General features: G+C 40.2%; 5 protein-coding genes across 6 annotated transcripts; all 5 read left to right on the top strand.

Moving 5' to 3' along the window:
- The first annotated feature begins 2,525 nt into the window (after positions 1-2,525).
- Positions 2,526-3,176, top strand: LOC127411305 (histone H1-like). The gene has a single exon (XM_051646787.1). It carries the CDS (start codon positions 2,577-2,579, stop codon positions 3,174-3,176), a length of 600 nt encoding a protein of 199 aa, XP_051502747.1. The 5' UTR covers positions 2,526-2,576.
- A 3,677-nt stretch (positions 3,177-6,853) lies between these two features.
- Positions 6,854-7,306, top strand: LOC127410987 (histone H2A-like). The gene has a single exon (XM_051646295.1). It carries the CDS (start codon positions 6,861-6,863, stop codon positions 7,242-7,244), a length of 384 nt encoding a protein of 127 aa, XP_051502255.1. The 5' UTR covers positions 6,854-6,860; the 3' UTR covers positions 7,245-7,306.
- A 2,163-nt stretch (positions 7,307-9,469) lies between these two features.
- LOC127411243 (histone H4) lies at positions 9,470-9,859 on the top strand. The gene has a single exon (XM_051646663.1). The coding sequence runs from the start codon at positions 9,490-9,492 to the stop codon at positions 9,799-9,801; it is 312 nt and encodes a 103-aa protein (XP_051502623.1). The 5' UTR covers positions 9,470-9,489; the 3' UTR covers positions 9,802-9,859.
- Positions 9,860-10,648: 789 nt separating this feature from the next.
- LOC127411067 (histone H2B-like) lies at positions 10,649-11,402 on the top strand. The gene has a single exon (XM_051646424.1). It carries the CDS (start codon positions 10,662-10,664, stop codon positions 11,034-11,036), a length of 375 nt encoding a protein of 124 aa, XP_051502384.1. The 5' UTR covers positions 10,649-10,661; the 3' UTR covers positions 11,037-11,402.
- Positions 11,403-29,181: 17,779 nt separating this feature from the next.
- LOC127410684 (uncharacterized) lies at positions 29,182-51,421 on the top strand. Of its 2 annotated transcripts, XM_051645844.1 has the most exons (9): positions 29,182-29,283; positions 36,530-36,568; positions 37,333-37,588; positions 37,689-37,834; positions 40,014-40,293; positions 42,625-42,764; positions 50,012-50,103; positions 50,720-50,813; positions 50,902-51,421. In XM_051645844.1, exons 1-9 carry the CDS (start codon positions 29,250-29,252, stop codon positions 50,922-50,924), a joined length of 1,104 nt encoding a protein of 367 aa, XP_051501804.1. In that variant the 5' UTR covers positions 29,182-29,249; the 3' UTR covers positions 50,925-51,421. The 2 variants fall into 2 exon arrangements, with proteins under 2 accessions (XP_051501804.1, XP_051501813.1); XM_051645853.1 differs by lacking the exon at positions 36,530-36,568 and having other exon boundaries at positions 29,203-29,283.
- The last annotated feature ends 20,668 nt before the right edge of the window (positions 51,422-72,089 follow it).

Here is a 72,089-nt window from a genome sequence, read left to right as displayed (position 1 = left end):
GACCGTCCCAGAGCCAGTAGCCTCGACCATCCCAGAGCCAGCTCTCCCAAGTTAATAGACTTGCTCCCCACCCTGACTACCCTTCATCCTCCGCTGGTTCCAGCCAGCATAATGGACACCCTGGTTCCGTCCAGTACCCTGGTCCTACCTCCTCCACTGGCTCCACTCAGGACACTTCCACCTCCTCCTGGTCAGCCGGCTCGTCCCACGTTACCGGCTCGACCTTCGCCCCTTGCGAAACCATGGTCAAGGGGAACCTCAAACCCTCCGACTCTGCCTAGACCCTCCGAGCCCTGGACTCTGCCTTGGCCCTTCGTTCCCTCTGTCCCACCTCGGCTCTATGTCCCTTTGGCTCCACCATGGTCCTTCAGCCAATCGGCTTCTTCGGGGTCCCTTGTCCCTTCAGCTCTGCCTTGATTAATTATAATTAATAATTAATAATATTTATCTTTATTTATCACACATTATACATTTGCACATATACAGTGAAATTCTTTTTTTCACATATCCCAGCTAAGCTGGGGTCAGAGTGCAGGGTCAGCCATGATACGGTGCCCCTGGAGCAGATAGGGCCAAGGGCCTTGCTCAAGGGCCCCAACAGTGGCATCTTGGCGGTGCTTGAACCCCTAACCTTCTGATCAGTAACCCAGAGCCTTAACCGCTGAGCCACCACATGAAATGTCACAGTCTGTCTCCCACATGTTTACCTAGGACTCTTATTTTGAATTGTTCCCTTGGACTACATCTCCCATAGTGCACTGCCCTCATCACTTCCATCTGTTCCTCATCCTCACCTGTCTACCATTTCATCATTAGTTCTTTTTGTATAAATACCCTCCTGTTTTGTTCATTCCTTGTGAGTTCTTGTATTGCAATGTCTTATCGATTCCTTGTTTGATATCATCCACTCCAGTGTCAATTATTACATATTTAAGTTACTCCTGTGACTCCTCTCCCAGTACCCAACATTACAGGAAGTGGGTGCTATTTTATTTTTTTGTGTGTGGCCAGTGAGGGAGGTCAGACTTTATTGATTATTTCATTTTTGTTTTAAATACAGGTAAGAGTTTCCCATTCAGTCTGTTTATTTTGGCCTTTTTATTTTTCTGAAGTTTCTTTGCTCCCATTTTCCTTTGTGTAAATAAACAAATGATTTCTTTGATCACTGTCTTAGTCGTTTGTGTAAAGAGCGTGAGACGGGACTCCAGGGTTCTTTATTTTCTTAAGGAACTCTTCTTTTGGTAACGTTTCCCAAGACTGTCAATGAATAGCACAGTATTTTGTATTCAGAACCTTAAATACAGTGTATCATGTAGTTTTATCGATTGAGACACAACTAATGAACACTGGTAACATTCTCAGCCCATTAAATCAGTCTTCTTGGACAGAAATGCAAATAACCCAGAATCAAAACACATTCAATCAAATATATATATATAAATATATATATGTACCATCTTTTTCATTTCTCAATTGCCTTTGATCTCATCTGATAAAAAGGACAGGTTATAGTCCAAGAGACCCGATTTCAGTTGTAATTCAATTGTTGATTTCAGGAATGTACATTTGTACTAGTAACTTTGTAATTCATTGAAAATATTAGCAATGAACTTCTTAATAGTAAAAAAAAAAAAAGAAAAACAGATTCCTGTAATTGTGTTTTTAATATGGGTGAATGAATGACAGATCATTGTGATATTCAATTGTTATGAATCAGCGTTTTTATTTCAAGAATGGATATTTCCTTATATAGGCCTAATAATGTCATCTTTGACATCAAATATGAGCATTTTCATTAGTAATCAATTTCTTACATCAATATTTGCATTTTTAACTAGTATGTATTGCTCATATCTATCATACATATTTTTCACATGATTAAAAGTAAATTCGGTTTGTCATTCACCAGCAGGAATTAAAAACATTACATATTCAGCCATCTCCAACTTAAACTGTTATTTCATTATATTTGATTGAGCACTGAACAATGATTGTTAATAATTATCTCATTTAGATGTGGATGATATTATCAGCACAATGATTTGATCTTTTGTCTCTGATTTGAGTGTGTGCTTCAAGATGCCCAAAACAACTACTGTATGAAACAGTCCACAAGTCCCTCAATGATGATCATTTCATTAAAGTTATTGTCAAAGTGTGTGTTGAATACTCAGAGGACACGTTCAACTTTTATTAAACATTTCTACATAAAAATCACAACAAATTCACACGCAGCTGTTACCGGTGACTGATGCTCGCCGTGGATTTGATGTGATTGTGCTAAACTAAACGTTTCCTTGTCGCGTGTTTTTGTCTTCAAATAAAGCACAGTAGTCCTGCTCAGTGTTCACAATGTTTTTACTCCATTAAACTATTTCACCACTCCAGTTTTTCTCTAAATGTGAGAGGAGAAAACACAATCTGGAGCGTCTCTCGGAGACACACAAGCACTGAGTCGAGCGGGTTGAGTCTATATGGTTCTCATGTGTGTTTCAAGAGCGCAGCGCCGCTCAGCAGCTGTTCATTACTGAACTCAGACAGTGTTTGTGTGTGAGGTTACAGATCCGATCAGAGAGATGGCAGAAACCGCTCCAGCTGTCAAATCGCCCAAGAAGAAATCTGCAGCTAAACCCAAGAAAACGGGTCCAAGCGTCGGTGATCTCATCGTCAAAGCTGTGTCCGCATCCAAGGAGAGGAGCGGCGTGTCTCTCGCCGCCCTGAAGAAAGCTCTCGCCGCCGGTGGATACGATGTGGAGAAGAAGAACTCCCGCGTCAAACTCGCCATCAAGAGTCTGGTGACTAAAGGGACTCTGATCCAGACCAAAGGAACCGGCGCCTCCGGCTCATTCAAGATCAACAAGAATCAAGCCGAGAGCAAGAAGAAACCCGTGAAGAAAGCCGCTCCTAAAGTCAAGAAACCCGCTGCTGCCAAGAAGCCCAAGAGTGCCGCGACAAAGAAACCCGCCGCTAAGAAATCCCCCAAGAAGGTGAAGAAACCCGCAGCCGCTAAGAAGGCACCGAAGAGCCCCAAGAAGGCATCGAAGAGCCCCAAGAAGACAAAGTCAGCAACCCCCAAGAAAGCAGCAAAGAGTCCCAAAAAGACCAAAGCTGCCAAACTCAAAATGGCAAAGACTAAAGCAGCCAAACCTAAAAAGGCAGCCCCCAAAAAGAAGTAAATAGACTCATTACAGAGTTTCTTCCCTAAAACGGCTCTTTTAAGAGCCACACACTAATTCATATAAAAGAGCAATACTTTATTTATTGTTCGGATTTATTGTTTTTCATAAATACTATCCTGCATTGTTGTGAGAATAGTCGATCACTTCTCTGTTTGTTTATTATAATATAAAAAGAAGTTTAAAATCAAGGTCAGTGCAATTAATTGACAACATTTTATACAAATGATTCAATTATGATGAATTGATTATGTCTTTAAGTCTTTATACCAATGAGGAATATCTAATATATACTTACATTTGTGTCCTTCTTATCACATATACTATTATTGTTGAACTTCCTAATATTCATCAATATTTTTAAGCTAACAAATTATCTCTCAATATTAGCCCATTCTTGGAATATTTATTGATTATATATATATATATATATATTTTTTTTTTTTCCTATTGAGCTGATTTAATCGAAAATGTCTTAGAATATTAGTGCCAGAATAATTAAGTCATTGTTACTTTGAACATTCAAATAAAATCATATTTTAACATTGTGACTCTCTCCAGAAGAAGACAGGAGGTAATGGTCCAGTTCAAAAGCACCCAACGGGCAGTATTTATTGCCTATAATGTGTACAACCTAAAACATGGGTATCAGGAGGTGTCCTAACTTCCTGAAAAACAGTAAACTTTGCAAGCTTTCTGACTCTCAGCCATATTCAACTCAAAACTGAACCCCACTTTTTCTTTCCTCCAACCCAACTGTCTCCCCGTCCAATTCTTAACGCTGTCCTATAATAATCGAGAGGCTTCTCACTGCAGAGCCAAAGGGTGGAGCTTCATTTAGTCCAGCTCCTCCTCTAGGTCCAGCCGCTAGGGACGGGCGATACCACTTATTTTCTTTTCGATCCGATACCAATACCGATACCTTTATTAAATTGAATTCACCATCGATATTCTTGATAGCACATCAGTATCGGAAGTATCAATACTTTAGTATCGATCCACCCATCTCTGCCGGCCACACCCCTATTCAACTTGGTAGCACTAGTTCAGCGAGCAATACTGTTGAAGTTGGTGGACAGAAGATTTGACGTATTGGCAGTACATAAAACTGAACTTTAAAGATAGACTGAACTTTGAGACGTGTGTACAATGTTTCCATAGACATATTTCGCTATCTTGACATGAATGTTAATGTTAGTTATTTTTGAGTCCATGAAATGATAATTTGTGTTTCGGCAAAACATTTTAAGTTTAGTCTCAGCTAAGGTTAACACTGTCTATAACAACCGATTCATACTATTGATAGCTCATTAAATGAGCTAGCTAGCATCCATCCCATTCCCTATCAAACAGTGCGCTACACAGGTGGACGTTGCCTATGGCAACCATTAACAAGTGTAGTCAGTGTGTGTGTATTATGCGAAATCATCATAGCTTTTATTTATTGATTGATTGATTTTTTATTTATTTGCTGACAGATGTTTAAATGGTGTGTGTTTGTTTGTTTAACCTGGACAGATGCATCAGACAATACTGAAGCAAAGACATGATCCCCTTCTCTCTATAGAGACATGCACAGTGTGCTGCAAAGAGTACCACTTTGAATACTGTAAAATGGCGTATAACCATTTACATGAGGTACAAAATCATGTTGCAAATCACAAACGGATTGCAGTTCAACTGGAAGGTATGTGTGTAAATTATTTTAAGTCCTTTATACAGTTCAATTATTCTGTGTGTGTGTGTGTGTGTGTGTGTGTGTGTGTGTGTGTGTGTCACACACAATGATGTTTGAAAGTTTATGAACCCTTCTGTTTTTCACATGTTTTGGCCCTGGTCATTTCTCCCTAGAATATGAAAATAAAAAAATATAAGTCATTTACATTTCCTCGTATTGTGAAACCTTTGGGAACTCCGAATCCCAAAGGTTCACATACTTCTGCACACAAGGATATTTAATGTATTAAGTAAATAATCCAAATATATTCAAACTATGTGTCTTTTTTTGTTAATCATGTCTTGTTTTATCAGAAAATGTAGCATAAATGAAGATATAATAATAAAGTAAATGAAAAACAGATTTCCAAATGGGGTTCACAAACTTTGAATCACTATATACTGTATGCAGTTTGCCAATATGTAGATTGCTCAACAAATGATTCATATTCCCTAGCACCACAGTTATATGCTAATTATCTGAAGAACATTTATTTTATCTTGTATGTTGCTTTTTTCCCTTTCTCTCTTTTATCTCGATCTCTGTCTTATTATATGTCAGTTAGTTTTGATCATTGTTAAATTCATAAACAAGGACAACTATATAAATACTCATTAGACCGGGGTAGGCAATCACCCTGCGAGGGCTGGTGTAGGGTTCAGGCATCTGTTCCAGCCGAGTAGTAACGCACCTAATTTGACTGATCAGCTAAAAGTCTCTGATCAGGGCTTTAATTAGTAGAATCAGGTGTGTTACTGCTTGGAAATAACAAAACCTTCCCTCACACTGGCCCTAGTGATCGGTGGGTGTCTGGTAATAAATCCAAGATGGATTTTAATGTTGTTGTGCTTTTGAGCAAGGCACATCACCCCAAGACCTCTACAGGGGCACTGCACTGTATAAAACAGTATTGTAAACAAGACAAGACATTTTAGATGTTGTCATCATCAAGTGCAGTCTAGGCTGCAGACAAACACCACATTTTCACTTCTGCTATTGCACGTCAAAAATAATCAGAAGGGATGCTCTGATTAAACATTTGACAACCTGTAAAAATACACCATCCAGACAGCCTCCACCCACAGCACCAGCAGCGCCAGCACCTCCATACCCAACAGCACCACTGTCAGCAGTAAGATTATGTGCACAGACTAGGTCAAGCTCCACACATTTGACTCTGCAGTGAGCACCACTTGTAATAATCCCTAATTACTCCCATCCTGACACCTCCCCCCAATCAACAGGTAACCAAAGAATGACTGACATCACAAGAAAAAAATAAGGGAAAGGAGAAAAGCACACACACATAGTGAGGAACAACTGGCCTCTGCGCCACACTATTTTAAAATACCTTTATTTGTCATACTGTAATATCATTTGTGTTTGCACATATAAAAATAAAATCTCCCGTTTGTACCTTTTCCAAACCTGATTTTCTAGAATAGTTTGATTTTATTTTCAAACAAGCTCTCGTCCACTTTTTCAGAAGATTCAGATTCGTAATGTGTATGAAATTAACCACCTTCAAGGATCTACATTTATTTAAATATAATAATAATAATAATAATAATAATAATAATAATTTCATTGTTTAATTCAAACCTTGATTTGTGCTAAAGTCATTTATATAAAACCTCATGGGCTTTTTTTCCCCCACTAATATTTTTTCCTTTAATTTTTGTGCTCAGATATATACAAAATAATAATAATTATACAACAGTTGTTTGTTTCTGTCTTTTACATTATTTTTCTAAACTTTTAAAAGAGTTGAAACTCCCTCTTGAACACATTCATCAACAGAGAGAGAGGGAGTGGTTTGGAGTTTGGAGGGAAGAGCAGTGATTGGTTAGAATGTTTTCAGACTCTAGCCAATAGGCGTCTGCCAGACTCTTATAAATACTGTAAACGGGAACATGACGACACATTATTTCTCTCTGTACAATTGCAGGTTGAACTACATATTGAAAATGAGCGGCAGAGGTAAAACCGGCGGTAAAGCTCGTGCAAAGGCTAAAACTCGTTCATCCAGGGCAGGACTGCAGTTCCCCGTCGGTCGTGTACACAGACTGCTCCGCAAAGGAAACTACGCAGAGCGCGTTGGTGCCGGTGCTCCTGTTTATCTGGCCGCTGTGCTCGAGTATCTCACCGCTGAAATCCTGGAGTTGGCCGGAAACGCCGCTCGGGACAACAAGAAGACTCGTATCATTCCCCGTCACCTGCAGCTGGCAGTGCGGAACGATGAAGAGTTGAACAAACTCTTGGGTGGAGTGACCATCGCTCAGGGTGGTGTGCTGCCCAACATCCAGGCTGTGCTGCTGCCCAAGAAGACCGAGAAACCCGCCAAGAAATAAACGGACTAAAGTCTGATTCACTGAAACACAAAGGCTCTTTTAAGAGCCACACACTTCAACTATAAGAGAGTGATCTTTTTCTTAAATGTGAAAAATATTGAGTAAGGGTAGACTGCAGACCTGGAGCACAGGCACTTTTACGCCCCTGCTGTTCCTGATGCGTCCTATAGGGGGAGGATATACGGCGAAATAATGTAAAATCGACGCTCGAAACTTTTACATTAATAACCGTCCAGTCCATAGACGTTGATTAATTGAGTGGTTTTGTGAATTTAAATATAGACGTTACATTAAGATATCAGACACCGTAATGATCTGGATTAAAATATCTGTAAATATTCACTGTTGGTCTTCATACATAGCCTACAGGAGACAGTGCAACTGAGTGATATATGTTATTGTGACTTTAGATATAGTTACATTCAGATATTAACCATATTTAGCCCATCAGACATACAGTGTAATCATATACACCATCGATGAAATATCTGCTGTAGTACTCACTATTGGTTGTCATACCGCTACAGAACAGTATCCTACATAGCATTTTATGAAGACAAACACTATTCACCCCTTTCTCAAATTCCAAGGGCCATTTAGCCAACAATTTATTTATTAACACCCTTTATTAACAACATGAACTGCAGAAGTGTTGTCCTCTTGCCAGACGCTAGATGCTGAGGTGCAAAGTCATGAAAGTCAAACCACCAGACGCTAGGATGACTCCAGTTGATGATTCCCATATGGCTCGCCACTCTTCTTTATCTGTTGTTCAATCTGCCTGTCAAAATGCTCCCGCTCACTGATAAAAAAAAAGCAAAAGTTGGATAGTTGTAGAGAAAATGGTTATTTGTAAATAATGGCAGGATGTCATGTTTGACCATTTATAGGATCCTTACAGTACCTTATGTCAATGACAGGTCCTTACGGAAATTTCTCCTCTTTCCGCAAAAGCAAGAGCACAGATGATGGACTACCAGAGAAAGAACTGAGACTGATCACACCCCAAATAAGCCAAGTGTCATTTTGCATGCTTAGATTTCCAACAAAATCAAAAGTGTCTTTTCTATATTAACCACAAAGACAATTGTTTTTAGAGCAATGATCTCACATTATGGATAAACTATTTGACTTATTAAAAACAATGTGAATCTGACACCATGCAGAGCACAGCTAACCCATGAGACCTACCTCTGGAAAAAGGACATCCGTAATTAATTTGATCTTGTCACTGTGCTGTCCAGAATTGAAGTCAGGTGAGAGTGAATTGCATCAATTTGCTCCTGATCTTCTCTGCACAGGTACTGTCTTGGTGGAACGCTTGGAAAAAGTGTCAAGCCACTTTGATATCTGTTGGTCTCTGATGATGGACTGTGTGCAGAGAAAATTGAGAATGACATTGAAAACATTTCCATGTATGTCTCTGTAACTAGTTTATTTACTAGACAAGCTATTGGTATGAAATGCAGTAAAAAAGAAACAAAATTTAAAACGCATTCTTGATGTATGAATGTGGCTATCTGTTCCTCTTGTTGCCACAATGAAGTCCACCAGCATCTGGTTGGACGACATTCAGTTCCTCTAGGCAAAAACATGTTGCGTCAAGTCATGAGTTAGTCCTGGAAAACCCCTGTAAAGAGGTCGTAGTGTCCCTTTGGTCAGGCATCTTGCCTCCTCGGTCCAGTGGGTGAACCTTTTCCCATGCCTTTCAAAAGAAAGAAAAAATGTCATTTGTTGGCCCCCAATAGGACAACTCTTGTTACTGACAATCAACAACAGGCTGGTTACAGCATTAGTATTCAATTAGTATTGTTAGAATTCAATGACCAGCAATAAAGTACAACTTCAGAGCAACCTTATGAAAATAGAAAAGCTCGCCTGAGTGAAACTGAATGGAGTGTTCAATTACACTACACGAGAACATTTCTAGTTTTTATTATTACTGGTTTTATGATGAGATTTGCTGTTTTGTTCTTTTATGGTTTCTATCAGGTTCTGTTAGGCAGCTGTAAAATATAATGATTTATACAATAAAATATAATAATTAAACTAAGAGGTAATATTTAGAAATATCATTTTATATTTCTAATATATTCGAGTGAATCTGTGATCTTTGGTACGTCAGCGCTGACGTGCTTTAGGCTCCTCCTTCAGTGCTGTGTTTCTATTAGGTCCTGTAAGCATCTTTAAATATCCTCTCCAGCAGCTTCATTCCTCACATTCAGTTGATAGTTGAACTCTTATCATGTCTGGAAGAGGTAAAGGCGGTAAAGGACTCGGAAAAGGAGGCGCCAAGCGTCACCGCAAAGTGTTGCGTGATAACATCCAGGGAATCACCAAACCCGCAATCCGTCGTCTCGCTCGCCGTGGCGGTGTCAAGCGTATCTCCGGTCTGATCTACGAGGAGACTCGCGGTGTGTTGAAGGTGTTTCTGGAGAACGTTATCCGTGATGCCGTCACCTACACTGAACACGCCAAGAGAAAGACCGTCACTGCCATGGACGTTGTGTACGCGCTGAAACGACAGGGACGAACTCTGTACGGATTCGGAGGATAAACGACTTTATTCAGGAGAAACCCGACAAACCCAACGGCTCTTTTAAGAGCCACACACAATCTCACATAAAGAGTTAAATGTTTTTACTGTAATGACTTGTAGTTTTAATCAATTACTGAGTAAGTTGTACTTTTCTGTAAATGTCTAAGTTTTTGGAAAAATGAAATGTCTCTTTTCCTTGAACAAACATGAACTATCCTTAATTTGTTCCGTTAGATCATATATTATTTTGCTGTTGGACACAAACGTGGTTTCACATTATTTTAAACACATAATTATATTGTTTGTAATGAAGTGTGTCCCTGATAATACAGTTCATATAAATGTATTTCTCACCAAAGCGATTCAAGAGATGAAAAATACAAATAGATCAGAATATTATCAAATGCAGGACAGTATAAAAGATATAAAATTAGATTAAAACAAAGTGTTAAAACGGTTTATGGTGTTTAATGGTTTAAAGTGTGTTTATGGTTATAAACCACAGTATTACTCGCAGAAAAAATATTGAAATACTTTATAAACAATTATTTCTTAAGAACTGTTTATTTTCTCATATTACTACAAAATAAAATAAAAATGAGCGGGAGAACTAAAGAAAGGAAATGTAATCGTGTGGGGGATGGAAACTTTCAAACATGAGGCGAGAGGCGGGACTTTCATTTGGAAGTCTTTGATTGGCTCTTTCCGACCCGTCAAACTTACAACTGTCCAATGAAATCATTTAATGGGTTTGACCAATGAAAATACGCAATCAGAGGACACGGATCATCTCCTCACAGAATTAGCATAGAGGAGGGAATAAATACTTGTATGAGCGGTTGAAGAATCATTATTGTGAGTTTGTTCTTCAGATCATCATGCCTGAACCAGCTAAATCCGCACCGAAGAAAGGATCCAAGAAGGCCGTCACAAAGACCGCCGGTAAGGGAGGAAAGAAGCGCAGGAAGTCCAGGAAGGAGAGTTACGCTATCTACGTGTATAAAGTCCTGAAACAGGTTCATCCTGACACCGGGATCTCTTCCAAGGCGATGGGAATCATGAACTCTTTCGTCAACGACATCTTCGAGCGCATCGGCGGTGAAGCGTCTCGTCTCGCTCACTACAACAAGCGCTCCACCATCACATCGAGAGAGATCCAGACCGCCGTGCGTCTGCTGCTGCCCGGTGAACTGGCCAAACACGCCGTGTCTGAGGGCACAAAGGCCGTCACCAAATACACCAGCTCCAAGTAAAATAACGTCCTGTTTCTCAACCAACCCAAAGGCTCTTTTAAGAGCCACACATGTTCTCGTTTAAAGAGTTTCTTGTTTCTGTGCAGATTAGGAAGAGGCTATAAACCAAGTTTGTTTTCAGCCGGATATGATTAATCCGATGAACTGTCACAATAAAAGTGTGCTTTAGATTTACACCAACTCGTGGTGAAAAATATATATGTATTGATTGCAACTGTAAGTGTACTTCCAAGAAAAAAATTCCACTTGCAGGCGCCAATAGACCACTTGTAGTAACTCTGTAAACCAATGCTCAAAGTGGTTCAAAACACACAATTTGTTTATATTTCAATGTAAGAAATAACCACACAAACCAAAATGTACATGAAGATATTTTTTATTTGGGAATATATTATAATGCATTCCACATATATTTATGCATTTTATAAACAATGTGGAAAGAACATTATAATTTGAAATGTTGAAATGGAAATAAACTTTCACTTACAATAAAGATGCTTCTGTTAAATTTTTCCCCATACACATGTAAATTGACTTAGTCATTTTTCAGATCTTTTGCTCTGCCGTTCACCCAGGGTCTTTAGCCACTGCCTCAAGCCGGGATGCCTCGCTCTCCCTGGCTTCAATCACCGTCAGTGAAGCCTGGAACACACCTACATTGGGAGCACGTATGCTCCAGGGTCTAACTCTCGGTGAGTGAAGTTAGGGAGTGTGGCTCATCTCGGCTTGAATGACATGTCTGTGCCCCCTGGATGTGCAGTTGAACAAGGGGTTTGATGAAAAAATGCAATCGGGAGGAGCGGTTCCTCCAGGCCCTCGGTGATGGTGACTGAAGCCGAGGAGGATGGTGCCTCTCGGCTTGAGGCAGAAGGCCCTGGGTGAACGGCAAAGAAAAATCTGTGAAAAAATGACTGTCAATGTATTGGGAGTGCGTGTGCTCCAGGGTCTAACTTACGGTGAGTGAAGCCGGGGAGGGTGGCTCATCTCGGCTTGAAAAACATGTCCGAGCCCCCCGGATGTGCCGTTGAACAGGGTTTGATGAAAAAATGCAGTCGGGAGCATGTGTTCTCCATACCCTCAGTGATGGTGACTGAAGCAGAGAGGTGTGGATCAGTTCGTGGGTCCAAAAGCCGAGTTCTTTGTCAACAGTATGGCAGTAACACGCTATAACTGCACACCGTGTGTAAGTGTAAACTCAAATAAACACAGTCCACGGTTTTCCACTCTGAACCTTCGCGAATTGGCATCAGGGATATATATACAACCCTCATTTCGTTGTTTTCAACTTTTCATTATCTACACGACCCATCAGTGAATGATCTAGCTTTTCATTGGTCGGCTTTATCCAGAGACAAACATGGATGACACAAATCTTTACATCACTCGTGTCGACTGCCCTGTTAGGCTATTTTGAGTGATTACCCAATCACAACCACACAGAAGATTTTGTTCTTAAGACCCTCCCAAATATCATGTTTTGATTTTCACTCTTGACACGTTTAAAAAAATCGTATTGTTATAGCTTTGCAATCATCAAAATCTCTTTAAAATATTAAATCTTGAGACCCAGATCTTTCAAATGATATATTGGATGTCACAATTTCACAGTTTAAACATGCATTAAACATAAATTAAACGTAAACAAATACGCAAGTGGGTCATTTTTGAACCACCCGTCATTAAGAGGTTAAAATGAAATACATAGAAAATAAATGTACTGTCAACTAAAAACTTTAACAGCTGAATATCGAAGATCACGACATCTATGTGCAGTATCGCAATCAACACAGGATGAACTCTTATAGACCTTACAGGAATTGTTCAGCTAAAAATTAAAATTATCTCATTATTTACTCACCCTGATGCCATGCACGATGTGTGACTTTCTTTCATTTGCTGAACACAAAGATTTTTAGAAGAATTTCCATACAATGTAAGTGAATGGGTGGCAAAAATTTGAAGCTACAAAAAGCACATAAGGGCAGCATAAAAGTAATCCATAAAACTTCAGTGGTTAAATCCGTATCTTCAGAAGTGATATGATAGGTGTGGATGAGAAAATATCAATATTTAAGTCCCTTTTTTATTATTAATTCTCCTTCCTGCTCCGTTAATTTCCACTTTCACTTTCACACTCACCTTCTGTTTTTGGTGATTCACATTCTTCATGCATATCGACCTCTAATTGACAGGGAGTATGGCATGAGTGTAAGTAAAGGATGAGAAGATTTTCATTTTTGTGTGAACTATCCCTTTAATCGTTAATCTTGTGTCCCAATCAGTATCTATAGTCTTAAAGTTTGCACAACAAAAACATACTCAGTTTAGCAATTTATGTATAAAATATGTTACACGTAGCCAATTGACCCCTAAACCATTACAAAATAATTTTCTGTAAAGCTGTTTGGAAATTATGAACGTTGTAAAAAGCGCTATACAAATACAATTGACTTGACTTGAAGTCCAAGATCACTTTCATATCAGGCAAAAAAAAAAAAAAAAAATGTAATTTTTAATTGGAGCTTTTTTATTTATTTATTAAATTATTGTTTATTTATGTTTTAGCTAGAACAGACATGATTACAATCCAGGCCAAGGAACCGGCACAAAATTGAGAAGCTTTCTAAATTGCTGTCCCGAAAATAAATTAAGGTATTTTTCTAAAACTGCTCTTTTTTTAAAAAAACAAAGTAAAGTCCGTAGTTTTTTTTCAGTATTAAAATAATTTCCCCTATCCCAGCCTAGTAGGCTAGTGGTAGAGCAGAAACTCTGCAAATATGCTCAGTTAGTTTATTGTAAAATTGATTTTATTACTGTCCACTTTCCACTCTATCTGTGTATGTTTCTGAAAAGGGTAATTCATCTATGCATCTGTCATTATTCTCTACATTCAGTTCTTAATAAATGCTACTTTTGTTATTCCTTAGACAAAAGTAAAAATTCAGGAGGGGTCATCAAATCTTGATGGACTTACGACAGATTTGGCAGTAACTGACAACACTCTTCAAGACTGGATGAATGATATCAAGGAGTGGGCTGATAATGGTAAGCACATTTTAGATTGTTTATTACCTTAGCAATATACAATGGTTATTGTTTTAACCTTTTCAAAAACATAAGATCGCCTCACTTTAGTGTCATTTACACTTTTTCATTATTTGTTCTGCTTGTGAGTTGAAATGTATTGACTTGATTTTATGCTTGATTGTTGTACCTCTGATGTAGTCATAGATGTAAGTTTTAATGAACTTGAATTGTAAAGTCATATCCCTTTAATAATTTAGCAACAACTGAGAACGCAGGCAATCAACAGGTGCTGCAGAGGAAGATCGAGACACTGTATGTGAGCATCAGACAGAGGAAGCACAATCTTTACCATCAGACAGGTTTGATACGTTTTAAACTGTAAACATCTAAAACATTTTCAAGCTTTAAGCAAATGTACAAACTTGGTTGCATTTTATTATTTTATACATATTTTCAGGATCCTGTGTATCTCTGACAGCTAAAGAGTTCATACATTTGGAAAACAATAATGTGCTACAGTTTTTCCTCAATCGCTAACAAACTAAAACTGATTTAATTGGCCCAATTCTCCAAACAATTCCTTTAAATCTTGAAACAAAGACACATTTTTGACCAGTCTCTTTAAACTAATTGTAACATGTTTTAACAGGTGTTAATGTTTTCTCCAAAACTGGACAAAATTTTTCCCTGTTTGTCATAGGTAAAAAAAAAAAAGAAAAAAAGCACAATCACTCAAAATATTTCACACAAGGAGTCACACCTTGAACCCAGCTAACACAAGTCACCATGAGTAAACACAAAGTAGCTAAATAGTTCACAAACCAGTCAGAATTTCAATATGAATAAAAAGAGTTACAGGTAACGACGGGCTTTGCAAAAATGTATTTTCACAATGTTTGAAGAGCTTGAAGGCAGAGAGATGGGAGACAAAGAGGAAGAGGAAGATGAAGGGACAGAAGAACAGATCTCCCTGATTAGACTAGCTCTATTCTGGTTACTATGTTCTTAATTACAGTACTGTAATGTAGGCTACACCATGGAAATACACTTTTTGAAAATTACCTTACTTACCTGCATAAAATTTATATTTGTGCTTTAAGATGGAAACAAGAGAAGACATATACTTCGGAGAAAAATTTTGGAAGATAAAACCAAATTAAGTGCAGCCATAGATGACTACAACAGGTCAGCACATGAAAAACATGAAAGGGTTATGCTTGGCCATGGGAACTGGATGAGCATGGTATGTCATGTAACTCATTTAAATTCAGAAAGATATACAGGTGCATCTCAATAAATTAGAATGTCGTGGAAAAGTTCATTTTTTTCAGTAATTCAACTCAAATTGTGAAACTCGTGTATTAAATAAATTCAATGCACACAGACTGAAGTAGTTTAAGTCTTTGGTTCTTTTAATTGTGATGATTTTGGCTCACATTTAACAAAAACCAAATCCAAATCCTGCTGGAAAATGAAATCAGCATCTTTAAAAAGCTGGTCAGCAGAAGGAAGCATGAAGTGCTCCAAAATTTCTTGGTAAACGGGTGCAGTGACTTTGGTTTTCAAAAAACACAATGGACCAACACCAGCAGATGACATTGCACCCCAAATCATCACAGACTGTGGAAACTTAACACTGGACTTCAAGCAACTTGGGCTATGAGCTTCTCCACCCTTCCTCCAGACTCTAGGACCTTGGTTTCCAAATGAAATACAAAACTTGCTCTCATCTGAAAAGAGGACTTTGGAACACTGGGCAACAGTCCAGTTCTTCTTCTCCTTAGCCCAGGTAAGACGCCTCTGACATTGTCTGTGGTTCAGGAGTGGCATAACAAGAGGAATACGACAACTGTAGCCAAATTCCTTGACATGTCTGTGTGTGGTGGCTCTTGATGCCTTGACCCCAGCCTCAGTCCATTCCTTGTGAAGTTCACCCAAATTCTTGAATCGATTTTGCTTGACAATCCTCATAAGGCTGCGGTTCTCTCGGTTGGTTGTGCATCTTTTTCTTCCACACTTTTTCCTTCCACTCAACTTTCTGTTAACATGCTTGGATACAGCACTCTGTGAACAGCCAGCTTCTTTGGCAATGAATGTTTGTGGCTTACCCTCCTTGTGAAGGGTGTCAATGATTGTCTTCTGGACAACTGTCAGATCAGCAGTCTTCCCCATGATTGTGTAGCCTAGTGAACCAAACTGAGAGACCATTTTGAAGGCTCAGGAAACCTTTGCAGGTGTTTTGAGTTGATTAGCTGATTGGCATGTCACCATATTCTAATTTTTTGAGATAGTGAATTGGTGGGTTTTTGTTAAATGTGAGCCAAAATCATCACAATTAAAAGAACCAATGACTTAAACTACTTCAGTCTGTGTGCACTGAATTTATTTAATACACGAGTTTCACAATTTGAGTTGAATTACTGAAATAAATGAACTTTTCCACGACATTCTAATTTATTGAGATGCACCTGTACTGTGTGTGTGCGTGTGTGTGTGTGCGTGCGTGCATGTTAACCATTGTATTCTTAATATTTACAGATGATCTTATCACTAAAAAAAAAAGGGCATTTGACCAACTGATGCTCTTGAACCGACAAAAGGAAGAGGAGTGCATTGTCTTGAGAGAAATCAAGCAACACTGGGAAAGCCTCAAAACATGTTGCTCTTGATATGAAAAACAACAGTAAGTACTACACACTTTTCGCTTCATCTTGTGCACAACAATAATTACATTAATATGTGAATATTATCATGCTCTTGAACTGAACCTCTGAAAATAAAACATGACAACATTAAAGCAGAACTGCACTTCGTTTAGATGACTGACTCATTTATTTTGAGTTTGTTTTGTGTTACTTACAGACCAGGACTGGGGACTGTCTGAAAGGGGACTTCTAGGACTTCAATCACTGGTTGAGAAAAGACACTCCATCAGAAGTCACATGTCCTCTGCTCGTCAGCTGTTTTGTCTAAATAAAAGTGGTGAACTGGCGACATTGAAGAGGAAGATTATCTTAGGGAAGTGGACATGGAAGAGGGCATTATCCAGTATATTTCAGATGATTATGATGATGGTGATGAGCCATTTGCCCTGTAAAACTCAAAAGTGTCCACTTTTGGCACTTTTCCACTGTGCGTTACAGATCAACTCGACTCTGCTCACTTTACTTTTCTGAGCTTGCTTTTCCACTGCAGTTTAGTGCAGCCTCAACATGGGTGGGATTATAGGCTCTCGTTGGATCCTCTCCTCGGCTACTAACGAGAGGAACGTCTGCACCTCGTTTATTGACCACGGCTTGGTTCTGCGCACAGCTATTTATTTTTACAATTCGAAAGTCGCGTGAACAAATGATACTGCTATAGTTGTTGCTAACTTTAAAACTAGTGGGTTGATGTCCCTTGTCGCAAATCCAGTGACGCTGGTAGTGATGATTCTCTCTGATCACTCAGTGATCTGCAGGGTTTTGACGTGACATTTAGTATCGGCTGGGCTCGCTTGGAACCTCAACCAAGGTGGTACTAAAAAAAGAACCAGGTACTAGCCACAGTGGAAATCCCCCAAAAAGCGAGCAGAGTCGAGTCATACCGTACAGTGGAAAAGCCCCGTTTGTCAATCTTTTCCCCATTCTTTCAGTAGCTGCCTTAGTATTCAAAAAATCCAAGTGTGTGTGTGTGTGTGTGTGCAAAAACATTTTTTGAATGACAAAGACCTTTAGTTTTGTTTGTTTCCTCATATATAAAAAGTAACCCTGTTTCACCTAATGTCCAGCTTTACTTGATTTCACCTTATGTCATTTTTGTGATTAGGTTTGCAAAGGAAACTGAAAGGGTCAGTATTTTTGACATTAGTTTATACCATCTTGTTGAACATTGTCCCTTTATATTTTATTGTCTTACAAGTACCAATAGGTTAATGCTGCTATTGCTATATATGAAAATTGTGATAAATGTATTTTGTTTAGTCAAATTATGTCCTGCATTACATGATGAAAATGACTATTTTAAAACTAGTTTTCTCTTATAATGTTTTTTTACGGAATATGGCTCACACACTACGGACATCAAGTCTACTGTGTCTCGTGTTTGTTTTGATATAATCTATATTGTTTTTATGCTACTTTTCCACACATCCTCTGTAAACTGTAGACAAGTGTGGTGTGTATGTGTAAATTCACTATTCTAAGCTTACTTAAGTTTGTGTATACAGTTTCATAATTGACAAAGTATGTTTCATCCAAGGGTTTTTTGCGACAGAAAGTGTAGCGCATCAAAAACCGGTATAGTATTATAGTATTAGCCCACAAGATGCGCGGATTGATGGTCTCAGATGCTGAGGCAACTGAGATTCGTCTTCTACCACCCGGATTGAGGTGAGTCACTATGCCACCACAAGGACTTAGAGCACATTGGGAGCTGGGCATTCCAAATTGGTGAGAAAAGGGGAGAAAAAACAATCTATTAGAAAACCGATTGAACAATTAAACTATCAACATTACGAAGGAGAATTTTTTTTACCATTACCATTTTTAATTTGTCTTCTTTTCCTCTGTGTTGGCATCCCAGAATATCATTAGTAAATTAATCAAACAACCAATTAAAATAATAATACCATAGTGCCAACCATTATCTTAATTTAAAAATGTGTTTACTGAGGGTACATGCATGAGTGCTGAACCTAGACGCTGGTGTGCTCGTGTTTATTTGCTCTAGTTCTTGTTTATTTTTATTTTTATTTTTTATTTTTATTTTTTGCATTGAGTTTTAAGCTCAACATGTTTCTTATGCTTATAGTCGTGATTTGGATTTTAAAATGTGCTACCGACTTTGCTGTGCGCTCGGAGCAGAGTCAGGAGGCCTGGGGAACAAAGAACTAAAGGACAGTGTTAGCAATATTACTTATAACATTCTTTCTCAGCCCTGGAACTCAAACCATTTTCTGATGCCCCCCAAAATATATATATTTAAGTAATTAAATTAATATCATAAACGTGTGACAACTACTCGACTAATGGCTTAAACTAACACATACTAGTCGACAAACGTGTTCGCGTCTTTTTAGAGATGTCGTTCCGTAAGTGGTCCTTGTGCTAGAGGCACATCCCGCCGTCAGGTCAGCATGACAGCTGCATTCACTGTCTGGACAGTGCTCATGCAGAGTCAGCTCTCATGGAGACAGGCTGCCCTCACTGTGAGGGCATGAGTCTCAAGACGCTGCACTCGCAAATCGCCTCGTCCTGAGGGACGGTTCAGCCTCACGCGCACTCCCACCCACCTCTTCTGTGATACCTGAGGGGTCACACGAGGAGGCACGGCAGTGCCGCGAGACGGCCATGCAACGTGTCTATGCCGATAGCAAACGGCCTCGTCTCGTTCGGCGGTTCTGACGCTGGGGATGATGACGATGTTATGTCTCTCGCAGCATCAGGCGAGTGGTTAGTGGATGATTCTATAGCCCTCCCCCCAGCGAGGGCAAGGATCGTGTACGCGCAACTGACAAGGAGATGCTTCGCATCCTTTCATGTCCTTTCACGGTCAAAGAGCTCGATATCGAGTGGTCTTCTCCAGAGGAACCTACACAATCTCACCTTGATGAATGGTTCCTGCAGTCCGGATGCCGTCAGGCGACAGCATCTTGAAGATCTGCCCCGTTCTTCCCTGAAGTTTATAACGAACTGTCAAAATCCTGGCACGTGCCCTCTTCAGCTCACCCTGGCAGCGATTACATCCTCTCTAATGTGGATCATGGGTAAGAAAACTGTTATGTCCAACTACTGTTATCTCCGCCATCAATAAATCATTGGTCACCCTAAGAAGGGCAATTTCTATACTGTGGTTTTCTCTAAATATTTATGGAAATTTCTCAAAAATATTGTTGTCCTGCACTACCTTAGTACAACCTTTTATGGCAGATAAATAATTATTACATATTTATTCAGCATAGCTTAAACTTCAAGTGTAGCTGGTAGTACATTGACATTAGTGCTAATGCAAATAAACAAATAAATAAATGTTACTGTAGTTTCTCTGAGGATGGCTCTTATAGTCAAATGAGCCTTGTCTGGAGTTTATTAAAAAGAAACTATCTGAGCTTATGTGTTCTATCGTGTAGTAATCTATTAGTACTATAAATTATTGTTGTGTTGAATATATAGCCTTATTATCATTAGATTCCAAGATATATTCTTGATTGTGATTGGTCAAGGACAGCATCCTGTGGTCCAATTTTTTTTTTTTTTTTTTTTTTTTTTTTGCATGAACAGCACTGAAGTCTTATCCATAAGAAACAGATTTTCTGCAGAGCTGTGCTATATTAATATCTGTCATATCGCTCTATGTTCTCTTTTTCAGTGGTGATACCAGGAAAATGTAAATTAGAACAGTAAAGATATAAGCTTTATTTGCTCAATCTTAAGAGTATGCAATTGTGCAGCTGCAGATTTGTTCATAAGCAGATTCTCTGAGATCTATTAAGATACAGTGATTATATCGAGAAAGGTCAAAACTAGTGGTGTATAATTTACCACTTACTGTTTACTGTTTGATTTTGAATGAAGAAACAGGCCTTTATGTTACATATAAAAAGATTAGATGTGTTTTACACTGAAGCACCTGCAGAAATTTGTATTAGAATGACTCTCAGTAGGTACTGCAACAAATGGTACCATTAATGCAGTCATAAATAATTGAATAAATGAAAACATCATCACTTTTGGACAATTAAACAAATAAAAACATAAAACTCAGTTGATGTTTAGTGTTTACATAGTTATTTTCAACCAGTGCCACATGGGAGACCGTCTATATGGGCAGATAGGGCAGAGCCTCACCTAAATATTTATCCACTTGAAAACATAGATCCATACTATAAACTGCCAACAATGTAATTTGTTTGTCCGTAAATATGTTCAAAATGCTGATAATTATATTTAAAAGCAGACCTGGTATAAGTGTTATCCTATTTTTAAGTCGTAATGTAGCTGAAAGCTCCATTATACAGTGTTTGATTTAGATTTACAAGCATGCTGCCCTTCTGAACTCCACAGCGCCCCTCAGTTTTCCCAAAGGAAATCTGTGGTCAAATATGGTACTGCAATGAGCCCTTATTGAGACCCATTTGGGCAGAAATAAATCTGCCTATAAACATAGTGCCAAACAAAAGTTAGCTTCTGTATTAATGCGTGCCAGCAGTGTGACAGATTGTGAACATGGCGAGCGCTATCGATGAAAGCGTTTGTGTAACAGTGTGTCATTTCTATTGCAAATTCAAGACAAACAGGCCATCAAAAAACTTGGCCCTGAAGAGCCAGATATAGAAAATAGTTTGGCAATCAAAAGATAAGGTTAGGTGATAAGACACTGTAGCCTTGGCTCTTGAAACTTTCTGTCTTAAATTTTCTGTTATTTAAAATATTATTGTCATTATAAAACATTTAGTTTTAGTACTGTGGAAATGTGTAAATGGCATGTAGATAGTTCTGTTTCTCTCCCTCTCCTCCCTATGTATACATATATACACACATACACACACTGATGGCCAAAAGTTTGAAATAATTTACAAATTTTGCTGTTTCGGAAGGAAATTGGTACTTTTATTCACCAAAGTGGCATTCAACTGATCACAAAGTATAGTCAGGACATTACTGATGTAAAAAACAGCACCATCTAGACAGGCCCCATTTCCTGCAGCCATCACTCCAACACCTTATCCTTGAGTAATCATGCTAAATTGCTAATTTGGTACTAGAAAATCACTTGCCATTATATCAAACACAGTTGAAAGCTATTTGGTTCATTAAATGAAGCTTAACATTGTTTTGGTGTTTGTTTTTGAGTTGCCACAGTATGCAACAGACTGGCATGTCTTAAGGTCAATATTAGGTCAAAAATAGCATGAAAGAAACAGCTTTCTCTAGAAACTCGTCAGTCAATCATTGTTTTGAGGAATGAAGGCTATACAATGCTTGAAACTGCCACAAACACTGAAGATTTCATACAAAGGTGTACACTACAGTCTTCAAAGACAAAGGACAACTGGCTCTAACAAGGACAGAAAGAGATGTGGAAGACCAGATGTACAACTAAACAAGAGGATAAGTACATCAGAGTCTCTAGTTTGAGAAATAGACGCCTCACATGTCCTCAGCTGACAGCTTCATTGAATTCTACCCGCTCAACACCAGTTTCATGTACAACAGTAAAGAGAAGACTCAGGGGTGCAGGCCTTATGGGAAGAATTGCAAAGAAAAAGCCACTTTTGAAACAGAAAAACAAAAAGAAAAGGTTAGAGTGGGCAAAGAAACACAGACATTGGACAACAGATAATTGGAAAAGAGTGTTATGGATCTTAACCCCATTGAGCTTTTGTGGGATCAGCTAGACTGTAAGGTGCGTGAGAAGTGCCCGACAAGACAGTCACATCAATGGCAAGTGCTACAGGAAGTGTGGGGTGAAATGTCACCTGAGTATCTGGACAAACTGACAGCTAGAATGCCAAGGATCTGCAAAGCTGTCATTGCTGCATGTAAAAGAGTTTTTGATGAGAACTCTTTGAAATAGTTTAACATTTTTTTTTTTTTTCTTCAAATTGTAATAGTAATTTTTCACGTTATTAATGTCCTGACTATACAGGTGCATCTCAATAAATTAGAATGTCGTGGAAAAGTTCATTTATTTCAGTAATTCAACTCAAATTGTGAAACTCGTGTATTAAATAAATTCAATGCACACAGACTGAAGTAGTTTAAGTCTTTGGTTCTTTTAATTGTGATGATTTTGGCTCACATTTAACAAAAACCCACCAATTCACTGTCTCAAAAAATTAGAATATGGTGACATGCCAATCAGCTAATCAACTCAAAACACCTGCAAAGGTTTCCTGAGCCTTCAAAATGGTCTCTCAGTTTGGTTCACTAGGCTACACAATCATGGGGAAGACTGCTGATCTGACAGTTGTCCAGAAGACAATCATTGACACCCTTCACAAGGAGGGTAAGCCACAAACATTCATTGCCAAAGAAGCTGGCTGTTCACAGAGTGCTGTATCCAAGCATGTTAACAGAAAGTTGAGTGGAAGGAAAAAGTGTGGAAGAAAAAGATGCAAAACCAACCGAGAGAACCGCAGCCTTATGAGGATTGTCAAGCAAAATCGATTCAAGAATTTGGGTGAACTTTACAAGGAATGGACTGAGGCTGGGGTCAAGGCATCAAGAGCCACCACACACAGACGTGTCAAGGAATTTGGCTACAGTTGTCGTATTCCTCTTGTTATGCCACTCCTGGCGTCTTACCTGGGCTAAGGAGAAGAAGAACTGGACTGTTGCCCAGTGGTCCAAAGTCCTCTTTTCAGATGAGAGCAAGTTTTGTATTTCATTTGGAAACCAAGGTCCTAGAGTCTGGAGGAAGGGTGGAGAAGCTCATAGCCCAAGTTGCTTGAAGTCCAGTGTTAAGTTTCCACAGTCTGTGATGATTTGGGGTGCAGTGTCATCTGCTGGTGTTGGTCCATTGTGTTTTTTGAAAACCAAAGTCACTGCACCCGTTTACCAAGAAATTTTGGAGCACTTCATGCTTCCTTCTGCTGACCAGCTTTTTAAAGATGCTGATTTCATTTTCCAGCAGGATTTGGCACCTGCCCACACTGCCAAAAGCACCAAAAGTTGGTTAAATGACCATGGTGTTGGTGTGCTTGACTGGCCAGCAAACTCACCAGACCTGAACCCCATAGAGAATCTATGGGGTATTGTCAAGAGGAAAATGAGAAACAAGAGACCAAAAAATGCAGATGAGCTGAAGGCCACTGTCAAAGAAACCTGGGCTTCCATACCACCTCAGCAGTGCCACAAACTGATCACCTCCATGCCACGCCAAATTGAGGCAGTAATTAAAGCAAAAGGAGCCCCTACCAAGTATTGAGTACATATACAGTAAATGAACATAATTTCCAGAAGGCCAACAATTCACTAAAAATGTTTTTTTTATTGGTCTTATGATGTAATCTAATTTTTTGAGATAGTGAATTGGTGGGTTTTTGTTAAATGTGAGCCAAAATCATCACAATTAAAAGAACCAAAGACTTAAACTACTTCAGTCTGTGTGCATTGAATTTATTTAATACACAAGTTTAACAATTTGAGTTGAATTACTGAAATAAATGAACTTTTCCACGACATTCTAATTTATTGAGATGCACCTGTACATTGTGATCAGTTGAATGCCACTTTGGTGAATAAAAGTTCAAATATTTTCCATAAGAGCAAAATCAGTACATTATTCCAAACTTTTGGCTGCCAGTGTATGTATGTATATATATATATATATATATATATATATATATATATATATATATATATATATTGGCTTCCTTTGGCAAGATGGCGCCAGTGTGGTTGTTGGCATGCCGTCACCCCCTGTCCCGCGTTGCCTGTCCTGAGTCTGTTTGTGTTATTTGTGTGTGTGTATGCACAACGAATTAGTACCTTACTGTCCTATGATCGCCAGGCCTTTCTTAATATACAATCCTCTGTCATGGACTTGTGTGTTTGATGCCACAGAAAGAGAAGAAAACAAGGCTGTCTCTTGGTTAGGATTAAGAGATATCTGCACACATCTATTGTGATTGTTGGTTCTGCGACTGGCGATCTTCGTGGAGATTATGGCTGGCACAAATACATCACCCCTTGGCGTACTTTGGAGCCCTGCTACACCTTTCTACTGCCCATCCTACCAGATTCGGCATCATCTGCATGCGCTCCAGTGCGACCGTGAATCCTCAGAAGAGGCACCAATCTCATAAATCTCCGATCACAAGAATACTCAAAGCCGTCAAAAGCATCATCGGATGCTGCTTCACTACAAGCTGGAAATTCCTATCTTGCTAAGAGGGCTTTGTAAACACACAATATTTTTTCCATTAAAATATTAATCTTAAATCACTTCTTCAAATCTTATGAACTGGATTTCCTATTTGTAACAGAGACTTGGTTTCACATTGGTGAGTTGGATCCTTTATCTGAACTCTCTCCAAGTGACTGTGACTTTTTTAGATCCCCTAGGACTATGAGGCAAGGTGGGGGGTTGGCTTCAGATTTAAAAAATAGTTTTAAGTGCCGATTATTGCCCTCAGAACATTATAATGGTTTTGAAGTGCAATTACTCAGCTGTCTAGTCCAGTTCACTGTGCTCTCATTTATAGGCCTCCTAAATATAATAAGGACTTCATTCAGGAATTTGCTGATTTTTTTATCTAGCTTTGTGCCTACTATGGACAATCTTATCATTCTTGGTGATTTTAATATTCATATTTGCTGCCCTTCCAAACCTTTGGTTAGGGAGTTTGTTCAACTTATTGACTCATTTAATCTCACACAGCATGTTACTGGCTCTACACATGATCATGGTCATACTCTTGTTCTTGTTTCATCTTTTGGTCTTCCCATCTACAGTGCTGAAATTACTGAGTTTTGTCTGTCTGGTCATAAGCCTGTTGTTTTTAATGTTACAATACCATGTTCAATTCCAAAATCACATTTCTCTGGGTCATTCTCTGGGGCTCTGTAACCTCTGCTACAGCCAGACATTTCTCTGAGGCGTTCTCTGCTTCTCCTGTACTGTGCACTATGAAGCTACTTCATCCAAGTCTAGGCACAGAGGAGATGTTCACTCTTTTTAACAATACCTGTATTTGCATTTTAGTCTCTGTTGCTCTTTTTAAAACTAGAAAACCTAAACTTAGGACCCAGCCTTGGTTAATCAATAACACGTGTTCTCAGACAGGAATGTAAGAAAGCAGAGCGTAAATGGAAAAAAGACAGACTCCAAGTGTCTTATGAAATCTGTAAGAATTTTCTGTCTGCATACTAGCACTCTGTACTGGGAGCATAAAACAAATATCTTTCTGATATAATCTCTAAAAATCATCATAATCCAAAAATTCTGTTTAACATGATTAATACAGTGCTTACTCCGCTGCTACCTCTTGTCTTGATGCTACGCCTGAGACTTGTGTAGCGTTTTTAGATTTCTTTATTGGTAAGGTTGATGCTTTACGATCTTGCATTACCACTAGTAGTCATGACCTCTCTGAACCAGTCACTTTTCTGTTTAGTTTGATCAGTTTTTACCTATATATCTCTCACTGATTTGATAGATATAGTGCAACAGATAAAGCCTACCACGTCTTCTGTTGATGTTATTCCTGCTCGGCTCCTCAGAGAGGTGCTGGAGACTGTTGGTTCTAGTGTGTTGACTATTATGAATAGCTCCTTATATAATGGCATTGTTCCATCCTGCTCAGCAAGCAGTGATCCAGTCACTTCTTAAGAAGCCAAATTGGGATCCTACCAACCTTAATAATTTCCGGCCAGTTTCTAAACTGCCATTTTTATCAGAAATCCATGAGAAAATAGTTTTTTTTTTTCATTCTTATCTGAAAACAACATTTTAGATTAATTTCCTTCTGGTTTTAGAGCTCGTCACAGCACGGAGTCTGCACTACTCAAGGTGATGAATTATTTACTGCTCACTTTGGATTCTTGTAGATCTGCAGTTTTAATGTTGCTGGATCTTAATGCTGCTTTCGATACAGTTGATCACACTATCCTCCTAGACTGTCTTAGGTGTGAAGTCGGTATTAATGGCACATCCTTAGATTGGTTTACATCTTACCTTATAGATAGAAAGGATTGGGAACTCTTCCTCTCCCTCTGCACCTTTCACTTGTGGGGTACCTCAAGGTTCCATATTGGGGACCTATTTTCTTTTCTTTATATATGCTTCCCCTAGGTTCAGTTTTTAGGAAATACAATATTTCACATCATTGTTACGCAAATGATACACAACTGTATGTCCCACTTAGTTCTGATGATTCATATTCTGACATTTTTAAATGCTTTGAGGATATTAAATGCTGGACAGCAAGAAACTTTCTCCAGCTAAATGAGAGCAAGACTGAATTTGTTGTGTTTGGCCTCCATAGCACTGTCTCTGATATCACTAGCAATCTAGCGACCCCATCATTAAATGTTCACCCCTTTGCTAAAAACCTGGGTGTGATCTTTGACACGGCTCAAAATTCTGAAAAACAAATAAGGGCAGCTTTTTCCAACTCAGGCTGATTGCTAAATTAAAACCATTGCTATCATTTAAGGATATGGAGATAGTTATTCATGCCTTTATCTCATCCAGACTTGACTATTGTAATGCACTGTACATGGGTCTTGGTCATTCATCACTGTATAACTTGCAGTTAGTCCAAAATGCAGCTGCTAAGTTGCTGACTGGAACAAGGGAGCGGGAAAGTTTTACACTTGTTCTAGCATCTCTTCACTGGTTACCAGTCCAATACAGGATTCATTTTTAGATTATTTTTTTTTATTATTATTATTATTATTTTTTTAAAGCTATAAATGTTTTTCTTATCTCTCTGAACTCCTTAGACATCAACAATCCTCCAGTACGCTCAGATCCTCTGATAAACTTCTACTGCATACACCACGCTCACGCTTGAAATTTAAAGGGGATCGTGCCTTCTCCGTAGTCAGCCCTAGACTATGGAATAACATACCTCTTGACATTAGATCCACTCCTACGCTTCACATTTTTAAATAATGTCTGAAGACGTATCTATATTCTTTGGGTTTGTATGAATGTATATTGTGTTGTTTATTATATTTAATGTTAATCTTTTTTTTTTTTTTTAATTATTATTATTATTTTTTCCCCTTAATTCATTGTTTATTTGCCCATGCACTGCACTTTGGTATACTCTTGTTGTTTTTAAATGTGCTCTATAAATATACTGACCCTGACCATTTGAATATTAGAATCAACATTATGTTCTAAGAGTGCCGCCTTGTGGTGGAATAATGCAGGGACACCACATATTGTGTCAGCATGTTTGTGTTTGAAAAATCAGTTGAAGGAGTTGAACAAAGTTAAAAAAAAAAAAAAGAACAAGATCTGCCCCACCTATATCTGTGGTCACGAGAGGCTACTGGGTTTGAGTCAAAAGTCCAATTACTCAAACTTGTGTTTTCTCTAGTAGTGGTTTTGTGTGTTGGTTTCAAACACCACTAAAATCATTTTATTTGATGCCTCACACACAGCCTTGTTTTCATTTCCAGAAAATAAATATGTCACTACTCTGAATAAGGTCTATTGGAGCATTTCATGAGAAAATCAACTGAATTCTATCAACTTAATAAAATGAGTATTATTTGTTTTTTATTTATTTATTTTGTATTTTTATTTTTTTGTCAATGAAGTATTCATGAAAATACAAGTTCTTTGTAATGAATGGCGTTTTCCAGTAATTCGGCAAAGTAAAATAGCATAATGTTTTTTTGGGTGATCTGAGGTCAAAACTTAAGCATTGCAGAGGGAACAACACGGATTATTAAATGTCAGACATGGCTAATTCATTCTGTCTATCTATCAATAAGGGGAAATAAGGTTTTGCTTTAAACTCCTTTGTTAAGAAGATAAATTCAAAATAAGGATGCACCCTTTTTTGTGCATGAATAAAAAAAGAAAGAAAATACATTGTGATGAACATTATTTATCATTATTTTTTTTTTTTAAATGTATATTTTTATTATTATCATCATTATTTATTAAAATTATTAAATAAAAAGAGTATTTTAACTCTACAAATCAAACACATGTTCCTCTTTAATTGGTGCTAGCTTAATAGTTCATTAAGTGGATTGGAACACAAAGATTAAAATAGAAATGTCATGGAATATTAATATTGTCATTACTTGTAATGTGTGATTTATGTGACAAGGCACACATAAACGAGTAATTCTTCCAGATTATTCACACATTGATTCAGAGTACAGTTTCAAATCATCATCCGTCATAAATCACAAAACAGTGTATTGAGAACTAACACAGTTGGTTATGAGAACTGATTTAAACACCATAAATGCCTCTCAGTTTAAAAATAAAAATGTTTCCACAAACACCCCAAAGTTTTACAAAAAAGGATCTTTCTTCTATCTCACCTTTGATCACACTCTTTGAATGTTATTTGCAATGTAAAATATGCAGATGTGCCATCTTAGATGCGTCACTATCACTTACCAAATAATGTGTGACACATTCGAATGCAACAGACAAAGTGGAAAAGATCTGTGGACGACATTTCTTGTCTCTGTTGAGAGTATTTTATTTGTGTGTCTGTGTCTCATCATGAGGAGTGATTTGTTCTTTGTGCTGTTATCAGGTCAGTTTGATTTTGTTTCGAATTGTTTGTTTTTTATCAAATGTAAAAAAAAAAAAAAAAAAAGAAAGGAAAAGACAAAAGTGTACTTTGATCTGCTAGTGTATAGAAACGTAATATTATTATGTTTTATGTGTTATGTTGAAATGCTAAAATATTCTTCTGTTCGTTTAGTAAAAAACAGGGTGTAAGATATTTCAGAGCAAATACAAAAATATCAAGATTTATGTTGAATATCATCAAAAGGCTGAAAAATAGGGATACAGTTGTTTTAGATTTGTGACTTAATTTAAAGCAGATACTGTAATATAACCAAACAAAATCTATTTTTTTTAGTGTATTACTAACTTAGACCACAAACATGTTTTAGAATAGGTGTTTTAATAACACTAATGTTTACATTTCTTTGATTTACATTTGATTTGACTGTTCTGAATGGTACTTGATGATTTATTAAATGGCATCACACAAGATGAGCTAATTGCTTCAATGTTGGGCTTCATGTTCCAAACCTCTGACTTTTTTATTCACTGAAAAGCATTTAAATAATTTTGCTTCTAGTTCAATTTTCTTAATAAAAAATGAGCTAATGCAACACATTTGTGTGACAAATTGATAGTGTTCAATCCTTTTGCATGTGTAAAATGGAAGTTTACTTAATCCATTTGAGTTGGGACTACAATAATAATTTGTGTGGTGTTTTTGCAGCATTGTTGAAACTGAGCAGGGGATTTCCAGTTGCCAGTGATTTTGCATGAGGGTTTGGAAAGTAAATGTTTGAAATTTAAGTTGAAATTAAGGGCTTTCATACCTGCATTAGGCACAGCAAGTTACTGTGCACTTACATCAATTTTTGTGAAAGCTCTAATTCTAAGTGCAATTTTTGGCTGGGAGTGTTCGCAGAAACAAGTCTCTAATAGTACATGTACATCAGCCAGACGTCTATTTAATGTGTGTGTTTACATCTGAAATACAGATTATTATTTTTTTTATATATATTATTTGCTCCTCTGCATTATGTCTAAAAGACCTATGTCAATAAGTGTGTCTCGGATGTCAATAAGACATTCAGCAGGTGTCTTTGAGACGTTTATGATTTAGAATGTTTGTAAATCGTTTTAAGATGTTTAGCAGATGTTAATTAGATTATGATGCTTTCTAGATGAAAATATCTAAAATAGACATCCCGGAGATGTACGTGTGCTGTCTAGGGTGGGCGTAATGTAAATGGGAAGAATCGCAATGGTGGAAATCAAAACTGTTCTCAGAACAGCGCTGATGTTCTGAACACTGATTGGTGTGGGACTTTCCAATTTGTTGGGTCGCTCAGCTGTTTGTCATCATGAGGTAATCTATATTGAGCAAACCATCTGGACAAAAAAATTGTTATGTGAGGAGGGGAGATGCTTTTTTATTCGACTTATTTGCTCTACAAATGCAGGGTTTGGATTTTCAGAACGACCAGAGCAACATTTGAGATGTGATGGTCGGCTGGTTAGTCCAGTTATGAACAAATTATTGGTAACACTTTCCAATAAGGTTGCATTAATTAACATTAACTAGCAATGAACAACACCTGTATATAATGTTAGTTAATCATATACTAATGTGCTTATTAACATTTAATAGGTTTATTAGTTGACATTAGTTAATGCATTAGTTAACAATAACTAACAATGAAATACCTGTATATAATGTTAGTTAATCACATACTAATGTGCTTATTAACATTTAATAGGTTTATTAGTTGACATTGGTTAATGTGTTACTTAACATGAACAATACCTGTATATAATATTAGTTAATCCTTCTTAATGGTAATTTATACATATACTAATGCATTTCTTATCATTTCTTATGTTTATTAGTTAACATTAGTTAATGTATTAGTTAACATCTGACTGAATCTGTTCATGAATCTGAATTCAAATACTAACCGTAAACTCAACATCAATATTTTAAGCTTATTTTAACTTTCGCAACTAAGAAAAAAACAACTGTCAACATAAATGTAAAAAAAAAAAACACCTCTATATGTTATGATTCGTATCCTGCTGAACAAACTTCAAAGTGGTTTCAGAATGAATATGCTTTATTATATGAATATGCTTCTATTTACTATATGCTTTTTTCAATTTAGTTTAGTTTCATCTAAAATGATCCCTATCTAAAGAAATAAAATATACTGAGATTTCTGTTTAGTCTCTAACTGCCAACTGGTTTGGTCAACACAGTAGTAATTAACACTCACTGAGAAGTTACATCTCACGACTTGACTGCAGATGCTACATCCAAAAACACTGGAAAAGCCCACTGATAATATTAGGGCCATTTAACACGGACATGATTGTTAATTCGTGGAAAACGTGGGGCAGTTCTACGCACTGCTTGTGCACCTAAAACCCTGATATGTCCATGTGTTATAAGAGTGTTTATAAGATCCTTCTTATAAAATAAGAGGGATCATAAAAATCTATTTAGCACTACCTTGAAGAAGCTATTTGACAACAGATACTTTCATATACATGTACATATATACACGGTTATATGCAGGTACAAAACTGCCATTCCATAATGGTTGAAATGTTGTTAATTTCTGGCAATCATAGCAATTTTTTTTATTTACACTATATTGCCAAAAGTATTCGCTCACCCATCCAAATAATTGAATTCAGGTGTTCCAATCATTTCCATGGCCACAGGTGTATAAAATGAAGCACCTAGGCATGCAGACTGCTTCTACAAACATTTGTGAAAGAATGGGCTGCTCTCAGGAGCTCAGTGAATTCCAGCGTGGTACTGTGATAGGATGCCACCTGTGCAACAAGTCCAGTCGTGAAATTTCCTCGCTACTAAATATTCCACAGTCAACTGTCAGTGGTATTATAACAAAGTGGAAGCGATTGGGAATGACAGCAACTCAGCCATGAAGTGGTAGGCCACGTAAAATGACAGAGCGGGGTCAGCGGATGCTGAGGCGCATAGTGCGCAGAGGTCACCAACTTTCTGCAGAGTCAATCGCTACAGACCTCCAAAGTTCATGTGGCCTTCAGATTAGCTCAAGAACAGTGCGTAGAGAGCTTCATGGAATGGGTTTCCATGGCCGAGCAGCTGCATCCAAGCCATACATCACCAAGTGCAATGCAAAGCGTCGGATGCAGTGGTGTAAAGCACGCCGCCACTGGACTCTAGAGCAGTGGAGACGCGTTCTCTGGAGTGATGAATCACGCTTCTCCATCTGGCAATCTGATGGATGAGTCTGGGTTTGGCGGTTGCCAGGAGAACGGTACTTGTCTGACTGCATTGTGCCAACTGTGAAGTTTGGTGGAGGGGGATTATGGTGTGGGGTTGTTTTTCAGGAGCTGGGCTTGGCCCCTTAGTTCCAGTGAAAGGAACTCTGAATGCTTCAGCATACCAAGAGATTTTGGACAATTCCATGCTCCCAACTTTGTGGGAACAGTTTGGGGATGGCCCCTTCCTGTTCCAACATGACTGCGCACCAGTGCACAAAGCAAGGTCCATAAAGACATGGATGAGCGAGTTTGGTGTGGAAGAACTTGACTGGCCTGCACAGAGTCCTGACCTCAACCCGATAGAGCACCTTTGGGATGAATTAGAGCGAAGACTGCGAGCCAGGCCTTCTCGTCCAACATCAGTGTCTGACCACACAAATGCGCTTCTGGAAGAATGGTCAAAAATTCCCATAAACACACTCCTAAACCTTGTGGAAAGCCTTCCCAGAAGAGTTGAAGCTGTTATAGCTGCAAAGGGTGGGCCAACGTCATATTAAACCCTATGGATTAAGAATGGGATGTCACTTAAGTTCATATGCGTCTAAAGGTAGATGAGCGAATACTTTTGGCAATATAGTGTATATATATATATATATATATATATACACATTTAAAAATGTTTGTGTGTGTGTTAATCTTAACACTGGTATTATTGTTTTTACATGTATCTCAGATTTACGCTGGTTTTGAAACAAACCTAAATGTTGGTCTGTTGGGTTTTCATGTTGCTTATAATGAAAATGTTATTATTTTAAGCACTCATTGTGTTTTTCATGGTTTGCATTGCCCTGTTTTTCAGAGAGTATTGTGCAAAAGTTTTAGGCAGTTAAAATTAAATAAATAAATAAATAAATAAATAACAATCAATATTTGGTGTTAACACCCTTTGCCTACGTATACTTACGCACAGTTTTTTTATTTTATTTTTTTAAGGCTGTTGGCAGGAGGGTTTTTCCAAGCATCTTGAGAACTAGCCACAGTTCTTCTATGTATATAGGCTGTCTCTGTTTCATCTGTCTCTTCATGTAATCCCAGACTGACTCAATGATGTTGAGCTCTATGAGAGTCATACCATCTGTTGCAGGACATCCTTGTCCTGCTTCTGTTAAAAATAAATGTTTGCAAATGCTAAATTCATATTTTCTACTGACACACAAAAGCAGAAGATATGTATATATATATACAGGTGCAGGTCATATAATTAGAATATCATCAAAAAGTTGATTTATTTCACTAATTCCATTCAAAAAGTGAAACTTGTATATTATATTTATTCATTACACACAGACTGATATATTTCAAATGTTTATTTCTTTTAATTTTGATGATTATAACTGACAACTAAGGAAAATCCCAAATTCAGTATCTCACAAAATTAGAATATTACTTAAGACCAATACAAAGAAAGGATTTTTAGAAATCTTGGCCAACTGAAAAGTATGAACATGAAAAGTATGAGCATGTACAGTACTCAATACTTAGTTGGGGCTCCTTTTGCCTGAATTACTGCAGCAATGCGGCGTGGCATGGAGTCGATCAGTCTGTTGCACTGCTCAGGTGTTATGAGAGCCCAGGTTGCTCTGATAGTAGCCTTCAGCTCTTCTGCATTGTTGGGTCTGGCATATCGCATCTTCCTCTTCACAATACCCCATAGATTTTCTATGGGGTTAAGGTCAGGCGAGTTTGCTGGCCAATTAAGAACAGGGATACCATGGTCCTTAAACCAGATACAGGTTGCTTTGGCACTGTGTGCAGGTGCCAAGTCCTGTTGGAAAATGAAATCTGCATCTCCATAAAGTTGGTCAGCAGCAGGAAGCATGAAGTGCTCTAAAACTTCCTGGTATACGGCTGCGTTGACCTTGGACCTCAGAAAACACAGTGGACCAACACCAGCAGATGACATGGCACCCCAAACCATCACTGACTGTGGAAACTTTACACTGGACCTCAAGCAATGTGGATTGTGTGCCTCTCCTCTCTTCCTCCAGACTCTGGGACCCTGATTTCCAAAGGAAATGCAAAATTTACTTTCATCAGAGAACATAACTTTGGACCACTCAGCAGCAGTCCAGTCCTTTTTGTCTTTAGCCCAGGCGAGACGCTTCAGACGCTGTCTGTTGTTCAAGAGTGGCTTGACACAAGGAATGCGACAGCTGAAACCCATGTCTTGCATACGTCTGTGCGTAGTGGTTCTCCCCCACATTTTTGAATGGGTTTTGTTTCACAATCCTCTCCAGGGTGCGGTTATCCCTATTGCTTGTACACTTTTTTCTACCACATCTTTTCCTTCCCTTCGCCTCTCTATTAATGTGCTTGGACACAGAGCTCTGCGAACAGCCAGCCTCTTTTGCAATGACCTTTTGTGTCTTGCCCTCCTTGTGCAACGTATCAATGGTCGTCTTTTGGACAACTGTCAAGTCAGCAGTCTTCCCCATGATTGTGTAGCGTACAGAACTAGACTGAGAGACCATTTAAAGGCCTTTGCAGGTGTTTTGAGTTAATTAGCTGATTAGAGTGTGGCACCAGGTGTCTTCAATATTGAACCTTTTCACAATATTCTAATTTTGTGAGATACTGAATTTGGGATTTTCCTTAGTTGTCAGTTATAATCATCAAAATTAAAAGAAATAAACATTTGAAATATATCAGTCTGTGTGTAATGAATGAATATAATATACAAGTTTCACTTTTTGAATGGAATTAGTGAAATAAATCAACTTTTTGATGATATTCTAATTATATGACCAGCACCTGTATATATATATATATATATACATACATACACACAGCATTGCACAGTACTGTAGATTATTGTCACTGGATCTCTATAGTTTTTCTTAATCTGTTTTTCAGATCTGCTTTACAAGTCTAATGTGAAACCAAAGCTCATTTGTGTATGTAAAAATGTCGATGACTTTGTTTTAGAGTGTCAACAAGGTCTGGGAAAGATTCCAGCTTTACCAGTTTAGATTTAAATGTTTCTGTTTATTGCAAGGTTAGTATATTGATTGTATTTATATATTATTAATGTGTCAGTATTTTCCTAAGATTCTCCAAGACTATTTCTAATAGATCGTGGTAAACCTTTTCACACATGAGTTTCTCCTGTACTGACGGACTCCCCAGCATGGGTTCTTTAATGTGCGCTTTAAAAAAATAAAATAATAATAATAATCTTACCTTACACTTCACAACAGATGCACTGAAGGACAGATTATATCACAGCAGGTGCACAGAAGGTCATGCCGTCATTCATAGTGTATTTCTTTTCTTCCGTATTTTGTTTCCCACTTGAATACGTGATATGTCAGTGTAACGAATATCCAACTCTCAGAGGTATGAACTTTCCAGGACCACTTGAAGGCAGCAATAGCCCTTCCACTTTCCCAGCACCAGAAATGGTTACAATTAGTGATGGACAGAATGGAAGAAGGCTGGAGTGGACTAATTAGTTTGTATATTCTTTATTTGACATCAGAAAACATGTCCACATCACTGCATAAAACAGTCAGCTTATTTAGTGATTGTTTGAATGTTTGTAACATATAAAGATAAATATATTGTGATGTTGAAAAGAATATTTGAGCAGCTGATTCATTATGACAGCCGCTTCAGTCTCTCTTTTGCTGATAAACAGCAGCACGAATGCAGATCACACCGGTTTGATCACACATGCAGAGGATTAATGGCAGTGCTTCTCAACTGATTTTGCTTCAGGACCAAGATGTTATATTGTTGCCAACAGAGTAAAAGTACCAAAATTGTACACCACTTTTCATTAGGCTAAATGAATTAAACGAAAAATAGTTTTATGTAAGGTAATTCAACTTAAACAACTTAAAGTACCAAGTGATCTCCGTGGAACTATTACTTAAGTGTGTTTGTTCAAATTAAAGTTACGTTTAAGCACCTCTGAAACTCATTTGAAACTTGTGTACATCCTTTATTTTACACAGGGTTTCTATCAGTTCAAGAAATGGCAAATGGAGCAGAAGGTAATAATCTTTTAGTTTAATAACGCCTTTGTCTTGCCCTGTTTATTTGAACTGGCAACTATACAAGTTTTTTTTTTAATTTTTTTTTAAATTATTATTATTATTATTATTATTTTTTTATTTTATTTAGTATATTTATTTGTTTATGTATTTATTTTGTGCGGCATATCCAACACATATCCATTCAGTTGTTGTTTTTTGAACAGCAAAATAGCACATAAAATGCGATTTTTACTATTTTAATCCAAACCACATCTATATGTGGTTTCAATTGCTGTCTAAATGGTCTGATTTTCAGATAACATTAGTATTAGTGCACAATAATACTATGTTTGCTTTACCCAAACACACTCATTTTTGCTCACTCTTTCCTCATGACACTGTCACTATTAAGTGAATAATGAATGAGTAAATGGGGTTTCAGTGGTTTTGGACATAATCGCTTCTGATGCTCTTGCACCTCATGAGTACCGTGACAAAACGATTAGACGGACATGAGCAGAGGCAACATTTCCAGTTTCCTGTACTCTCCTTTCACACTTAGTTGTTTCATGAAAAAGTATCTTGGCATTGTGTTGCCTGATACATACATCATTATTATGTAATACATTTTGACTACACTGTCTGAACAAATGGATCTGAATTCATCGGCTGGAAGATGACTGCAGTGCGGATAGTCAGTAATAAAGATCAAATTTGAAAACCAAATTGGATTTGTATGCAGTGTGAACAAAGCCTTACTATTTTCTCTGAAATTTTTCCAGAGAATGCAGCACTATGGGGCACAAGCAGTCAGTCTTCAAATTACGTGGATTTATATTCAACATATGCTATTGATGGTGATCCCACCACCAGGTCTGAAACCGCCACAGAGACCAACCCGTGGTGGAGAGTGGATCTACTGAATGTATACAGAGTGAACCGAGTGGCCATCACTAACAGAGCTAGCTACTATTTCTTCAGGATAGATGGTTCAGTTCTTCGAGTTGGAAACTTTCTTGACATGTACAGCAACCCCATGTAAGGCTTTCTCTGATTGTATAATTGATTTATAAGTTTATAGATAATATCAAACAGAAACAAATACATAAAATCTAAATATCTACCTTTCTTTGTATAGATGTGCTGCAATTTCTACTATTCCATCTGGGGTCACAGCAAACTTCTCATGTGGTGGAATGGAGGGACGTTATGTGTATATACATATTCCTGGAAATCAGAAGATTCTTGCTCTCTGTGAAGTTGGAGTCTATGGGTATTTGTTAGGTAATTCATTATTATACTATTCAATAAGTATTACAAATGTGACATTGTTATCTGTAGGTATCTGTTTCTAAATGTGGTTTTAGCAAATATTAAGAAAAATTGGCAGGATTTTACAAGACTTAAAACATTAATATGTTACCATAAAGGAAAATAAAATATTAAATAATAATGCACACATTAGATGCTGTCAGTTCATTGATATTATATGTTTGACTGTCTATACATACAAATATGTCACACAAAAATGTAAGTACACTTAACGTACAAAGATCACCCAGGTAATACCATGCCACACTTTAAAAAGCGTATCTTAAAGAAATAGTGAATAAATAAAAATGCAGTCATCGTTCACTTACACGTCGTATAAAATATATTTTTATCAGTCACACAAAAGGATCAATTTGGATGAATGTACTAGTGATTTCCAAGCTCTCTAATAGACTCTAAATGACAAATATTACCATAAAAGTAGTCCATATGTCTGTACCCATAAAATCAAGTCTTCTGAAGTCCACTGGTTAGAGTTCTTACAGACAGATTGCTATTTATACAGTGTGTTTACCGTTAGCAAGGCTGTATGAGAGCCTACAGTTCACTGGAATAATCATAGATTCTAAAGAAAACATTCATCGGCACATTCACAGACTACAACTGTAAAGTCATGTTTTTAATATCATAACTAATCTATTACTAATGTCTTTCTCAGCCAACTATATCATAAATACTTAAACAGTTGGCTATTTTACTGTGTTTTTACCGTGATCAATGGATCTGCAGCCATTCCAATGGTGTCTTTGCGCTAAGTCTAGGCACAAGTGGGTTTGGTGAAATCGCCCACGCAATGCGCAATAGGCGTGACCAAGTGCAATTTAATTCTGAGGTTCTTCTCCAGTTATTCAATGTTTGCATCCTGTTATATAGTCCATTCCCTCAAGCACCAATGATTTAAACAAAGACAGCACATTAATAAGAAGTTGGTAGTGTAAATGGACTGTATGCAAGTTAAACAATTTTACATTCTTTTGTGCATTAACTGCATCCTTGATGAATGTCAGGTATATTTCTATGACAGCGACACGCTCCTTTTCTATGCATGGAAAATGTGATTCTCGTCAGAATTTGGATATATGCGCTGTTAAATTAATCATTGTCATCTACTGACACACAGATTATGGCTAGTATTAACAGTGATTGCATCTGCACGCATTTCAATTATACAGGTTGATTTAAATTTTTATTTTTTTTATTGAATTTATTGAAACACAAACAAATTAAACCAAAAATATTTCTAAATTCAAATTACACTTTAAATGAAATGAAAATATAATAAAAAATAATGAGGTGGTGAAAAAACAAAACAAAAAAAACATACTAAATCCAGACATTTTACCCTCTCCATCTTGTTCCACCGCCCCTTTTGCAGTGACTTAAAAATCCCTCTACAACAACTGTTGGAAAATTACTAGTCAAAATTAATTCATAAATACAATTGTTAATATACAAGAATAATAATACATATAAACATAACAATAAAAATAATTGAAAAAAAAAACCTTGACCTCTGTAAATTATAACGCAAATCTCATTTTTTTTTTTTTTTTTTTTTCAACAAACGGCTTCAACAGCGATTGAAGGGACAGAATTTGATGTTCTGTACTTTCAGAATTTGGACATGAACTTTATTACTACATACTGGTGAAATCTCCAAACTGCAAATGCAGGAACTGAATTTTGACTTTGCGCTGACATATGAGGTGGTATTGAAATGTCTTAGTGCAATGACATGCAGTATTTCTTAGGAACATAGCAAATTGTGCTTTGTGCCACTTTATTTAAATACAATACATCCACAGTAGTGCAATCACTCTCACCCATGCCCAGTTGTGCTTTGTACTGGCACGAAAATTGCACTTAGAATTAGTGCTCTCACGACAATTTGATAAAATGTTGCACACGGTTGTAGCGCATTTCACTGCGCTTTGCACACTCACGAAAATAGAGCCCTATAACTTGATTCATAAAGACAATCCAGGTTGAGTGCAAACATCACTGCTGTGTCTCAAACTGAACGCAATATGGTAAGTTTGAAAATGTGCCTTTGTTTGGCTCACTAGCACTTATACCTGTAACTCATACATACCTGTTCAATCTCTTACATACATCTTGATGCATTTTCCAGATAATTTGGCAATTGGAGGAACCGTTAAACAGTCATCAACATATTTCTCCTGGTTTGCTGGACAGGCCATTGATGGTAATCGAGGTTTCAATACGCAGGCGAATACAGCATGCTCCTCTACCAACATTGAGAGTAGCCCTTGGTGGAGTGTGGATCTCAATCATGTGTACCAAGTCAACACGGTGGTCATCTCTAATATAATTTGTTGTCCAGAACGAATTATTGGAGCTGAGATTCGTATTGGAAACTCCTTGGAGAACGATGGCAACAACAACCCCATGTGAGACTCTCTCAATGATATCACTGGTTTAAAGGTGCTGTAAATGATTTCAGCCATTCTAGAAATTCCACAAACTGAGCCGTTGGATTGGCCACACCCCCTTTTTCCAAAACCCCACACTCCAAAGATACCAAATGAGCTTTATTCAGACCGACACAAGCAGAAACTGTTGTCAAAAACAACATCAGCAAAATAGCGCCCTCAACTGATAACTGATATGAACAACATGGCATAAAATGTCAATAAGCCTCAATAATTCACTGCAACTACAACACTATGTGAACATGCAAAATGATTGACAGGCAGAAAGTGTCATTGTCCACGGACCGTGGAGACATTTTGTTTTCTGTTTACAGAGTCTAGAGCTGTCACAGAGACTGGTGAGATTTCTCAAGACATTTATTTCATTAATATCTTTCAGAGTGTAATAAAGTTTTTTGCATACCTTTCCATGAAAAAATTGCTTACAGCACCTTTAATTGGTTTTAGTTTTCAGAGTGATCTTGTAGGTATTCATACTGTACATTTTCTTTTAACTTTGGAAAGACACTGAAACATACAATATCAACATAGTGAAATCATTTACAATGTAAGCCCTTTTACATATGAATGTGTATTGTTGGAGAAATTCATAGCTTACGAACTGCTCAGAACTGAAATTGACAGAACATTTGTACAGTCGCTGGTTACCGAGTTCAATACACAACAGAATTTTTATAGTGAAACAAACACATTTTATGCAATATTTACTCAAATTTATTTATCTTTGAAATAAAAAACGTATGTCCTATGACAAATCTATTGGTAGATTTTGGAAATGACACAAGGAAAAGTTAACACGTCTGTTAATCAGCCAAGTGACAATAATTGCAAAATGGTAAAATATCAGCCGATTAATATATCGATCTATAACTAGTACAGTATTAAGATAATTAAATAAATTTCATCAAAGTTCAACAAGTATGAAATATAAGTGAAACACACTGTCAGTTGTAACACTAATGTGTTTCATCTAACCAGCCTTTAGAAATCACACAGAACAGAATAAAACGGATGTTACATGTTTTGAAATGAATGAAGTGAATGTTGTCAATTTAGGTCAGTAATTTATCAAAAACTGTGATAAAAATAAAACTAAATAATAAAACATTTCACTAATGTCAAATTAGGTAAGTGTGTTTGTAATGAGTACAATGAAATGAGGAAGCGGGAGACGGCAATTCCAACTCAAGTATGTCACTTTTATTAATAAACAAAAACAAAATGCATCCGTGTCAAGCGTGATGGTGACGCTTCAAATAGCCAGCAGCAGCCAACACACAAACAACTTCAGTGTCTGTTTTACTCTCCCCCAACACTCTGAGATCTAGCCCCTTTTATTTCCCCCGTCTCTCAACGCGAACACAGAAACAATCAATTACCAACAATTCATCTCAGATGAGAACCCTTAACGCTTACTCTCTTTCAAGAGGAACACTTGACCATTCCCTCGCCTCCACAGAGTTAAACCTGCATGTCATTTATAATAAATACAGTATATATATATATATATATATATATATATATATACACTACCGGTCAAAAGTTTGGGGTCACTTGCCCGAAATGTTTCTCATGATCTTAAAAATCTTTTGATCTGAAGGCGTATGCTTAAATGTTTGAAATTAGTTTTGTAGACAAAAATATAATTGTGCCACCATATTAATTTATTTCATTACAAAACTAAAATGTAATTAAATTGAAATGGATGACTTGGACCAAATAATAAAGAAAAGCAGCCAATAAGTGCCAAACATAGATGGGAACTCCTTCAATACTGTTTAAAAAGCATCCCAGGGTGATACCTCAAGAAGTTGGTTGAGAAAATGTCAAGAGTACATGTCTGCAAATTCTAGGCAAAGGGTGACTACTTTGAAGATGCTAAAATATAACACAGTTATGATTTATTTTGGATTTTGTTTAGTCACAACATAATTCCCATAGTGCCATTTATGTTATTCCATAGTTTTGATGACTTTACTATTATTCTAAAATGTGAAGAAAATTATAATAAAGAATGAATAAGTGTTTCAAAACTTTTGACCAGTAGTGTATATTCGTTGTACCTCAACAGATTTATAAATAGCTTTAGATCTCTAAAGTTGTTCAAATGAGACATGTTTGCGTTTCAATATTTGTCAATATGTTTTAGTATCTATCCAAATGTACAACAATGTAACTGTGCTAGAACCACACTTTACATACAATAATATTAACTGCTAAAAAATAAATGAGATCACGATAGAACACTTTGTCATTATTTTGCTCATCTCTTTATCTCTATGTCTTTAGATGTGCTGTTATTCCCAGTATTCCAGCAGGTAACTCCTCCAAATTCTCATGTGGTGGAATGGAGGGGCGTTATGTGAATCTGATCATTCCTGGAAATATGAAACAGCTCACTCTGTGTGAGGTGGAGGTCTATGGAGAAGGCATGTCTGTACTATCAGTTTATATTATTAACTAACAATGATGTCGTTACATAATAATGTACTTTTTGTAAACACAGTGTACTGCTACTTTTTAATGAACAATTATTATTTGTATTTTTTTTTTTTTTTTTTTTAACATATTGGCCTGATTTACACCTGGTATTAAAATCTCTTTTAGATGATCCGATCACAAGTGGGCAGCACCAAGTACAGGCATGGGTGGATCTCCTGGGGCTAGCATGGGGTGGCAAATGCCACCCTAAAAAAAGCATCTGCCACCCCAGCATAAGTATCCAAATGTATAAAATATACATTTAAGTATATTATCGTTGATTTTGACATAGTGTAGGGGTTTATTCATGTCAAACTGCCTAAACTCTCACAGAATGCATAAATGACTAAAGGCCCTTAGTGTGTTTGATTACAGCAGCAACCAGTCCCATGATTGTTTACAGCAGCAGCCATTCACAGCATCGACCAGTTGCCTACTATTGCCTACTATTTTCGTGAGCACGCAAAGTGTAGCATGTGCACTACGTCTTATCTAAGTCAAGTCATTTTGATTTGTATAGCACTTTTCACAACACACATAATTTCCAAGCAGCTTTACAGAAAATAATGCTTTAATGGAAAAATAATCTCTAATATAGTAATGTCTTTGAGTCATAATAGTGCGATAAAATAAAAACATGATTGTAAATTGTGCCTTAAAATAAATAATTAAATAAGTAAATTATATTTGTATTTAGACCCCCAGTGAGCAAGCCGAATGCGCTGTCTTTGTTAATATCGCTGGTGCTTGACAGGGAATGGACAAAATAAGAGGATGCAGATGGTGAAATAACGTCATGGTTACTGGTGTAACCTCCGTTCCCTGATGGAGGGAACGAGACGTTGGTGTCGATGTAGTGACACTAGGGGTCACTCTTGGGAGCCCGAGACACCTCTGGTCTTTGATAAAAGGCCAATGAAAATTGGCGAGTGGTATTTGCATGCCACTCCCCCGAACATACGGGTATAAAAGGAGCTGGTATGCAACCACTCATTCAGGTTTTACGCTGAGGAGCCGATATAAGGTCCGGCCATTTCAGCGGGTAGTTCAGCGTTGTGGCAGGAGGTACCAACGTCTCGTTCCCTCCATCAGGGAACGGAGGTTACACCAGTAACCATGACGTTCCCTATCTGTCACTCACTCGACGTTGGTGTCGATGTAGTGACACTAGGGGTCCCTATACAAAACGCCACAAGGCTGAACTGTGTTACATGAACTGGCGGTGTGTGGTGGGCAGACTTGCTGTGTGCCTCATAGCCAGCGCACCAGGTCGACACGTAACCTCCCCCAACACAGTTATGAGTGTCTAACGGCCCTTTTTGGGGACAAGTCGACTACCCAGAGATAGAGACAGGCTTAATGCAGTCGTGGCCTCTTTCCCCTTCTCTTTTTCCACTCCCTAAAAAAGAAGGGGGATTATCTGACTGGGCCGCCAGGTCTAGTCGGGGGGTGTCCCTCCCAAGGGGAGGACACCGCGGAGACCACACCTAGCCCCAAGAGAGGGGGGATATTTAAGTGGAAGAATACATCACATGGTCTTTCCAACCATGTGGAGAGTCTTCAAGGTAGATCCTGCCCAATGGGGGAGGAGTTACTACAACATGGAGACTGAGGGGCTCTGCCCAAGGAAGACGCAGTTTGCCAGTAGAGAAACGAACTAGCGGAAGATATAGATCGCATGGGGTTAGCCTCACAGGGAACCGCCACATGCGGAGCACCTACCCCAGAACCGGGCTCTTAGTTAGCGCGTGTACTGGGCCGGCAGCGAGTCTCTCCGAAAACTCGACTGCCACAGGGCTCGGAGGAAGTCAACCAGGGAACAACTTTTGTGAACACTACTGGGAATTAACAGCGCACGTCTTCAGCTCAAAAGGAGGTGGAAGGTGCTATGTGCAAGCGATACACCCGGCCGGCTATCCCGGGCTTATCCGCTTGTGTTGCGTGCCACTACCTGGGACGAAACCGGTTCCACCCGGAGGTTGTAGAACCTTGCAAAGGTGTTGGGTGTTGCCCAGCCCACTGCTCTGCAATGTCTGTTAGAGAGGCACCTCTGGCCAGGGCCCAAGAAGCCGCTACACCACGGGTAGAATGGGCTCGTAGCCCTACCGGGGGCGGCATGTTTTGGGCGAGACATGCCATAGTTATGGCGTCAATGAGCCAGTGGGCGATCCTCTGCTTGGAGACAGCGCTTCCTTTCTGCTGTGCACCAAAGCAGACAAAGAGCTGCTCAGAGATCCTAAAGCTCTGCGTGCGATCCAAATAGATGCGTAAAGCGCGCACCGGACACAGCAACGACAGGGCTGGGTCTGCCTCCTCCTGGGGCAGCGCTTGCAGGTTCACCACCTGGTCCCTAAAAGGAGTGGTGGGAACCTTGGGCACATAGCCCGGTCGGGGGTCTCAGGATCACGTGAGAATAGCCCGGACCGAACTCCAGGCACGTTTCGCTGACAAAGAACGCTTGCAGGTCACCTACCCTCTTGATGGAAGTGAGCGCAGTCAGGAGGGCAGTCTTCAAGGAGAGTGCCTTAAGCCTGGCTGACTGCAAAACTCAAAGGGGGCTCTCTGTAGACCCTGAAAAACTACAGAGGTCTGATGAGGGAACAAGGCGTGGCCTGTAGCGATTCAGCCTCCTGGCGCCTCTTAGGAACCTGATGATCAGATCATGCTTCCCTAAGGACTTACCGTCGACTGCGTCATGGTGTGCTGCTATGGCAGCAACGTACACCTTCAAGGTGGAAGGGGACAGCCTCCCTTCCAACCTCTCTTGCAGGAAGGAAAGCACTGATTTGACTGCGCACCTCTGGGGGTCTTCCTGATGGGAAGAACACCACTTAGCGAACAGACACCACTTAAAGGCATACAGGCGCTTCGTAGAGGGAGCCCTAGCCTGAGTGAACATGTCTACCACCGCAGGCGGGAGACAGCTTAGGTCTTCCGCGTCCCGTCCAGGGGCCAGACATGGAGATTCCAGAGGTCTGGGCGCGGGTGCCGGATGGAGCCCCTTCCCTGAGAAAGAAGGGCCTTCCTCAGGGGAATTTGCCCGGGGGGAGCTGTCACGAGGAGCGTGAAGTCCGAGCACCACGTCTGGGTGGGCCAGTAGGGTGCTTACTAGGACGACCTTCTCCTCGTCCTCCCTGACCTTGCACAGGGTCTGTGCGAGCAGGCTCACTGGGGAAAATGCATATTTGCGAATGCCAGGGGACCAGCTGTGTGCCAGCGCGTCTATGCCGAGGAAGGCCTCGGTGAGGGCGTACCAGAGCGGGCAGTGGGAGGATTCTTGGGAGGCAAACAGGTGCACCTGTGCCTGACTGAATCGACTCCAAATCAGCCGGACCACCTGAAGGTGGAGTCTCCACTCTCCCTTGAGGGTAACCTGTTGTTACGGCGCGTCCGCCGAAGTGTTGAGGTTGCCCGGGATGTGAGTGGCTTGCAGCGACTTGGTGCTGCTAACTCCATTGGAGGAGACGGCGGGCGAGTTATGACATACAGCGGGAGCGCAGACCGCCTTGGCGGTTGACATATGCTACCGCTGCCGTGCTGTCTGTCCGAACTAGCACGTGCTTGCCCTGGATCAACGGCCGGAACCTCCGCAGGGCGAGCAGAATTGCCAGTAACTCGAGGCAGTTGATGTGCCAACGCAGCCGTGGACCCGTCTAGAGGCCGGCGGCTGCGTGCCCGTTGCCAACAGCGCCCCAGCCCATTTTGGAGGCGTCTGTCGTGACCACGACGCGCCTGGAGACCAGTTCTAGCGGAACACCTGCTCGTGGAAACGAGAGGTCGGTCCAAGGGCTGAAAAGACGGTGACAGACCGACGTAATGGCCACGCGGTGTGTCCCGTGGCGCCATGCCCGTCTCGGGACTCGAGTCTGGAGCCAGTGCTGAAGCGGCCTCATATGCATCAACCCGAGGGGGTGGCCACCGCCGAGGACGCCATATGCCCCAGGAGCCTCTGAAAATGTTTCAGTGGAACCGCTGTTTTCTGTTTGAACGCCTTCAAACAGGCCAGCACCGACTGGGCGCACTCGTTCGTAAGGTGCGCCGTCAAGGAGACTGAGTCCAACTCCAAACCGAGAAAAGAGATGCTCTGAACCAGGAGGAGCTTGCTCTTTTCCCAGCTGACCCGAAGCCCTAGTCGGCTGAGGTGTGAGAGCACCAGGTTCCTGTGTGCGCATAACCCGTCTCGAGAGTAAGCTAGGATTAGCCAGTCGTCGAGATAGTTGAGAATGCGAATGCCCACCTCCCTTAACGGGGCAAGGGCAGCCTCTGCGATCTTCGTAAAGATGCGAGGAGACAGGGACAGGCCGAAAGGGAGGACTTGTACCGATACGCCTGACCCTCGAACGCAAACCGCAGGAAGGGTCTGTGTCGAGGAAGGATCGAGACGTGAAAGTACGCATCCTTCAGGTCTACCGCCGCGAACCAATCTTGATGCCGGACGCTCGCTAGAATGTGTCTTTGCGTCAGCATCTTGAACGGGAGTCTGTGTAAGGCCCGGTTCAGTACTCGCAGGTCCAAGATTGGCCGCAACCCACCGCCTTTTTTCGGTACTGTACCGGCGGGTGGGGCCTCGCGGCGGGGCGGAGCTTGAGGTGCCACACCACATCGTGGCCGTGCTGAGTCCGAGGACATCGAAGCACTTACCTGGCTCCTTGTGACCACCCCCGGAACAGCCTGGGACGGGGGAGGAAGAGGCCTGTCCTCATGACCCGTGGAGACTGTCACATCGGGGGCGGATTTGTGCCACAGCTGGGCGCTCAGGGCGGGAGACCGCCGCTGGAGCGCCAACCTGCCAAATGGAGTGGTGGACGGTGGTCGTGATGCCAGCCGTACACACCGAATATGTGACCCAGGGAACAAGGAAACCACTCTTGCGGAGCTCTTGAGTACTGCAGCCACTTGGGCATGCAGCGCAATTAAATGCAAAAGGTAACAAAAAGAAGATCTGCTTACCAGCTCCAGAGCAGCGGGTTTCATTGTCCCTGGATCGCCCGTCTCAGGGGCGCTTCGAAGACCTCCGTGGGTTCTTCGGTGCCAGCTGTGAGACGGGTGGCGTCGGCTTCCTGCGGTGGGCTCCACGCTGGGGCCGGGCCGGAGGGGCGGGCTGCGGCGGAGCCGGTGCAGTCACCGCAGGGGGACGCCCTCGGCGATGAGTAGATGGGGTGCAGGATCTTGAGCCACGCCGGGGCAGGACAAGCCGGCTAGCATCCATCTACTGCTCTTCCATCGAGAACTGCTGGGCAAAGTCCTCGACGGTGTCGCCGAATAGGCCCGCCTGGGAAATGGGGGCAGCAAGGAATCGTGTCCTGTTGGCCTCACCCATCTCGACCAGGTTGAGCCAAAGGTGGCGCTCCTGGACCACTAGTGTGGCCATCGTCCGCCCGAGAGACCGCGCCGTGACCTCCGTCGCTCGGAGAGCGAGGTCGGTCGCCGAGCGCAGTTCCTGCATCAATCCCGGGGCGGAACTACCCTCGTGCAGTTCCTTTAGCGCCTTGGCGGACTTGCAGGAGAGCCATGGCGTGCAGGGAGGAGGTGGCTTGTCCAGCAGCGCCATAGGCTTTGACCGTCAGAGACGACGTAAACCTACAGGCCTTGGACGGGGGCTTTGGGCACCCGCGCCAGGTGGCGGCACTCTGCGGGCATAGGTGCACCGCGAGCGCCTTTATCCACCGGGGGATTGCAGAATAACCCTTGGCCGCCCCACCATCGAGGGTAGTGAGAGCGGGGAAGCTGAAAAGATCGGGACCGGGCAGTAAAAGGTGCCTCCCGCGACCTTGTCAGCTCTTCATGCACTTCCAGGAAGAAAGGAACGGGGCGGGGCGTGGCTTTGAGCGGCGCCGCGAGCCCAGGAACCAATCACCGAGCCGCAAGGGTTCAGGGAAGAGCGGTGAAATCCACTGTAACCGACGCTCGCGGCTGTCCGGGAAAGCATGTCGTCATCTCCGCGTCAGCCTGTGACTGGGCGATCGACCCCGAAGGGAGGAGCCCAGCTGAGGCTTCCGACAGAACGAGCCCGCTCTCCGATGCTGCGCTCGAGAGCTCATCACTTTCACGGGCTCCGAATAAGAGGTCGAACTCGCCGTGAGACGAGCCGGCGGACTCACCCGGAAGCCCGATCGGGGCAGACGAGCGTGCTGGGGAATGGGAGGTCCGCGGGGGAATACCCGGCGGAGGCAGTCCCATTGGGGTCCCCAAATCGCCCCCAGTGCTAGCCGCGCTGGCCTCAAACCCGTGGGTAAAAGGACTGAGGCGGGAGCCTCTGGGGTGGCTCGCTTCCTTACGAAGGCGAGCCGCGACCGCAACGTTGCCATGGACACATTCTCGCAATGAGAATGTGACCATCCACGAATGCTGTCTCCACGTGAGCAGTGCCCAGACACGAAAGACAGTGATCGTGACCGTTAGAAGGCGAGAGATAACGAGCACAACCAGGAATAACACACAATCGGAAAAGCATCTTTAAAAAGACGCATCTTTAGACGTTCCGTGTGTGCACTCTTTTAGAGAAATATATACTCTTTTAGAGGGGAAAAATGCTCTTTCAGAAAATATACTCTCTAGTTTTTCTGCCAAAGCGCCCAGGGGCATTCTCTGCAGTGCACCAGTGCAGAGGAGGGAGAATCCGCTGAAATGCGCCGTCAGATCCAGCAGGTGAATGAACAGTAGTATTCAGCTCAATGAGCATGACCGTTCGGCTCCGAAGAGAAAATCTGAATGAGTGGTTGCATACCAGCTCCTTTTATACCCGTATGTTCGGGGGAGTGGCATGCAAATACCACTCGCCAATTTTCATTGGCCTTTTATCAAAGACCAGAGGTGTCTCGGGCTCCCAAGAGTGACCCCTAGTGTCACTACATCGACACCAACGTCGAGTGAGTGACAGATAGGGAACTGGCAAAGAACATCTTAATTAAATGGCATTTGACCCAGCCCATTGACACTTTGCCCTTGTGATTTCGCCAACCCACTTGTGCCTAGACTTAATGCAAGCTTGAACAGAAATACCAAAACTTCATGGACATGCTTAGCTCTCTTAATATAGGGCCCCAGGTTTAAACACCAATGTGTCTCACCTGACCACTTGTGGTCAGATCACCCGAGATGCTAATATCAAGTGTAAACAAGGCCATACTGTCAAATTCAAAACTATTTCCAAAATTCTGTGTTAACATACTGTACATTAATGTTTGTTTGTTAGGTCCTCTTTATAAAAAAATATTTGTAAAGATGCAGTTTAACTCCAAAGCTGATTTGACCAACCCTATAATGACTGACAACATTCTGAAACAGGTGAGAGAAAGATATTGTGAAATATGTGTGAACTGTAACCTATACTAAATCCTATGCAGATTCCCCATGTATCCAGTAACAAAAAATGCCCTGAGACAGTTTATCAAAAAGTAAAACTACAACAACAACAACAACATTATTTAATTGTAATGCTTATTTAAAGCAACAGTTCACTCCGAAATGAAAATTATGTCATGGACTCTCCCTCATGTCAACCCTTCAGGCTTAGCACATCCTATCTGTGGCCATTTGATGAAAGAAAAAAAAAAAAAAAAAATCAGCACCTGAATTATTTTATTTATTTATTTATTTATTTATTTATTTATTTTTGTACCTCTGTAGAGCCTTTTCAAAAGGTTGTATTTACATTTACATTTTTATTTACAATATCTGCAATATGTCACTGCCAAAAAGAAAAGGCCAACTGTTCTCATTCCATTATTTTTTATTTTATTTATTAATTAAATACTGTATTTATTTCATATTTTGTATAGTGGTTTATTGAATTTTGTCCATTATACCATTCCATGTGAGAATAAAAGGGAAATAGAGATTTGAGAGTACTGTCATGATCTGATGTATATTTTTAATTTATTAATGTATATGTTCATTTCAGTTGGAATCTGTTCTGGCAAACAGAGGATACTCAAACGTGACAATCAGTTGGTCTCAAACCCCAAAACAGGTCCCAAAGGTGGAAACTGCAAAAGGTGAGTTTATTTTCCAAAATGCATTCTGCAAAACTATACTTCAGAAATATGTATTTAAAAATTACATGTAAAAATCTTTTATTTACAGCTCCTTGCAGAAAATTCAACTAATACCCTTCAATATCTTTGACAAGCTGAGTGCTATTTCTTTTTTTACATTGCCTGAAATTTCTTCTGACATTCATGATTACATATTTACAATGTAAAGACTCTTATAGCACATCTGCTAAATTTACTGTTGATTCAAATCAGTTGATCTGTAATGACTAGTTGAACTTGTGATTTACCTATAATATATCAACATAATGCATTAGAAAATAGATGATAAAAAATAAAACAATCTAGATGAACAAGTGCTAAATGCTAAATGCTAAATGATTATTACCTATGGAAAATGTTTATTTATTATGGTTTCTTTGGTGTCTACAATGCATTTTATTTTGCAGAATAATTCAAGAGGAAAGTTGCAGTAGTCTTTATTTTGTTAAATATCAGATAGTCATTAAAAAGTTCTATCCAAATACTCATCACTGATTCAGTTTCTTTGGAAGTCTGATTCACAATTCTTATGAATCTGGTTCATAATAAAGTTTGCCATTTTTAGTGTGTTTAATTATTTGTCTATTTGATGTGCCTACAAATTTATTACTTGTCAGATAAACACAATTTACAATTCTAAATGTATTCTAATGCACAGCAGTGTTGGGTTAGAGTCCACCTTAGTCGAGTCCGAGTCTTTAAACAATCGAGTCCGAGTTGAGTCCGAGTCCAAAAGGGGCCGAGTCGGACTCAAGACCGAGCCCATAACAGGCCGAGTCTGAATGAATCTGTTCATGAATCTGAATTCAAATTCTAACCGTAAACTCAACATCAATATTTTAAGCTTATTTTAACTTTCGCAACTAAGAAAAAACAACTGTCAACATAAATGTAAAAAAAAAACACCTCTATATGTTATGATTCGTATCCTGCTGAACAAACTTCAAAGTGGTTTCAGAATGAAAGCATATGCTTTAGGTGTATGAAGACAAAACTGTCCTTCACACACTTCTTATTGTGTTCTGTTGACATTTCTGTTATTTGTAGCTTTTTCTCCTCCACTCAAACATAGACTAAAGAAAGTGAAAGCTGCGTTAGTCATTAAAAACAGAGTTATTATTGTTTTGAATTTGACTTTATTTATTTTTTTATTATTATTTCTACTTCATTTTCAATTTGTCCTTTCAATTTAGTTTAGTTTCATCTAAAATGATCCCTATCTAAAGAAATAAAATATACTGAGATTTCTGTTTTGTCTCTAACTGCCAACTGGTTTGGTCAACACAGTAGTAATTAACACTCACTGAGAAGTTACATCTCACGATTGACTGCAGATGCTACATCCAAAAACACTGGAAAAGCCCACTGATAATATTAGGGCCATTTAACACGGACATGATTGTTAATTCGTGGAAAACGTGGGACAGTTCTACGCACTGCTTGTGCACCTAAAACCCTGATATGTCCATGTGTCATTGTTTTAAAGAAATAAGAGGGATCATACAAATTTATTTAGGACTACCTTGAATAAGTTATTTGACAACAGATACTCACATACTGTATATTCCACAAGACAAAATGGTAACTGAATTTAAACAAGTGATCCGGTTCATAATTTACATTCCCTTTCTCTTTTTCAATTTTTACTGCATATTGACGTTCTTCTTATTGGACAGGTAAGCTTACATAACTGCAAAGCATGTGAAATATAGTGCCATAAGGATTATTCTGTGTCATTTTAGCTAACTTGATCTTGCCTGCTAACGCTGACGAATTGCAAGCTACCTTGCTTCGTAACTTTCAAATAATTTCAACGAACTTCTCTTTATACTAAAAGTCAGGTATGCTGATTCACAGTAACTGACAATGTTAATCTGTAATTATTCAGCAAAGTAAACTACAATAACACATGAAATGAATGCTAGACAATGTTCAAGATAATGCAAAAAGCTCCATTCATTAGTGTAACGTAACTTGGTTATACTGAAAATATATACAATCTATTATTATAAAACAATAGCTCATCGATATATCAAAATGACAGTTGTGATGGAATCACATCAATACTGAATTGTGTCAATATATTTATAATGTACAGTCTATTTTAGAAACAGCTACTGTCATCATCCAGCTAATTTAGCTAACAGCTATTGATAAAGTTGGCATTTATCATATAAATGCAGTCAATGTATCATGCAAAGAAAAGTGATTACTTCAAACTACAGTCTCTCATAGTCAGACCTATATCCACACTTTGTTTTAGCCCTGTTCCAGCACTGGAGAATCAAATATAATATACAGTCTCAAAGTTTGTAGTAAAACAATCGTAACTGTGTAATTTTAATTATGCTATCTCATCTGTCAGCATGATGTTGGTGAATCACGTTCAGTCTCTTTGTACGTTACGTCATTGTTTTGGTCGATGCTCGCGTCCCTATGGAGTGTGTGCATGAGCACGAGCAACAGGCCTCTGGCTGCAGTTCACGTAATGGCCACAGGTGTCATTAATAACAAGGGTTTCTGAATCTTACATACTGCACCTTTAACACAAAGGGAGAAATTGTGAAAAAAAAATTAAAAAAAATGTGCTCAGTGATGTCACACAATGGCAGTTTATGGTGAACACCTCTTCAAGCTTCAAAAGAACACAAAAGTATAATTCAGAAGTCTAAAAAATTATTGTATGTGACTCTGTCTTGTTCTGAAGGAATACGATAAGATTTGGTGAGAAACAAGCTGAAATCTGATGTATTATTAAGTGAAACTCTTGACCGACCGTTGATCTGCTGTGCACGTTCATAAGACAGACTGCATGCGAGCTTTAGAGCTACTAGCACGAGAGCAAACCCTTCAGTATGGTGCGTTGCTTTCTCGATGATTAATGACTGTTTGTGTAATAATTGTTCATGAGTCCCTGCTTTGTCCTGAGCTGTGAAGCTGCCCACTTTTCTTAAGAAAAATACTGTACATTCTTTGGTTTCCCAGCATCTTCTGCACATTTGAGTTCTTCCCAGCAGTGTCTAAATGATTTAGACATCCAGCTTTAGACACAATTATGGACACATACACAACTATTACAAAAGGTGCAAACATTCATTGATTCTCAAGAAGACAACACAAGAACCAAGAACCAAAGGGATGCAAACTTTTAAACAGGATGATTTGTGTAAATTACAGTACATTTTGTGTAATGTAGCTTTTGAAAGGCAGTACTACATAAAATATATAATCTTTTATGTCTCATATTTGCATACATTCTGAAAGGGGTGTGAAAACGTATAGGCTTCAAACAAAAGGGGTATGCAAACTTCTGCAATATATAGTTTGTGGAAATGTATATTTTATTTTATATTTTGTTTTTCACTATTTGACCACATTTTAGATTTTTTTTAATTTACAAATTCCACGTAGCCAATTCTATCCAGACTATACATTGTGATCAGTTGAATGCCACTTTGGTGAATAAAAGTACCAATTCCTTTCCATAAGAGAAAAATCTGTACATTATTCCAAACTTTTGGCCGCCAGTGTATATATTGTGCATTTTGGAGATTTTATTCAAATCTTGGTTTTCCATTGAGCAGTTTTTATGCACTGTCCAAAAATGTGCATAAAAATACATGGATGCCATTAAACAATGTCAACAATGTTAATACACTTGCTTGACAGGGAATAGAATATATAATAGTGCACAGATGACACAATAACTGGAGAAGAATATCATAATTAAATTGCACTTGACCAGAGGTGGGTAGAATAACCAAAAATTGTAGGCCTACTCAAGAAAAAGTACTAATGTCAATAATTACTTGAGTAAGTGTAATAATATATCGAATTAAAAGAATACTCAATTAACGAGTAACTAGTTACTTCCAATCTGATAATTAACACCTTGCATGCATTGATTATGTGCCTAGGTCATCCTTTATACCCTCTGTTATAGTTAAAGTTTAAAGATAAAAATTATGTTATAATTTATTCACCCTCATGTTCTAAACCTGTATTGAACACATTGAACACAACTGAGGAGATGTTTGACAGAATGTTAGCATCAGTTACCATTCACTTCCATTTGTTTCACATTTATGAAAGTGAAAGTTTTGGGTTACAGAAAAGACAAAGTCACACTAGTTTGGGACAATACGAGTGAGTCTAAATGATGACAGAATATTAATTTATGGATGAACTATCAATTTAAGGATGCTTCACAGATTTGGTCGAGTCTAAATATTAGAAGAAATTTTGGAAAAGTTCCTTAACGCTTTGTCTACACCAGAAGGGAGCAGTGCGATGCAACAACAGCAAATCTCTCCCATTATAATCCACTGTCTACAGTGGATGTGTCCTGACAATAAACAGATGTTATTCTATAATTTCTATTTTGATCTGAACATGCTGATGCTACTACTGCCAGCAAGTCAAATAAATGGTTTAGAACATTCACTTTGACTCGTCCAATGTAGATAGCTTTAAGGCGTGGCATTGTGATGCGACAACTCTATTGTCCAGTGCAGACAGTGTGTAACATGGATTTATATGCACTAATGTATTGCAGCACTGATATAAAAATATATATATACTTAAAAACTGAGGTCAATAGCGTGCAACAGTCTGGTTCCTGAAGTATAAATCCTTTTAAGACACACCTACCATGAGCTCTGAGGTTGTTTATCAGTGGTATATGCTTCTGTGAAAGCCATTCATCTGCATTATTTCAACTTTAAAAATCCACCAGTAAGAGAACCACGGCCAACAAAACCTAATAAGACCAGAAGTGACCGCCCACTCCCATGACGCACTCTGAATGATGCAATAAATGTAAACGATATTGTTTCTGTACTTAAAATCAATAGTTTTATATATTTCCATAGTTTTATATTTGATTGCATCATTTGCAATGCTTCATGGGATTGTAGTTCATGCCTTCGTGAAAAACGGTAAGTAAACAGTCTAGTACCTTCATCTTTTTTTATTTGCAAATACTTTTTTGCTTCAAATCAAAGTTTGTAATTGTGCGATTCACCTCGGAGCTGGTTGGTTTAGTTCATGCTTTACAACTCTTTAATGGAGGATTTTTTGAAAAGTCTATAGAAGAAATTAATGGGAAAAATGCTTCTGGACGCCAGAAGGCTGAAAAAGTGGGCGGGCATTGTTGCACTCTATAGAGCCCGTATGTACCATGGAGCTCTAAAATACAGTGCATCCGGAAAGTATTCACAGCTCTTCACTTTTTCCACATTTTGTTATGTTACAGCCTTATTACAAAATGGATTAAATTCATTATTTTCCTCAAAATTCTACAAACAATACCCCATAATGACAACGTGAAAGAAGTTTGTTTGAAATCTTTGTAAATTTATAAAAAAATAAATAAATAAAAAAACAAAACGAAAAACCTGAAGGACTCTCAGACCATGAGAATCAAAGACTGATCTCTTTGGCCTGAATGGCAAGTGTCATGCCTGGAGGAAACCAGGCACCGCTCATCACCTGGCCAATACCATCCCTACAGTGAAGCATGGTGGTGGCAGCATCATGCTGTGGGGATGTTTTTCAGCAACAGGAACTGGTAGACTAGTCAGGATCGAGGGAAAGATGAATGCAGCAGTGTACAGAGACATCCTTGATGAAAACCTGCTCCAGAGCGCTCTGGACCTCAGACTGGGGCGAAGGTTCATCTTCCAACAGGACAACGACCCTAAGCACACAGCCAAGATAACCAAGGAGTGGCTCCGGGACAACTCTGTGAATGTCCTTGAGTGGCCCAGCCAGAGCCCAGACTTCAACCCGATTGAACATCTCTGGAGAGATCTGAAAATGGCTGTGCACCGACACTCCCCATCCAACCTGATGGAGCTTGAGAGGTCCTGCAAAGAAGAATGGGAGAAACTGCCCAAAAATAGGTGTGCCAAGCTTGTAGCATCATACTGAAAAAGACTTGAGGCTGTAATTGGTGCCAAAGGTGCTTCAACGAAGTATTGAGCAAAGGCTGTGAATACTTATGTACATGTGATTTGTTTTAATTTTTTATTATTTTTTTTATAAATTTGCAAATATTTCAAACAAACTTCTTTCACGTTGTCATTATGGGGTATTGTTTGTAGAATTTTGAGGAAAATAATGAATTTAATCCATTTTGGAATAAGGCTGTAACATAACAATATGTGGAAAAAGTGAAGCGCTGTGAATACTTTCCGGATGCACTGTACCTGGAGAGAGCTATCCATTAACATTCCCATTCATCTCTATGGCTGTGCTCAGCTAGCACAGGGCTCACAGGAAGCTTGTGAAATGGAGGCTGCCATTTTTGCTCATGGGCGCTCAGTTCTGGGATCTGGTGTCATTTGACTGATCACTCATCAATGGGAATAGATGAGAAAAAATATATATGTCAATTTCATGCTTTTAAAAGCCCTTCATAAACAATCTGTCACCGGATGACGATTTACTATAATGTATGAAATAATTTAGATTGAAATAGTTTTTTATTTCATCATAAATCACAGCTACTTTTGAATGGCTGTCTATGGAGAAACATGGTTCCCTATCTGTCACTCACTCGACGTTGGTGTCGATGTAGTGACACTAGGGGTCACTCTTGGGAGCCTGAGACACCTCTGGTCTTTGATAAAAGGCCAATGAAAACTGGCGAGTGGTATCTGCATGCCACTCCCCCGGACATACGGGTATAAAAGGAGCTGGTATGCAACCACTCATTCAGATTTTCTCTTCGGAGCCGAACGGTCATGCTCACTGAGCTGAATAGCACTGTTCATTCACCTCTGCTGGATCTGATGGCGCATTTCAGCGGCTTCTCCCTCCTCTGCACTGGTGCACTGCAGAGAACGCCCCTGGGCGCTTTGGCAGAAAAACTAGAGAGTATATCTTCTGAAAGAGCGTTTTTCCCCTCTAAAAGAGTATATTTCTCTAAAAGAGCGCACACACGGAACGTCTTTTTAAAGACGCGTCTTTCTAAAGATGCCTTTCCGATCATGTGTTATTCCTGGTTGTGGTCGTTTTCTCTCAACTTCGGATGGTCATAATCACTGTCTTTCATGTCTGGGCGTGACCCATACAGAGGCAGCGTTTATGAATGGTTCATGTTCTCACTGCGAGAACATGACCATGGCAACGTTGTGGTCGCGGCTTGCTTTCGTAAGACCACCCCAGCGGCTCCTCGCCTCGGTCCTCCTACCTACGGGTATGAGGTCAGCGCGGCTAGCACTGGGGGCGATTTGGGGACCTCAATGGGATCGCCTCTGCCGGGTATCCCCCCCGCGGACCTCCCATTCCCCAGCACGCTCGTCTGCCCCAATCGGGCTTCCGGATGAGTTCGCCGGCTCGTCGCACGGCGAGTCTGGCTTCTTGTTCGGGGCCCGCGAAGATGATGAGCTCTCGAGCACAGCATCGGAGAGCGGGCTTGTCCAGTCGGATGCAGAAGCCTCAGCTGGGCTTCCCCCTTCGGGGATGGTCGCCCAGTCACAGGCCGATGCCGAAATGACGGACATGCTTTCCCGGGCAGCCGCGAGCGTCGGGCTAGAGTGGAACCCTCCGCTCTCCCTTGAACCCTCGTGGCTTGATGATTGGTTTCTGGGCTCGCATTCTAGTGAGCGTCCGGCATCAAGATTGGTTCGTGGCGGTAGACCTGAAGGATGCGTACTTTCACGTCTCGATCCTTCCTCGACACAGACCCTTCCTGCGGTTCGCGTTCGAGGGTCAGGCGTATCAGTACAAAGTCCTCCCTTTCGGCCTGTCCCTGTCTCCTCGCGTCTTTACGAAGATCGCAGAGGCTGCCCTTGCCCCGTTAAGGGAGGTGGGCATTCGCATTCTCAACTATCTCGATGACTGGCTAATCTTAGCTCACTCTCGAGACAGGTTATGCGCACACAGGGACCTGGTGCTCTCACACCTCAGCCAACTAGGGCTTCGGGTCAACTGGGAAAAGAGCAAGCTCCTCCCGGTTCAGAGCATCTCTTTTCTCAGTCTCCTTGACGGCGCGCCTTACGAACGAGCGTGCCCAGTCGGTGCTGGCCTGTTTGAAGGCGTTCAAACAGAAAACAGTAGTTCCACTGAAACTTTTTCAGAGGCTCCTGGGGCATATGGCATCCTCGGTGGTGGCCACCCCGCTCGGGTTGATGCATATGAGGCCACTTCAGCACTGGCTCAAGACTCGAGTCCCAAAATGGGCATGGTGCCACGGGACACACCGCGTGGCCATTACGTCGGTCTGTCACCGTCTTTTCAGCCCTTGGACCGACCTCTCGTTTCTATGAGCAGGTGTCCCCCTAGTACTGGTCTCCAGGCATGTCGCGGTCACGACAGACACCTCCAAAACGGGCTCTGGATGGGTCCGCGACTGCGTTGGCACATCAACTGCCTCGAGTTACTGGCAATTCTGCTCACCCTGCGGAGGTTCCGGCCGTTGATCCAGGGCAAGCACATGCTAGTTCGGACGGACAGCATGGCAGTGGTAGCATATGTCAACCGCCAAGGCAGTCTGCGCTCTCGCTGTATGTCACAACTCGCCCGCTGTCTCCTCCTCCGGAGTCGGCAGCACCTCAAGTTGCTGCGAGCCACTCACATCCCGGGCACATACAGCGGATGCGCTGTCATGGCAGGTTTCCCTCAGGGGAGAGTGGAGACTCCACCCTCAGGTGGTCCAGCTGATTTGGAGTCGATTCGGTCGGGCACAGGTGGACCTGTTCGCCTCCCAAGAATCCTCCCACTGCCCGCTCTGGTACACCCTCACCGAGGCTCCTCTCGGCATAGAAGCGCTGGCACACAGCTGGCCCCCTGGCATTCGCAAATATGCGTTTCTCCCAGTGAGTCTGCTTGCACAGACCCTGTGCAAGGTCAGGGAGGATGAAGAGCAGGTCGTCCAGATAGCACCCTACTGGCCCACCCAGACGTGGTTCTCGGACCTCATGCTCCTCCCGACAGCTCCCCCCTGGCAAATTCCCCTGAGGAAGGACCTTCTTTCTCAGGGACGGGGCACCCTCTGGCACCCATGCCCAGACCTCTGGAATCTCCATGTTTGGTCCCCGGACTGGACGTGGAAGACCCTAATGTCTCCAAGCAGAGGATCGCCCACTGGCTCGTTGATGCCATAACCATGGCATATCTTGCCCAAGACATGCCGCCCCCGGTAGGGCTATGAGCCCATTCTACCCGTGGTGTAGCGGCTTCTTGGGCCCTGGCCAGAGGTGCCTCTCTAACAGACATTTGCAGAGCAGCGGGCTGGGCAACACCCAACACCTTTGCAAGGTTCTACAACCTCCGAGTGGAACTGGTTTCGTCCCAGGTAGTGGCATGCAACACAAGCGGATAAGCCCGGGATAACTGGCTGGGTTTATCACTTGCACATATCGCCTTCCACCTCCTTTTGAGCTGAAGACGTGCGCCGTTAGTTCCCAGTAGTGTTCAAAAAATTTGTTCCCTGGTTGACTTCCTCCGAGCCCTGTGGCAGTCGAGTTTTCGGAGAGACTCACTGCCGGCCCAGTACACACGCTAAGAGCCCTGTTCTGGGGTAGGTGCTCCGCATGTGGTGGTTCCCTGTAAGGCTAAACCCCATGTGATCTATATCTTCCGCTAGTTCTTTTCCCTGCTGGCAAACTGCGTCTTCCTTGGGCAGAGCCCCTCTGCCCCAGTCTCCATGTTTGTAGTAACTCCTCCCCCATTGGGCAGGATCTACCTTGAAGGCTCTCCACATGGTTGGAAAGACCATGTGACGTATTTTTCCACTTAAAAATATCCCCCCCTTTCTTGGGGCGAGGTGTGGTCTCCGCGGTATCCTCCCCTTGGGAGGGACACCCCCCAACTAGACCTGGCGGCCCAGTCGGATAATCCCCCTTCTTTTTTAGGGAGTGGAAAAAGAGAAGGGGAAAAGAGGCCACGACTGGGTTAAACCTGTCTCTATCTTTGGGTAGTCGACTTGTCCCCAAAAAGGGCCGTTCGACATTCATAACTGTGTTGGGGGAGGTTACGTGTCGACCTGGTGTGCTGGCTATGAGGCACACAGCATGTCTGCCCACCACACACCGCCAGTTCACGTAACACTGTTTAGCCTTGTGGCATTTTGTATAGGGACCCCTAGTGTCACTACATCGACACCAACGTCGAGTGAGTGACAGATAGGGAACGTCATGGTTACTGGTGTAACCTCTGTTCCTTGATGGAGGGAACGAGACGTTGGTCCCTCCTGCCACAACGCTGAACTACCCGCTGAAGTGGCCGGACCTTATATCGGCTCCTCAGAGTAAAACCTGAATGAGTGGTTGCATACCAGCTCCTTTTTATACCTGTATGTCCGGGGGAGTGGCATGCAAATACCACTCGCCAATTTTCATTGGCCTTTTATCAAAGACCAGAGGTGTCTCGGGCTCCCAAGAGTGACCCCTAGTGTCACTACATCGACACTAATGTCTCGTTCCCTCCATCAGGGAACGGAGGTTACACCAGTAACCATGACGTTTTTGCCATTGTGTGGTGTATTTCCAGCATCTACCAGCAGGGTCTAATAGGGACCTTCTACCCAGCCAATTCCCAACACCCTGGTATGTTAAGAATCCATTACCATAACAAACAAGCCTGCATTATCATTATCACTAAAACTTACCGCAATATGTTTTCTTAAGTTGAATCCGTAATTCTGTATGCTGTAATTTCCACTTGTTTTGGTGTTGAATAAAGGCATTGCATAAACGTAACTCTTAATTTTCACTGTGTGGAGTGAAGAAAGTGTTTGTTTTGAGTGCTTGCTGTCGCTGCAGTGATGGACCAGAGTGACATTATAGTGCTGCTTTAAAGCTCCACTGTCGTAAAAGTCCTATTCAAAATCTCTCAATAAGTTATGCATTTATTAACACTTATTGAATTAAAACCAGTAATGTAATGACTTAATGTACCCTATTGTAACAAAGTAAAATAAATTATTTTTTTCATTAGAATTTCACTTGAGTAAGAGTAAAAAGTACCCCACATTAACAGAGTAAATGTAGCACACTACTACCAACCTCTGCACTTGACCAATCCCATTTACACTTTGTGCACGCTATTTCACCAACCCACTAACACCTACTAGTCATAGCATGTTTGCATGCAAATAGCAAAACTTCAAGGCCATGCCTACTGGCTGTGTGCAAATAACGTATTGCATAGAACTAGGTGTTTTTTATGCATTTTAAACAATTCATGTTTAATGTTAAGTTATTATTTAAAAGAGGTTTGGGGGGTCACCACTGTGGTTAAGAGTGTTGCAGATGTTTAGTCTGAGGATGGGCCACATTACAAGAAACCTCTTTAGTATGTTGCTTTAGATAGAAAGAAACTCTACATATTCTATATATCTTCTGTTATTTGTGTCAACATCATAGTTTGCTAATGTGTTTAGTGGAAAAGATTCAATTGTGTTACTTTCACATGAAAATGTTGATTATGGGTTTCTGCTAAACAAAATGAGTAGAGTTTACATGATAATTGAATGTAAAGAAAACCCATTTGAAACATGTGGAACCAGTGAACACAATTTAAGTTATTCCAACTAGTTGGACCACAAAAGGAACAATTTTGAAGAATATCATTCAAGAAAGTGAATGGGGACTGGGTCTGTCAAGTCAGGAAAGTACAGTGCATTCGTAAAGTATTCAGACCCCTTCATTTTTTTTCACATTTTATTATGTTGCAGCCTTATGCTAAAATGATTTAATATATATTTTTCACATCAATCTACACTCCATACCCCATAATGACAAAGCAAAAACCAGATTTTTGATAACTTTACAGATTTATTTAAAAGACAAAAAATGTATTGGTTTCAAATTCCACCAACATATTAATCAATGGATAGTAAACAATTTTTGTTTTGAAATTGTTATATATATATATATATATATATATATATATATATATATATATATATATATATATTAGTTTTTTTAGTTTAAGCAAATTTCAGTAAATATTTTTAAATGTTCGTTTCCCTTTTAGAAATTATGTGTACATCTGATTTACTGTTGTTAAACTGTATTATGCATATTGTCATTTATGGCCATCTGCCATCTTGCTCTCTATATATTGTATCTACATTTGCCATTGAAGACCCCATATCGGTCGTCCACTAGAGCAAATGATGACAGAACTATTCCTTTTATATTTCTCTCTACAGTTCTGAGGACCTGTAACAGCCCTCTGTCTTGTATCTATCAATTTGTGTCTGAGCCAATGAACTGGACAGATGCCCAGACATACTGCAGACAATATTACACTGATCTGGCCACCACTGATGACCAAATGACTGTTGAGTTGTTACAACCACTAACTATGGGCTTTACATGGATTGGACTGTACCGGATGAATAATACTGCTTCCTGGATGTGGTCCGATCAAAGCAACTTTACATTCAGTTCATGGTACAGACGGCCCAAACAAGTCAGTAACTTCTCAATATGTGCGACAACTTATCCTGATGGATGATGGGACGATTGGCCATGTGACAACATATTCCCTTCTGTTTGCTGCAATGGTAAGTTGGCCTATTTAGCATATGGGTCAGTGACAAAGAAGGCTTTCAAGGAAATATCTCTTAAAAATCTAGTTTAAAACACATCTGCCTAGTTCTTAGAAATTTTATATTTGTATTCATGTTGGATTTATAGGGGTTTAAAAAAAAACTTTTTAAATATTTCTCAGTCACAACTCAAGTCAATGGATCAATAGCGCCCTCTACAGGTAAGTAACATGTTTGAACTATATATAACATCTTTTTTTTTTTTTTCAAACAAAATATTTGTGATAAATGTGAAACTTCATCTACTTAATATCTCAAAAGCTTCTTTTCCACCATCGTAATGAACAATTCTCGTTACCAAACCATGCCCTTCCGATACGGGCTCATTGATACAGTTGTGGTGTGGTGCTGCGAAATCAGAATTAATCGACTGAGTGTGCAAGTGATCAATCGTAAGTCGTCACATCAGTAAAGCTGTTCCACCAATTACAGTTTTCTGTCCTGAGGTGAGAAATCCAGGCCAGGAACAATTTGTAATCATACCGTACCAAACCGTGCTGTAGTGGAAATACTACTGGAACACTCACTGTGCTCAGAACCATTCGGACCTATGGTGGAAATGCACTTATAGACTTTACACTACTTTATGACTTTGTTTTCAAATGATATAAATGGCTTTGTAACTTAAAATTACTTACAATTTCAGCAATTTTTCACTCCAGTGGACAAATGGAAAATTGTCAATGTATCTTATATCTTCCACTTCAAAAAGTATAGCGTTTAGGAGGTTTATTAAGTCTTCTCTCACAGAACAACCTACTTGACAGACATCAGTCTAGCTTCAAAAAAGGACACTCATCAGAGACTGCCCTCTTGTCAGCAGCTGAAGCCCTGTGACTGGCGAGAGGTCACTCCAAATCATCAACTCCAAATCATCCATCCTCATCCTCCTTGAATTGGCAGCTGCTTTCTACACAGAAAACAACAAGATCCTCCTGTCCACCCTCTATGACCTGGGCATCACAGGAACTGCTTTCAGATGGTTTGAGTCATACCTCATTGGCAGATATTTCAAGGTCTCCTGGAGAGGAGAGGTGTCCAAGTCATTCCTTCTGACCACTGGTGTTCCTCAAGGATCAGTGCTTGGACCCCTCCTCTTCTCGATATACACAACATCACTCTGACTTATCATTGAGGCACATTGCTTTTCCTACCACTGCTCTGCAGATGATACACAGCTCTACCTGTCTTTCCAACCTGATGACCCTACTGTCTCAGCTCATATCTGTGCCTGCCTCTCTGATATTTCGGCCTGGATGAAGGAACACCACTTTCAGCTCAATCTTGCCAAGACATATTGTAACTCCTCGTTATCCCAGCCAACCCATCTGTTGACCACAACCTCACTATTCATCTTAATTCAACTACAATAACACCACCCAGAACAGCTTGGAACCTGGGAGTGGTGGTAGATGAACAGCTTCATTTTACTGCCCACATCTCATCTACTGCCCGGTCTTGTAGATTTGTGCTTTATAACATCAGGAAAATTAGATCTTTTCTGTCTGAATATGCTACACAGATCCTGGTTTAAGCTTTAGTCATTTCGAGACTGGACAACTGTAAAGCTTTGTTGGCTGGCCTCCCAGCTAACACAATTAACCCTTATGTTCTGTTTGGAGTCTATATGACCCCAGACTCTCGTCAAATAATAAAAAAACATATGCATCGTTATTTTTTTTTTCCTGATATTTCATGAATTTTCCTAATTACATAAGATCTTTTCAGAAATGTGTTTTTTACTTAATGATAATGTTTCTGATGTCCGCTATGACATGACTACACACGTGATGTTTGGGGTCATATTGACCCCAGTAATAAATCAAAAAGCAAAGGATTTTCACATGCTTCAAATCTATTTGTTACCTAAGGTGCAATTTCTCAATACAAAACATAAAAATGTCCTCCTGATGAGCATATTGACCAGAGATACTTCTTTGAGCACCAGAGATGACAAAACACCAGACATGGTGTTAGATTACAATAACACAAAAGGAGGAGTAGACAACCTGGACAAAGTGGTTGCCACATACAGCTGTCAACAAAAGATCACTCGTTGGCCCCAGGTAATATTCTTCAACATCCTGCATATCAGTGCATACAATGCATTTGTGATATGGTGTGCTATCTACAATGAGTGGTGTGGTGGCAAAATGAACCGGAGGAGAATATTCTTGGAGCAGCTAGGATATGCTTTGGTGAGGCCTCACATTGACAGGAGAGAGGGCCTTCTTAAGTCACATTTTGCTGCATCCACTGTGAGGGAGATTCAAAGTCAGCCTCAAGCAATCATTTCTCCAGCAGCTGCTGGAAAACATGGACGATGCCAGGTCTGCTCCAGAAAAAATGATTCAAAGACTAACAAAAGATGTCTGAAATTTCACAATTATTTGTGTACAGCACAGCTGCCCTGTTGCCTGGAGGATACTGTAAATTTGCACATAGTTAGTCTGCCTAGTTGGTGAGTGTGTGGAAAAAAAGCACTTGCATTTGGATTTTGTTTGTCAAATATATATATACACTTGTGCTCAAAAGTTTGCATACCCTGGCAGAAATTGTGACATTTTGGCTTTTATTTTGAAAATATGATTGATCATGCAAAAAAAAAAAATGTCTTTTATTTAAGGATAATGATCATATGAAGCCATTTATTATCACATAGTTGTTTTACTCCTTTTTAAACCATAATGATAACAGAAATCACCCAAATGGCCCTGATCAAAAATTTACATACCTTTGAATATTTGGCCTTGTTACAGACACACAAGGTGACACACACAGGTTTAAATGGCAATTAAAGGTTAATTTCCCACACCTGTGGCTTTTTAAATTGCAATTAGTGTCTGTGTATAAATAGTCAGTGAGTTTGTTAGCTCTCACGTGGATGTACTGAGCAGGCTAGATACTGAGCCATGGGGAGCAGAAAAGAACTGTCAAAAGACCTGCGTAACAAGGTAATGGAACTTTATAAAGATGGAAAAGGATATAAAAAGATATCCAAAGCCTTGGAAATGCCAGTCAGTACTGTTCAATCACTTAGTAAGAAGTGGAAAATTCGGGGATCTCTTGATACCAAGCCAAGGTCAGGAAGACCTAGAAAGATTTCAGCCACAACTGCCAGAAGAATTGTTAGGGATACAAAGAAAAACCCACAGGTAACCTCAGGAGAAATACAGGCTGCTCTGGAAAAAGACAGTGTGGTTGTTTCAAGCAGCACAATATGACAATACTTGAACAAAAATGAGCTGCATGGTCGAGTTGCCAGAAAGAAGCCTTTACTGCACCAGTGCCACAAAAAAGCCCGGTTACAATATGCCCAACAACACCTTGACATACCTCACTGCTTCGGGCACATTGTAATTTGCAGTGACGAGACCAAAATAGAGCTTTATGGTCACAACCATAAGCGCTATGTTTGGTGAGGGGTCAGCAAGGCCTATAGTAAAAAGAATACCATCCCCACTGTGAAGCATGGTGGTGGCTCACTGATGTTTTGGGGGTGTGTGGCACGGGGATTCTTGTGAAAATTGATGGCAAGATGAATGCAGCATGTTTTCAGAAAATACTGTCAGACAATTTGCATTCTTCTGCACGAAATATGCGCATGGGATGCTCTTGGACTTTCCAGCATGACAATGACCCTAAGCACAAGGCCAAGTTGACCCTCCAGTGGTTACAGCAGAAAAAGGTGAAAGTTCTGGAGTGGCCATCACAGTCTCCTGACCTTAATATCATCGAGCCACTCTGGGGAGATCTCAAACGTGCAGTTCATGCAAGACAACCAAAGACTTTGCATGACCTGGAGGCATTTTGCCAAGACAAATGGGCAGCTATACCACCTGCAAGAATTTGGGGCCTCATAGACAACTATTACAAAAGACTGCACGCTGTCATTGATGCTAAAGGGGGCAATACACAGTATTAAGAACTAAGGGTATGCAGACTTTTGAACAGGGGTCATTTAATTGTTTTCTTTGTTGCCATGTTTTGTTATATGATTGTGCCATTTGGTTATAACCTACAGTTGAATATTAATCCCATAAGAAATAAAAGAAATGTGTTTTGCATGCTCACTCATGTTCTCTTTAAAAATGGTACATATATTACCAATTCTCCAAGGATATGCAAACTTTTGAGCACAACTGTTTATATATATATATATATATATATATATATATATATATATATATATATATAAATCTTTCTATATACCATTTTTTTTTTTTTTTTGCTATTATTTTGTGTAATCAAAAGTTATATGGTTATTTTTAGATTTCATTTTTTTCTGAAACGTGCCCTAGAAATTTGCATGAAATTTACAGTTGGCTGTCCTGTTGCCCAGACGATGTGTATATATCATATCATATATTAATCATTGGGGTAACAGTGACCCCAAACAATGAGGAAGTGAAGCAAATCTCAACAGAATGGTCCAGAATGCAGCAGCGGAACCGTACCCACTTTAGTTCACTTCTCCAGGTCTGCGCTCCAACTCGCTCTCTGCAGTCTATGAACGAGTGGCGCCTAGTGGTCCCATCTCAAAGATGATTTAACGATCGTTCACTTTCTCTGTCCCTCTGTGGTGGAATGGGCTTCCAACCTACACACAATTTGCTGATACCATCTCAGCATTCAAGAACCAGCTGAAAACACATCTGTCCCGTAAGCACTTAACCAATCCACACTAACTGCACTTTCTATTGAACTTGCACTTACTGTACCAAAAAAAAAAAAACTCTTTCTCTGTCTCTTTCTTCTGCGCTAGCACCTATACTACTCCAGCCACCTTGAAAACTTGCCAGTACAACACTTCAGATGTTGTTGAACTTTGTATGACAAATTGCTTTCTATGTTCCTCATTTGTAAAATTTGTCTGCTAAATGTCTAAATGTAAATATAAATGTTACAAGGTGTGATCTATTGAACATCTCTGAATCATCTGCTTAAGGCTTTTCAGTCTTGAACATCGCACTAGACCGTTGTTTTCAAGAGGAACACAATCCATGTCTTGTGACTGTGATTCTTGAAAATTATGTTCTCTGACCTTGCCATAATGTCTTTTATTCCTTTAAAGCACTGAATCACAAGTGACCTTGGATTTTTTTTCATGTTTCTCTTTTTATGTACAACTCAAGTCACTGAAACAAGATTGCTCTCTACAGTTATCATATTTGTACTTTGTTTGAACTTACATTACATCCGGCACCGTTTACTTAATTTGACTTAATTTAGAACAAAATCTTGCCAAAAAGAAGGTGTTTTTGCATCCGTTTCGGTAGTTTGTAACAGCTCTCCTTGACAAGGTTTTAGGAAAACTGCTAACGGGCTGCTAAACACCTTGCTGCCATTGGTCCACATCATCGGTAGGTGACCTGATGCTCCACCTACTAATTTGTTTACATTTTTTAGTCAATATTCAACTTGAACACACCAGCTTGCAAGACCATGTCATGCATTTTTTTTTATTGTTATTAATTAGTCTTCAAAAGGAATCAAATCTACTCAAATACTCTCGAGTGCCCATTTACTCATGTGCCATTTGCAGCGAAAGCCATTCACAGGTCTTGCCAAAGTAAGATAAGCCTCAAATCACCATTCTTTTGTCTTTGTTCTGAATATTAACACTTTTTTTATAAACCTATCTTTGCAGTAGTATCAGTGTCATCATAAATTACAATAACAGAGTGTAATCAGCGCATATTATGGCTGTGTATAACACGTTACCGCATTAGCACCATGAATTCAGAATCTAAAACAAATTAAACATTTTCTACTGCATATATATTACTTTAAATCACCATTGAGTGGTTAAAACAGCTTATTTTATTGACCTCATGTGCATTCTACTCATAGAATGACGCATAAAGTCATTGATAACAGATTTTAATGTCACATTAGTTAAGGTTTTATATGTAGCATTCTCATATTTAAAAGCTCCTCTAAACGCCTCCAACAGTGGTGTGGCAGGTGTCTGAATGTTCCAAAACAGTATACCGTTGCTCAGCTGTTTAGAACTTCTTTTTACCCCTGAACGAAGAACGAATAAGAACTTCTCTTGAAGTATATCAGGGCCTTATGATGTATGCCAACCGCCAATAAACATCACTTGCCTGTGTTAAAATATTAGCGGACATGACAGTGCAATGGATTGTGAAAAAAACATTTAAAGGTGCACTCAGTAACTTTTGTCTTTGTGTCATCTTGGACTTACACTGACACCTAGCGGCTTGGATGCAGCATAATTTAAAATCAATAGTTTTTTTCAGTTTCAGCTGCAATTGTAGAAATTCACTATTCATGATTACTTTAATCAATGAGTGAAAGTGTCAAATAACAGTATGGTTACTGAGATTTCACGAGTAGTATTTGGCTGGTCATGTGATTCTAATATTGCTGCCCCCATGTGCAGACCCTCTCCATGTAGAATAAAACAGCTTTTATAAGGTTACTGATATGACTGAAGTCTTCATTTTAATGTGAGTTGTCATGATTTCCTACATATATTGGATCATACGTCCCTGACTGAGGCTACAGTCTTAAAATAGAACACCCAGTGCAAGTCAAATTTATCCATCTGATGGATGTGTACATAGACAAACCTTTAAAAATAATGCAGATGTATACATGAATGCGTCCAGTGTGAATGACCCTTTGCGTTTTTATTCTGGTGCACAGCAAACACGGCACGAGAATGGTAAATTGACAGTAGCTCTGATGCAGCATATTATGTAGAAACAAAATTTGCATAGAAGTAAAAAATGTGTGTGTGTGTGTGTGTGTGTGTGTGTGTGTGTGTGTGTGTGTGTGTGTGTTCCCACCGAGGAAAAGAAGACACAGAGAGTGAGTGTGCAGGTGAAATCACGTCAAAATATGAATGACCCTAAAGTGCAGAAATAGATTTTACAGAAGGTGAGTCCAAATAATTCTTGGTGAAAAATACCAAGAGTGACTATATGTTATTTTGCAATTCAAATAGAAAACATAACATTTTAAGTGTGCAGTAAAACCATGTTCCCTATCTGTCACTCACTCGACGTTGTGTCAATGTAGTGACACTAGGGGTCACTCTTGGGAGCCCCAGACACCTCTGATTTTTTTGAAAAAAGGCCAATGAGAATTTGCATGCCACTACCCTGGACATACGGGTATAAAAGGAGCTGGTATGCAACCACTCATTCAGATTTTCTCTTCGGAGCTGAGCGGTTCTATTCATTGAAGCTGAATTCACCCGCGAAGTTCATTCACTTCATCTGCTGGATTCTATGCCACATTTCAGTGGCTCCTCCCCCTCTGCACCCATGGAGTGCAGAGAACGCCCCTGGGCACTTCGGCAGAAACAACTAAAAGAGTATATTCTAAAAAGAGTATATTTTCTTTCTAAAAGAGCGGCACACACGGAACGTCTTTTTAAAGATGCCTTTCAGTTTGTGTGTTATTCCTGGTTGCGGTTGTTATCTCTCCACTTTTGATGACCACGATCGCTGTCTTACATGTCTGGGCACTGCCCACGCAAAGACATCGTTCGTGGATGGGTCTTTTCCTCATTGCGAGAACATTGCGGTTGCGGCTTGCATTCGTTAGAAAGCTTATACCTACGGGTATAAGGCCGGTTAGCACTGGGGGCGATTTGGGGACCTCAGTGGGACCACCTCTGCCGGGTATCCCCCCACGGACCTCCCATTCCTGGGGAAATCTCACAATGCGTTCATACGGGAGGGCCCACACTGCGATTGGAACGGGACAGCCTGTGACCAATGCACTGAGGTTGACACTGCATTCGAATGGGAGAGCCCACACTGCAATTCGATGGGAAAGCCTGCATAGCGTTTGAACGGGAGGGCCCACACTGCATTTGAATGGTGGGTGGCGCAGAGTAAAGAACCTTGCTGAATAGCGGTTTGATGGGTATACATTTGAGCTGTGCCCCTCGAGTCTTAAGAGGAAACATAAGAGGAAACAGGAAACATGACTGCAGTGTTGTGGGATATTTAGTGGCAGGGCCTGAAAGGTTCCGCAGTTGCAGCACCTGGAAAAAACACATTTGCGCTGCTTTGCGGTGTGGTGGAAGTTTGTCGCATGGTCCGAAGGACACCGCAGTTGCGGCACCTGAACAGCATGTTTGCGCTGCTTTGCAGTGTGGAGGATGTTTGTTGCATGGTCCAAAGGACACCGCAGTTGCGGCACCTGTACAGCATGTTTGCACTGCTTTGCAGTGGGAGTTTGTCGCATGGTCCGAAGGACAGTGTAGTTGCGGCACTTGTACAGCACATTTGCGCTGCTTTGCGGTATGGTGGGAGTTTGTTGCATAGTCCGAAGGACACCGCAGTTGCGGCACCTGTACAACACGTTTGCGCTGCTTTGTGGTGTCGTGGGGGTTTGTTGCATTGTCCGAAGGACACCGCAGTTGCGGCACCTGTACGGCCCGTTTGCACTGCTTTGTGGTGTCGTGGGGGTTTGTTGCATGACCCAAAAGATGCCACAGTTGTGGCACATGGACAGCACATTTGTGCTGCTTAGGGATGTTTTGAGCCGAAGGCAGAAGCACCGCAGTTGTGCTTTCTTAACTAAAATGGTTGCCATCTTTGGCTCCTCGGTAGGTAATGGTGAAGTCTTGGAAAGACACCTAGATAGAGAAAGTGAGAGGTAAACCTGCGTACAATCCAGTGACAGGA

The sequence above is a fragment of the Myxocyprinus asiaticus genome, chromosome 2 (genome assembly GCF_019703515.2).
Source record: "Myxocyprinus asiaticus isolate MX2 ecotype Aquarium Trade chromosome 2, UBuf_Myxa_2, whole genome shotgun sequence".
NCBI lineage: Eukaryota > Metazoa > Chordata > Actinopteri > Cypriniformes > Catostomidae > Myxocyprinus > Myxocyprinus asiaticus.
The sequence above is the reverse complement of the archived record's forward strand: the minus strand, read 5'-3'. Positions and strand labels throughout refer to the sequence as shown.

Coding starts and splice junctions, on each gene's coding strand:
- LOC127411243 (XM_051646663.1), top strand. CDS start 9,490: ATGTCTGGAAGAGGTAAAGGCGGTAAAGGACTCGGAAAAGGAGGCGCC.
- LOC127410987 (XM_051646295.1), top strand. CDS start 6,861: ATGAGCGGCAGAGGTAAAACCGGCGGTAAAGCTCGTGCAAAGGCTAAA.
- LOC127410684 (XM_051645844.1), top strand. CDS start 29,250: ATGAGGAGTGATTTGTTCTTTGTGCTGTTATCAG. Junction 37,589..37,688: donor GACATGTACAGCAACCCCAT/GTAAGGCTTTCT, acceptor TTCTTTGTATAG/ATGTGCTGCAATTTCTACTA. Junction 42,765..50,011: donor GGTGGAGGTCTATGGAGAAG/GCATGTCTGTAC, acceptor TTTGTTTGTTAG/GTCCTCTTTATAAAAAAATA.
- LOC127411067 (XM_051646424.1), top strand. CDS start 10,662: ATGCCTGAACCAGCTAAATCCGCACCGAAGAAAGGATCCAAGAAGGCC.
- LOC127411305 (XM_051646787.1), top strand. CDS start 2,577: ATGGCAGAAACCGCTCCAGCTGTCAAATCGCCCAAGAAGAAATCTGCA.